At 42.1% G+C, this 70,283-nt stretch overlaps 1 protein-coding gene across 3 annotated transcripts; it reads right to left on the reverse strand.

Annotated features, from left to right (window-relative positions):
- Positions 1-26,458: 26,458 nt before the first annotated feature.
- On the reverse strand, positions 26,459-59,317 carry LOC139565921 (sodium-coupled neutral amino acid transporter 4-like). Of its 3 annotated transcripts, none has more exons than XM_071386614.1 (16): positions 59,193-59,317; positions 45,340-45,564; positions 44,822-44,918; positions 44,426-44,541; positions 42,952-43,025; positions 42,724-42,816; positions 42,541-42,622; positions 42,292-42,374; positions 42,056-42,114; positions 39,152-39,403; positions 38,802-38,881; positions 38,591-38,691; positions 38,234-38,358; positions 31,204-31,348; positions 30,990-31,087; positions 26,459-30,624 (listed from the first exon to the last, which is right to left on the reverse strand). In XM_071386614.1, the coding sequence occupies exons 2-16, from the start codon at positions 45,450-45,452 to the stop codon at positions 30,520-30,522; spliced, it is 1,623 nt and encodes a 540-aa protein (XP_071242715.1). In that variant the 5' UTR covers positions 45,453-45,564; positions 59,193-59,317; the 3' UTR covers positions 26,459-30,519. The 3 variants fall into 3 exon arrangements, with proteins under 3 accessions (XP_071242715.1, XP_071242716.1, XP_071242714.1); XM_071386615.1 differs by having other exon boundaries at positions 59,189-59,285; XM_071386613.1 differs by lacking the exon at positions 59,193-59,317 and adding an exon at positions 49,156-49,288.
- Between the last annotated feature and the right edge of the window lie 10,966 nt (positions 59,318-70,283).

Genomic DNA, 70,283 nt, shown 5'->3' on the forward strand with positions numbered 1-70,283 from the left:
ACCTGTACTGATCTCGCCTTCTGGATGATAACAGGGTGAACAAGCAGTGGCTCAGGTGGTTGTTGTCCATGATTAACTTTTTGGCCTTCCTGTGACATCGGGTGCTGTAGGTGTCTTGGAGGGCAGGTAGTTTGTCCCCTGTGATGCGTTGTGCAGAACTCAGACTTGCGGTTGTGGGCGGAGCAGTTGCCGTACCAGGCGGTGATACAGCCCGACAGGATGCTCTCGATTGTGCATCTGTAAAAGTTTGTGAGTGTTTTATGTGACAAGCCACATTTCTTCAGACTCCTGAGGTTGAAGAGGCGCTGTTGCGCCTTCTTCACCACGCTGTCTGTGTGGGTGGACCATTTCAGTTTGTCCGTGATGTGTACGCTGAGGAACTTCAAACTTTCCACCTTCTCCACTACTGTCTCGTCGATGTGGATAGGGGGGTGCTCCCTCTGCTGTTTCCTGAAGTCCACGATCATCTGTTCAAAGACAGTTTTTTTTATCTACTTAATGCTGCAATATGTAACTTTTAGGGCGACCTGACCAAATTCACATAGAAATGTGAATTATAAATTGGTCATTTTCATTGATAGCTGGTAAAATAATTGGTAGATCTGTTCTATCTGTTCTCATTTTTGCGTCTTTTACTTTTGGTTTTGTACACCAGCTTCAAACAGCTGAAAATGCAATATTTTTGGTCATGGAAAGTATATTTCACAGATGGTACAATGATTCTCTACACTATACTTGCTTGTTTTGTCACATAAACTGAAATTAGACGAACTATTTGAATTTTAGCAACCAGGAATGGCAGAGCAATTCCTGCATGGTGCACCTTTTAAATAAGCCGGCCAATGAGACTGCTATTGCCTTTGAGGACACTGGAATGTACCCTTCAGTGTGAGGTCACATGCTCTTGATTTTTCTATTGTCATGTTCTATCTAGTCCAGGGGTTCCTCTGGAAAAAAACACTGCCCTGGTCAGTCTTGGAGTCCATTTAAGGACAATGGCAACAATAGTCTCATGGTCTGGCCATTTAGACCACCCAACACACAGACACTTCTGCTCTTTAAAGGCCCACTGCAGTGGAAAGGAAACTTTCTATAAAAATATGTCTTGACCTTATCTATGATGTTGCACAATAGTTTGGAAATAATCATTTTAATTGACATGAGTTTTGTTTTGTTTTCAAGTTGCATTAAAAAGCAAAAGGTCATGTGTCATATCAAATGAAATGATATTGCTTTTCTAAAACTAAAGCTTACAACATGCAGTACATGCCAAGTAAGTGACTCATAAACATTTGCGATTTGAGTTTGATATATTCAAATGCATTCTCAGTGGTCCTAATGGTAGGAGACTGTTCCTTGGAAGGCAGTATGAACCATGACTCAAGGCTGCAACTGGACACAGCAGTGAAAGAATATAATTGTTGGTGGCACCATATTAGGGACAAATTCTGTGGAAACTGATGACGTCATCCCATGAGCTATCTCAAAAGTAATTAAATCCAGGGAAACAGATTGTAACAGATCTTTACTGAACAGTTAGTGCAAAACATCTGTAAAACATCCTAACTGAAAGATGAGACAAAATGACTTAAAAGTGAACGCTGAGTTCATATCTACTAATGAATCTATGTAACGTAACTTATCCATTCAAATCAAAATTGAAAATGTTCATATATAAAAAAATGTTTTTTATGGGATTGTATTCCTTTTCTACAACAGACATAGCATTGATTTAATTTGCGGGTGACCGAAGCATTGCTTTCCAAAACATGTCCATTTCAGGGATGAGGTGATGTTGGGCATTTAGGATGTACTACCTTGAACACAGTTTGTCAAGTTTGTCATGTTTAGAGGGGAGAAAATAGGTTAGTGAGTGCCATTCCACATTGGACACACAAAGGGCTAGTAGCCATCAGACTGAAAGGCAAACATGTCGCCAAAGAGGAAGTGAGTTTTGTTTTGGTAACACACACACACACACACACACACACACACACACACACACACACACACACACACACACACACACACACACACACACACACACACACACACACACACACACACACACACACACACACACACACACACACACACACACACACACACACACACACACACCAGTTGATCCTGATCGGACATGATGTCTGTGCCGGCCAGGAGACATTGCGTAAACATTGCCTACATCAACACCGTCACAAAGAGTGGAAAACCAAAGCATGAGGGGACCCACGACACCAACACTACTGTACTTTCTGTCATGTGGAATGACGGCTAAAATGAAGGCAGAATCATTTGACGCAGTGTAAAAGTTTTATTTTATAGAATGGACCATCAACTGGTTGTCGATACTTAACAGAAATACAGTAAAGAGTTTAAAAAAAATGTGTAGTATATTTATAATGTTATGGTCTGTACATTAGGTCATGGACATTATAGAACACATTTTGAATTTTTGACTATTGACTCCAGGGCTAGCATCCTATATTCAATATTCAATTCCATCCTGTCCAATTTCTATGCTAATAGCTGTCATTTGCTTCCACCCATCTTATCTCTCCCAGCATGTGACCTAAACTAGGGTGATTTGAAAAGGTATACTTATGCAAGTTAAAGTGCTTTTACAGTGGTTACTACAGTATCAGTTACGTTTGTGGACTGGCATGGTTTGCAACATGGTCTTGACCCTCACGTGGACATATATTAGGTTTTTGTCACAGTACAGGCCAGTCTGAAAAGTCTGACATCAATCTACTACATGAATAATTAAATTCAGCCTCCCAGCGGCTAGATCGGCCGTAGCATCTTTTTGATATGAAGCATTGCCTTGGTAATCCTCTTAGTGGTGGGAAAGTGGTTTAGAGGTGCATTCTTTATAACAGCAGCACAAATGGGGGGGATCACTGCCCCGAGGGGCCTGGGTTCAAGGTAGGCCACTCCCTCTAAGGCTCTTCAAAACTTTCCATGAAGATTTCCTGGGATGGGATCGCCCGCCTGCATCGCAGTGAACCCGCTGACATCTCTGCACAGTGTGTGATGTGATGGGATGGAGGGGTGGAGGGAGGGGGCGAGGGGAGGTGGGGGCCGGGGTGGTTTGGGCTCAATCTGGATGGGAAACTCATGGAAATGGTGTTGCCACGGGAATGCAGGGCTGTTTGAGCCATGCAGGCTGAGAGGATTAAGGGGATCAGGAGCGGGAAAGGTGGTCAGACACACACACATGCACATGCGTATACACACACACATGTACACACACACTAATCAGGGCACGTCAGTCACAACATTCTCTGCAACCCACTTGGACACAATGAAAGACAGAGAGACATAGAGACAGAGAGAGATTTACGATGAGCATTGGTGTAGTGGGGGCTATACGCCGTATACCCACTTTTTTCCAGTGGGAATTGCATATTACTTCTTAATCCCCACTGATGCGTATCAAAGTAGTATAGTGAAGGTATACGCCATTTCAATTATGTAGTACAATAGCGAAATCATGCACAAAGTAGCCAACACAATCGCAAAGTATGTGAATATAGGCTATTCACATTCACGCTGCACACTTTGCTAGTTTTAGCGGAATATCAGGCAGCAAGAGCACATAGCTCTCAACTGGTTGTTGACGCATGGAGCAGCTCACAGAATTGAAAGACATCAGTAGCCAGTTATGGACTTTAAACTTCACATTTTTGAAGTTTTTATATTAAAAAGTGTAATTTTGAGAGTGAAAACATGAAACAACTATAGGAAAATGTTTGGCAAAATTAGAGTATACTCACTTTTCCAAGCAACACTGACAATAACAGTCACCACACTCAATAACACCACACTCAATAACAGACAGACAGACAGACAGACAGACAGACAGACAGACAGACAGACAGACAGACAGACAGACAGACAGACAGACAGACAGACAGACAGACAGACAGACAGACAGACAGACAGACAGACAGACAGACAGAGGCATTCAATGAGAGACAGACAGACAGGCATACAAATGAGACTCAATGAGAGACAGGCAGACAGGCTTAAGATGACAGTAGAAAGACAGGCTTAAGATGACAGTAGAAAGACAGGCTTAAGATGACAGTATAAAGACAGGCTTAAGATGACACTAGAAAGACAGGCTTAAGATGACACTAGAAATACAAGTTTAAGATGACACTAGAAAGACAGGCTTAAGATGACACTAGAAAGACAGGCTTAAGATGACACTAGAAAGACAGGCTTAAGATAAGACTCAATTAGACCATTAATACATTGGCCTAACTCTTTGTAAGTGTTAGAGAAAGTACTCTGAAGAAGGTGTACATTTGACCTCCATCATCTAGGATGTGACAATGGTAAATAAATCTCTACATTTATGCTCATTTTTTGCGCGGTCTTGCAGGCCTTCTCATGCAGCTGCAACTGCAAGTACATTTGTAAATCATGACCCATCTTGAGTTGGGCTCTGGGATGGTGCAATTGTTGAGAGGGTGAGCTTATGGTTGTGTGGGGGTAAAGGCTGAATGTGTGTGGGTGTATGTGTGTATCCCACAACTGTTGCGAAGGAAGAAGTAAAAGATGTTAGGGACTATAGAGGATGATTCACAGCAATATGTAATAAAAATCGAGGTGAGGGCGATGGAAATGCATTTGGCAATGGATCTGCTTCGGTTCGGTGGATGGTGCTGTGTGCACTTTTCGAAGGATGGATCCCAGTCGGTCTGGGGCTGTGCGATGCGGGGGGTCGGGGGTGGTCTGCCGGGCATTGGGATGACAACCCAACTCGAGATGGGGGCTTTTGGTGGGTGGAATAGTGGGGACCAATTGGAGGTTTGCTTAGTGGAGATGCAAATGTCATGGTACAACTATATAGACACTCAATCATTATGTTACTTTTTAATAGGACGTTTACAAACATATATTTTGATAAAAATAATTGAAAGGTGTGTCTCATTATGGTAAGTGGTGAAATAAGTATAGCCAGTTACAATTGTAATGGCTTAGCAGATAATAAGAAAAGACGATCAGTATTTACCTGGCTAAAAGAGAAGGATTATAATATCTACTGTTTACAGGAAACCCATTCAACAGTTTTAGATGAAGTTTTGTGGAAAAAGAACTGGGGGGGCGAAATATATTTCTCCCATGGGCAAAGAAATTCAAAAGGGGTGATGGTTTTAATTAATAATAACTTTGATCCAAATATGCAACTTGTCCAAACAGATCCTCAAGGTAGATGGATTATTTTAAATATGTTATTGGACAATAAACATACAGTGGGGAGAACAAGTATTTGATACACTGCCGATTTTGCAAGTTTTCCTACTTACAAAGCATGTAGAGGTCTGTAATTGTTATCATAGGTACACTTCAACTGTGGGAGACGGAATCTAAAACAAAAATCCAGAAAATCACATTGTAGGATTTTTAAGTAATTCATTTGCATTTTATTGCATGACATAAGTATTTGATACATCAGAAAAGCAGAACTTAATATTTGGTACAGAAACCTTTGTTTGCAATTACAGAGATCATACGTTTCCTGTAGTTCTTGACCAGGTTTGCACACACTGCAGCAGGGATTTTGGCCCACTCCTCCATACAGACCTTCTCCAGATCCTTCAGGTTTCGGGGCTGTCGCTGGGCAATACGGACTTTCAGCTCCCTCCAAAGATTTTCTATTGGGTTCAGGTCTGGAGACTGGCTAGGCCACTCCAGGACCTTGAGATGCTTCTTACAGAGCCACTCCTTAGTTGCCCTGGCTGTGTGTTTTGGGTCGTTGTCATGCTGGAAGACCCAGCCACGACCCATCTTCAATGCTCTTACTGAGGGAAGGAGGTTGTTGGCCAAGATCTCGCGATACATGGCCCCATCCATCCTCCCCTCAATACGGTGCAGTCGTCCTGTCCCCTTTGCAGAAAAGCATCCCCAAAGAATGATGTTTCCACCTCCATGCATCACGGTTGGGATGGTGTTCTTGGGGTTGTACTCATCCTTCTTCTTCCTCCAAACACGGCGAGTGGAGTTTAGACCAAAAATCTCTATTTTTGTCTCATCAGACCACATGACCTTCTCCCCTTCCTCCTCTGGATCATCCAGATGGTCAATGGCAAACTTCAGACGGGCCTGGACATGCGCTGGCTTGAGCAGGGGGACCTTGCGTGCACTGCAGGATTTTAATCCATGACGGCGTAGTGTGTTACTAATGGTTTTCTTTGAGACTGTGGTCCCAGCTCTCTTCAGGTCATTGACCAGGTCCTGCCGTGTAGTTCTGGGCTGATCCTTCACCTTCCTCATGATCATTGATGCCCCACGAGGTGAGATCTTGCATGGAGCCCCAGACCGAGGGTGATTGACCGTCATCTTGAACTTCTTCCATTTTCTAATAATTGCGCCAACAGTTGTTGCCTTCTCACCAAGCTGCTTGCCTATTGTCATGTAGCCCATCCCAGCCTTGTGCAGGTCTACAATTTACCCCTGATGTCCTTACACATCTCTCTGGTCTTGGCCATTGTGGAGAGGTTGGAGTCTGTTTGATTGAGTGTGTGGACAGGTGTCTTTTATACAGGTAACGAGCTCAAACAGGTGCAGTTAATACAGGTAATGAGTGGAGAACAGGAGGGCTTCTTAAAGAAAAACTAACAGGTCTGTGAGAGCCGGAATTCTTACTGGTCGGTAGGTGATCAAATACTTATGTCATGCAATAAAATGCAAATTAATTACTTAAAAATCCTACAATGTGATTTTCTGGATTTTTGTTTTAGATTCCGTCTCTCACAGTTGAAGTGTACCTATGATAAAAATGACAGACCTCTACATGCTTTGTAAGTAGGAAAACCTGCAAAATCGGCAGTGTATCAAATACTTGTTCTCCCCACTGTATATGGCTTATTAACCTATACGGTCCGAATAATGATGATCCAAGCTTCTTTGACAATATATATAAGAATGTATCAACTCTACAAGCAACACTAGACTCTATTATTATAGTGGGAGATTTTAATACGGTCTTAAATACCTCTATGGACCGGAAAGGAAATCACACTACAAACTATCACCCTCAGGCACTTAAGGAAATCAGGAATGTCATGGATATATTGGAATTAGTGGATATATGGAGACTTAAATACCCTGACCTAGTGAGATATACATGGCGGAGGCTTAATCAAGCTAGTCGCCTTGACTACTTTCTTATATCATTCTCTCTGGCACCAAAAGTTAAAAAGTGTTTGATAGGGGACAGAATGCGGTCGGACCATCACATAATTGGCATATATATTACTCTTACAGAATTTCCACGTGGGCGAGGATATTGGAAATTTAATCAAAGCCTACTAGATGATAAATTGTTTAGAACTAGGACAGAAGAATTTATAACTGACTTTTTTAGACATAACATAGGTACAGCAGATCCCCATATTGTATGGGACACTTTTAAGTGTGCCTTTAGAGGCCATGCAATTCAGTACTCATCTATAAAAAAAAAAGCAATTTCGATCAAAAGAGTCCATATTAACAAAGGAAATTGAAGGACTAACAGTACAGTTAGATAACAATAAAAACGGTACCATAGAGGCACAGAATAAGTTAGAGGAAAAACAAAAAGAAATGGAGGAACTTATTCAAGAAAGATCCAGTGTAATATATTACAAAAATAAAGCTAACTGGATGGAATATGGGGAAAAATGCACCAAATTCTTTTTCAATCTTCAATATAGAAATGCTACCAAAAAAAACGTATTAAAACTTGTTACAAATGATGGAGTCACGCATGATTCACCAAATTATATTTTGAAAGAGGAAGTAAAGTACTTTAAGAATATATTTTCGTTTCAGGCTCCTCCATCTCCACTAACTGAAACTAATTGTATGGATTTTTTCCCTAATAATAATGTAAAATTAACATCTGTACAGAAAGACTCATGTGAAGGCCTAATTACAGAGGAGGAACTACTTGATGCAATTGGGGCCTTTAAGGATGGGAAAACTCCAGGACTGGATGGCATACCAGTGGAAGTATACAAACATTTTTTTTATATACTCAAAGGACCACTATTAGCTTGTTTTAACCACTCCTATATAAATGATAGATTATCAGACACGCAACAAGAAGGTGTGATATCATTATTACTGAAACAGGACCCAAGTGGTATATATAAAGATCCAGTCCATTTAAAAAATTGGAGACCTCTTACACTTCAGTGTTGTGATGCAAAAATCCTAGCAAAATGCTTGGCGCATAGAATAAAAAAAGTTTTGTCAGATAATATTCATCCTAATCAGACAGGTTTTTTACATGGACGATACATTGGAGATAATATAAGGCAAGTACTGGAAACAATAGAACACTATGAAATATCGGGGACACCAGGCCTGGTTTTCATAGCTGATTTTGAAAAGGCTTTTGATAAAGGACGACTGGAGTTTATATATAAATGCCTAGAATATTTCAATTTTGGGGAATCTCTTATAAAATGGGTAAAAATTATGTATAGTAACCCTAGGTGTAAAATAGTAAATAATGGCTACATCTCAGAAAGTTTTAAACTATCTAGAGGAGTAAAACAAGGTTGTCCACTATCGGCATATCTATTTATTATTGCCATCGAAATGTTAGCTGTTAAAATTAGATCAAACATTAATATTAAGGGATTAGAAATCCAGGGCCTAAAAACTAAGGTGTCATTGTACGCTGATGATTCATGTTTTCTTTTAAAACCACAACTAGAATCTCTCCACGGCCTCTTAGAGGATCTAGATACATTTGCTATCCTCTCTGGATTAAAACCAAATTATGATAAATGTACCATATTACATATTGGATCACTAAAAAATACACATTTTACATTGCCATGTAGTTTACCAATTAAATGGTCTGACGGTGATGTGGACATACTCGGTATACAAATCCCAAAAGAAAGAAATGATCTCACTCCAATAAATTTTTATAGAAAGTTAGCAAAAATAGATAAGATCTTGCTACCATGGAAAGGAAAATACCTGTCTATTTGTGGGAAAATCACCCTGATTAACTCTTTAATCATATCACAGTTTACCTATTTGCTTATGGTTTTGCCTACACCTAGTGACCTGCTTTTTAAATTATATGAACAAAAAATATTCAATTTTATTTGGAACGGCAAGCCAGATAAAATTAAAAGGGCCTATTTATATAACGAATATGAATTCGGAGGGCAGAAATTATTAAATATTAAAGCATTAGACCTCTCACTAAAGGCATCAGTCATACAAAAGTTATACTTAAATCCAAACTGGTTCTCTAGTAGATTGGTACGAATGTCTCATCCTATGTTCAAGAAGGGCCTTTTTCCCTTTATTCAGATTACACCTGCTCACTTTCGGTTGCTTGAAAAGGAAATAATCTCCAAAATATCTTTATTTTTTAAACAAGCCTTAGAAAGTTGGTTGCAATTTCAGTTTAATCCACCTGAAAGGACGGAACAAATAGTACAACAAATCTTGTGGTTAAATTCAAATATAGTAATTGATAAAAAAACTGTATTTATCGAAGAAATGTTTAAAAAAGGTATAATTTTTGTGAATGATATCATAAATAGGACTGGTGGAGTAATGTCACACATGCAGCTAACACAGACATATGGAAATGTCTGCTCTACCCAAAATTACAACCAATTAATTGCAGCATTACCACAAAAATGGAAGAGGCAGGTGGAAGGGGATAAAAGTAAGGAACTTGTATGTCGGCCTTATATTAAAGAACATAAATGGTTAAAGAAAAGTGTGATAAATAAAAACATATACCAATTTCATTTAAGGACCAAAAAACTTACAGCTGTGCCATATAAATTGCAAAATAGTTGGGAAGAGATTTTCGATGTACCCATTCCATGGCACATGGTTTATGAATTGATACGCAAAACAACGCCGGATTCAAAACTTCGAATTTTTCAATTTAAATTATTGTACAAAATTCTTGCAACTAATAGAATGTTATATATATGGGGGATACAATCTTCTCAGCTCTGTAGATTCTGCTGTGAGGAGGCAGAGTCATTAGACCATTTATTTTGGTATTGTCCGCATGTAGCTCGTTTTTGGTCACAGGTCCAGGAATGGTTGAAGAATTGCAACATTTGCGTAGAACTAACGCTACAGATAGCAATACTGGGGGATTTGAAAAGCCATAGTCAATCAATCAATAATATAATAATTATTTTAGCAAAAATGTTTATTTTTAATTTACAATCCGTGGAAGCTATGAGAATAGGAAGATTCAAATCTTTTGTGAAGCATCACAGCACAGCTGAAAAATATATGGCAAATAAAAATCCGAAATGGATGATGTTGGAAGATAGATGGGAAAGGTTGAGTGGAGCTGAAGGGTGGGACTAATAACAAGATAAACAATGTAGGGCATACGGGATCTGTGAAATGTGTATAGGTGCGGAGCTATTGTGAAATAGCACAGTTACAAGTGGAAATCAAACTGGATGGACAACAGAAATAGAGGAAGGACTAAGAACAAACAAGAGAGAACTATTATAAAGTAGACTGTGTCTGTAAATGTGTATAAGATGTATAAATTGAAGGTAAAACAGAAATGTTTATCAGTTTACTCCAATTGGGGGATCGGTGGTAGGGTTTGCAGGTAATAATAATAAAGGTATACTCTTTAAAAAAAGTATGTATGTCTATGTAGGTATGTGTATGTATATATGTGTATATGTATGCATACGTGAATGGATATATATATTTACCCAAAAAAATATGGGGGATTGGAAATGATGCAGACAATTACATTGGAAACAACATTCTTTCCGCAATATTAAGCTGATCCACCCCCCAAAGAAAAAAGAAGAAAAAAAAAAAGAAAAGGACTCTGAGACTTACAAAGATCCAACAGCATACGCTGAGGTAATTAGACACACAAGTGGTACACTCAACAAGTGGTAGACCATGAAAGAAACATCAACAGAGTCACTGAGACAAGGCTGTGAAGAAGACATACAGACTAGGCCTACTTACAAATGAGTGCACTGTTTTCCCTCTGCCACAGCAACGGCAGTCAAAGTTCCTGTCTTCCAGTTGTTGTTGAGTGATTTTGGTCGCTTTGCTCAACGGCATTGTCGCAGTGCACCGTGCCGGAAGTGCTGTGAAATACCATCTCCATGACTATTTCCTGTGGAGGACAGGAGGTTAAGGGGACAGACATAAGGCATTATGACACAGCTTCCTGTCTGACAGCTTCCTGTCTGACATAATGTCAGCATTGGAGAAGATAGGGAAATATGTTCTCAGGAAGAGCTGTAAGAGGTGTTTTCAAGTGTCTTCTGGGAAGGGGAAGGAAATGTGGTGTTGTGATGTTAATCAAGAACATTTTCCACTGTGGCTGAAATGGTGGCGTAAACATCAGACCGGACTACTACTATTTCTATAACTAGTACACCAACAGTTCCTCATTGCAAATGGTTACTGCTCTTTTCTTTATCAGAGTCAGGCAGTGCTTAACCACACCAGACAGAAAGAAAACAGCACCACATTGGTCTGGGGTTAGTTTCATATCACTTCTGAACACATTTCTATCCACAACACGTCCTGTTCTCTCATTGCTTACATGTCATGTTTTGATGAACAACTCTTTTCTTTTATTTGAGCAGTAAAATCCTTTCGTTTTTCTTGGAAAAGATGTGTTGACAAGATGTGTGAGTGTGTTACTAGAGCTGAACATTGGCATGTCGGATTCATTTAAGGGCTCACTTTGCTTCCAAAATATGAACAGAAAACATTTAAAATGTTGCTTTGTAGTTTGCACGACAGTTCTAATGATGATAAATGTTAAAGTAATTGTGTGACGTGGGTGAAGGATTGTGATAAAAAGACAATTTAATGTTTTATTGTTGAGAAACGTGAAGAAACGTATATGGCCAATAATAATCATAGTAATGAAAATTGCACACAAAAAATATGATCATCAACTTCCTACATAGAACATGGAAGCAGATTCATGACAGGATGCTGATAGTATATCCGTCGTAAATCCAAAATGACCTACTTACCAAGTGGTGTGAATGTATTGTAGGTTTGAACCGCCCAGTGTAGACTTTTGGAACCTCCCAGTGTAGACTGTTTGAACCTCCCAGTGTAGACTGTTTGAACCTCCCAGTGTAGACTGTTTGAATCTCCCAGTGTAGACTGTTTGAACCTCCCAGTGTAGACTGTTTGAACCTCCCAGTGTAGACTGTTTGAATCTCCCAGTGTAGACTGTTGGAATCTCCCAGTGTAGACTGTTTGAACCTCCCAGTGTAGACTGTTTGAACCTCCCAGTGTAGACTGTTTGAACCTCCCAGTGTAGACTGTTTGAACCTCCCAGTGTAGACTGTTTGAATCTCCCAGTGTAGACTGTTGGAATCTCCCAGTGTAGACTGTTTGAACCTCCCAGTGTAGACTGTTTGAACCTCCCAGTGTAGACTGTTTGAACCTCCCAGTGTAGACTGTTTGAATCTCCCAGTGTAGACTGTTGGAATCTCCCAGTGTAGACTGTTTGAACCTCCCAGTGTAGACTGTTGGAATCTCTCAGTGTAGACTGTTGGAACCTCCCAGTGTAGACTGTTTGAACCTCCCAGTGTAGACTGTTTGAACCTCCCAGTGTAGACTGTTTGAACCTCCCAGTGTAGACTGTTGGAACCTCCCAGTGTAGACTGTTGGAACCTCCCAGTGTAGACTGTTGGAACCTCCCAGTGTAGACTGTTTGAACCTCCCAGTGTAGACTGTTGGAACCTCCCAGTGTAGACTGTTTGAACCTCCCAGTGTAGACTGTTTGAACCTCCCAGTGTAGACTGTTGGAACCTCCCAGTGTAGACTGTTTGAACCTCCCAGTGTAGACTGTTGGAACCTCCCAGTGTAGACTGTTGAACCTCCTAGTGTAGACTGTTGAACCTCCTAGTGTCTTCAGGTTGACCCATATAAGACATGTTCCCATCTTTGTTGTTTCTTCTTCTCCTTGGTTTCTGACCATCATGGTTTTCAAGAGGAGATTCTGTGGACTTTACTCACAAGGCCATCACACTAGGAACTCCTGACACACACAGACACTCTACCCCGCCTCCTTTCCAGATGCCAGGTGGGACCTAAACCCACTTTCAGCCATATTTAAACTCTAGTAAACTCTAATACAAGCTACGTTATCCACTTATTTTTTCCATTTTATTGTAGAAAGACTGATAAGCACAATACAGTAAAATTCAATGCAGAAGGATTATGACTATGCACTTTCATGGCTTACCATAGCTAGCATCTTTGAACTTCTACAGTGGACCACACTTTGATAAGAGTTTTGTTTGGATTTTCATGATTGTTTCTTTACTTGGGGGTTCATTCTAAAACTGCACTTCTAATGCTGTTCAGTCATAAATTATTGTTGAGTCCTATTGATTCCAGCAGCATTTGCAGACTTGGTAGTGATACTGTAGCTATTAGTTCAAAATGGAGGATACCATATGTGACTCTTCATGTCCTGCCTTGAGGAAGACTATGAAAGTCAGAACATAGTCTGGAAGAACCAAAGAGTACCGATTGCAACGACCATCAAGTGCCTCAAAAACCAAGACGAGCCAAGAGAACTGGGTTGACTTGAGTTACGTGAACCTCTGGAGGGGTGAGAAAGAAGAGTTGGGTTACCAGGTGGCAAGGAGCCCGTTGGCACAATTATGGAAGGGTCAGGAGAGGCTGTGGAATCTGATAGGGGTCAGGGACCCATGAAAACCTGGAGCTTTCTCTCCTCTCAGTCACTTCTTCCTCAGACCCCACGGCCGCCTGGCTCTCTGACTGTCTGTTCCTTTGTCCACCATTGATTATATAAGTCTACGGTGTCCGTTCACCCACCCACTGAGATAGAGCATATGAGATACTGATACACACTGCCAGTGATCTCTACCGCTGTGCAGGGGGTAGAAACAGTTTATTTGTGCAGTGTCATTATTACATAGGCACGCACATTCACTCAAGTTCTTGGTATGTGCTGTAGGAAAATAGGAACTTGTTCACACGCAAACTTAGCTGTCATCATAAGTGATTGGATCGTTTTTCTCACAACAACATATTGATTGTCAGAATGTTGTCTCCAAAAATGTGTTCAGGCATGACCTAGCAAGTATAGGGACCTACTTGCTGTTTTTACTCCCCAAAAAGCTACAACTCTAGCTACTTTCAAAGATGGATTCAGTTACTTAAATTACAGTAGAGGGTAAAGATGAAAAGTCAAGTATGTCTTTAAATTTTTCCCTTTTGGTGCCATTCCTTAGAGGTTGGCACAGTGGACAGTAATCGGTAGCGTCTGGGAACACAACAAACAGGTTACCCTCATGTTATAACATCATGGTTCCGTCCACAGCATTATATAGAGATAGGCCTGGTTCCGCTGTCATTTAGTTGCTTTACTGTTACTTCCCTGGAAGATCCATGTGGCAGCACCAAGCATTGCATATCCCGTGAAAGAGCGTAATGCTATCAGTCCTCCCTATTAGCATTAACATTCCCCTTCAGCCTGTATAACCATAATGAACCTATCAGGCTAAACACACTAGCTATCAGCGTTATGTCAAGGAAAAACATGCAACAACCTAATCACTGGTCTAGGATCACCTATGATCGACATGTAATGGTTATAAAGAAGGAGAGAATGTGTGCCCAAAAATGTCAATTTATTTAGCGGTGTAGATGCCTCTCATTGTATGTCTCTAGTCTAATTTATTTCCTACACAGTCATTTCCCTCTGGTGCTCTCAGGTTTACACCTGGAGAGAACATCAATGGCCACTCTATCGCAACTCCGGATGACTCTGCGTTTTCTTTTTGAAAACATTGCTGTTGCATACCTCCCAAAAAACAAACAGTGCCACCAAATAACAAGTGAACAGCTTTTGAAGTTCACACATGAAAGATACGGGTAGCTAACGAGCACTTTTCAGGTAATGTTTGTCAACTCACGTCCGTCATCCTGATACCAATCAATTATTGATTTTTTACCTCAGATACTGTAGCTATTGATAAAGTAAGTCTTAAGAGTAGAGCGGTTGGCTTGAAAAGCTACGTGCTTGGTTCCGTTAGGAATGACCCATTGTGGTTCCGTGTGGCTCAGTTGGTAGATCATGGCACATTCAATGCCAGGACTGTGGGTTTGATTCTTATGGGGGACCAGTATAAAAATGTATGCACTGTAAAAAAAATAGTAAATTGTCTTCCGGTAGGTGGCATCACTTCTATCCAGCGCTGGTCTGTCAGACAGTGGGAATTACCTAAATAGATACTTCCTTTTGGGACAGTGCTCTTTCTCTCCTAAGAGCTGGCAGGATCATACAAATACAATCCATTTCTATGGTATGAGTTGGTCACAGGATATACTGTCAAAGACCATTGTCCTGCCACATCATAACAACAAAGTGTACTGTACATAGTGGTTTGAAAAGTGTCTCGAAGACCATTCTGTGGGCAAGGGTCTCTTTCAATCCTACAGCAGGACCTTTGGACTGAACCATCGATTTAGGCGGGAGAATTCTGTGGCACGAGATGGCTTATCACTGTGTTTGGAATGTCGTTGGGAAATGCTCACGTTCTTTCAGGGCTATAACACCAGCGACTCAGAAATGATCAAAGCTGTGTATCTTATCAACAGGAAGCAATAAACGAGCAATAAAACCCATGTTACATCATTTTCAGTGGCTTTCAAAGACTGAACGTGCCATGATGAATCTATTTCCTGTTTGTGACAAAAAGGGGCACATACAGGCACCACTTGAAGAATGCTCCTGTGATGGACCTTAGTGGAGATCAACTTCAGGATTTGAGGTCCTTTTAATACTTAGGACATCCAGTCCATCAGTATATATATTAAGGCCATCATCTGCACATTAAGACTTTCTGTCCTGGTGCTGTACATTCTGTCCTGGTACATTAGGATCATACTGTGACCATCAACCGGCATGCTAACATTTCAGACAGACGCTGCCTATGTACAATATGTGTCAAGACTGTGGCATTGAATTGGCCAACTAGCCTAGTTTCCAAGGTCATTGCCCAAACCTGCTTCATTCACGGTTCCATTTGAGTTGTATTTACATTTAGAAACATGGTAAGCAAGCTGGTTTGTTTGCCTTGACCTCCAGAGTCTGATGCATGTGAGACTCATTTAGCAACAGTCAAAAATGTAAACATTGAAGGCAATGTCATCACATTACATTTTCATACACAAATAATACTTTATTTCTACATATCTGTAGCCTATAGTCATGGAAGTGCTCTTAGGGTTGTTTAGCCCAGGGAAGGGAAAATGCCTATGGGCTCTCATGGCTTCAGAAAAGCCAATGGCTTCTCATTACGCCTTAGCCTGTGTCTCTGTGATTGGACCATTTGTCAATCACATGTTGACCAGGTAACAAGGGTTCCTGAGAGGTCAGAATCATGGTCATTCTGAGTGGAGGGTCTTTTTTGGGTGGTGGTCAAAGGTTGCTCTCTCACACCAAGCGGCTGCTTCTCTCACCGTGTCGCCATTTACAGGGTCTTGACCACCACTTGTGTGTGACACAGCAACTTCCAGTAAAGGACATAGGAGCAGTAAACCATTCAACTCCACCAAAACAGATAAAACGGGGTATACTGAAATAGCTTATCTGTGTATATGCTATAAGTAACTAAAATAGCTGATCATAACAACTGGTATCTCTAAAAGTTAATGATAACATTTCAACTTATATCTAAAATAGCTGATCATCACTGATATCTCTAAAATAACTGATCATCACTGATATCTCTAAAACAGCTGATCATCACCGATATCTCTAAAATAGCTGATCATCACTGATATCTCTAAAATAGCTGATCACAACAACTGATATCTCTAAAAGTTAATGATAACATTTCAACTGTTATATCTAAAATAGCTGATCATCACTGATATCTCTAAAATAGCTGATCATCACTGATATCTCTAAAATAGCTGATCATCACCGATATCTCTAAAATAGCTGATCATCACCGATATCTCTATAATAGCTGATCACAACAACTGATATCTCTAAAAGTTAATAATAACATTTCGTTATATCTAAAATAGCTGATCATCACTGATATCTCTAAAATAGCTGATCATCACTGATATCTCTAAAATAGCTGATCATCACTGATATCTCCAAAATAGCTGATCATCACCGATATCTTCAAAATAGCTGATGATCACTGATATCTTCAAAATAGCTGATCATCACTGATATCTCCAAAATAGCTGATGATCACTGATAACTTCAAAATAGCTGTAACGTCCTGACCAGAGTTATTATGTGTGTTTGCTTGTTTAGTGTTGGTCAGGACGTGAGCTGGGTGGGAATTCTATGTTGTGTGTCTAGTTTGTCTGTTTCTGTGTCCAGCCTAATATGGTTCTCAATCAGAGGCAGCTGGTAATCGTTGTCCCTGATTGAGAATCATATATAGGAGGCTTGTTTGGTGTTGGGATTTTGTGGGTGATTGTTTCCTGTCTCTGTGTTTGTGTTCTGCACCAGATAGGACTGTCTCGGCTTTCACGTTTGTTATTTTGTTATTTGTTAATGTTCACCGTTTACCTTCTTATTAAACATGTTGAAAAATAACCGCGCTGCATTTTGGTCCTCTCCTTCATCCCAGGAGGAAAGCCGTTACAATAGCTGATCAAACGTTATCTCTAACAGAACTAGAGAGGCGGGCCATCGTCACAACAGTTTTCCAAACTCAAACAAATAATCGTTGTCACACAACCCTACATCCGACTTTCAACCTTTGTGTAAACATTAACAGAGGTGGGAGAAACGGAACTACCCCAGTTAGTCTGTGATTGTGTCCATCAGGGTCATTAGTGCAAACCGTAGCAAAACTCATCGCAATGGAACACGTTTTGCAACGAAAACGAAAGTTTTTTATTGGACAAGTTTAGGTTAGTGCCTCCCTGTTTCAGTCTGTTTTCTTCCACTTGGTGCCTAGTGAATACGACCCAGACGTTTCTCTTACATACGGTATGTTCCTAATGCAGGCTACACGAGGGTGGCAGGACTATGCGATCTGACCGAGGTCATCTCAAACATGGACACTGGATTATTAAAGGTGACAGTTTTCCTGGAATTCTCCCCACCGTGCAGGACAGTTAATCCTCATAAAATAATGATCTGAGGGAGGGAGGGGAAGGAGGGAGAAGAAATGAAGGTAGAGAGAGGGAGAGAAACTTTAGGGGTAAAGAAAATAAATAGGCACATAGTGTAAGAATGTCTAAAGTTGAAGTGGAAGAGGAGGAAGAGAGGGATGGAGAGGGACATTGGGAAATAGGATAGACAAATTGGATGAGAGGAATATGGAGGGATGAGGTATAAGAAAAATAGCTGTGGTTAAATATATGGGCACCCTTGCACCCTTGCACAATTCACTATTTATTTTAAAACAAGTTGATTTGTATTTATTTCACATACTGTATGTATTTGTTTGATATACAACTGCACAGGGCCAAGAAAAAAAAAGAGTCATAAAATGACCTGGACTAAACTATTAAAAATTCAAATGAATTTGGATGATTCTCATCTATGTGTAACTTATCTCACCAGTGGTACATTTCAGATGCCTACAGGGTAAAAATAGCCATTCAACCACTTTCTAAAAGACAAAACGGAACATTCTACTCCATTGCACATCATTGTAAAGTGCAAGGGTGCCAATATATTTGACCGCAACTGTAACACATAAAGTGATTAATGAAGGGCGTGAGAGAGTAGTGCAGAGCAGAGTGGGTGAAAGTGGGAGTGGAAGAAAGAGAGAGAGGAGGGGAGGGGTTAAAGAGAGGAGGGGAGGGGTTACAGTGAGAAGGGAGGGGTTAAAGAGAGGAGGGAGGGGTTAAATAGAGGAAGGGAGGGGTTACAGTGAGGAATTGAGGCGTTAAATAGAGAAGGGGAGGGGTTAAAGAGAGGCGGGAAGATGTGGAGGATGTGAAGAGAAAAGGACAGGGTAGCCAAGCCTTTATTTACCTAGTCATGGCAGTCACACCACTGTGTAACATAAACTGCTCCAGGTTAAGTTATTAAGAGTGCGCACAAGGTATAGAGTTGCCTGTGAACGCAGTAGCTATTAAGTAAACACAGCCTTGGCAACAGCCAAAGATCTTCAACATTGCAGGGATAATGATATGGGGATGAGGACGACACCCAAAATCCAATGTCTAGAAAGAAGAAATCCCCCAAAATAGGCACAATTCAATCCAGCAGGGTTGAATGTCAAAATGTTTTATCCAACCAAGTCAGTGGAGTCTGTATGAAGTAATCCAAATAATTAGTCCACAAGAACTTTGATGAACAATAAACAAGACTACTATTTAAGTAAATATGGGTGTGGTCAGTGGCCGTGCGGGGCCCAGTTTAGCCTACATACACGCACGCTAAGTAATTATGGAACCTTGTGGTTACATGGATTGTATGGGACCATAACAGCCATGCAATATAACTACAGGGGAGACTGTCTAAATTGCCTGGTATATGAAGTAAAAGGCCAGTCCTGTAATGGGCACTGTACTGTTTGAGATGACTAGTTTTAATGTCATATTGTCTATGGTGAAAAGACAACGCAACTACACTGAGCTCCAAAGGTATTGAATGAATCGTGAGTAATGATGAATGAGAACGTTACAAATATCATACCCCCCCCAAAATGCTAACCTCCCCTGTTATTGTAATGTGGAAAGGTTAGCATGTCTTGGGGGTATGATATTTGTGCTTCTGTAACTTTCTCACTCATCATTATTCAGGATTAATTCAGGATTATCCATAATCATGGCAGCATCCACACTCATGTAGAAGTGTTTAGAAACATTCTATTCTTACTTATAATAAAAGTGACTCCAAAATGACACAATACATTACTTACCATTAATTTCTATTGGGCACAAAATAATCTGAAACACAACCAAAACAAACAGCAAATGCATCCAACAAGTTGGTAAAGTCAAAAGCGTGACTAGGAATATGGGACCAAATACGAAACTTTTGAATACTTTAATATAAATATAACTGCATTTATCCCAATACTTTTGGTCCCTTAAAATGGGGGGACTATGGTACAAAAAGTGCTGTAATTTCTAAACGGGTTCACCCGATATGAATGAAAATACCCTCAAATTGTATTTGTCACATGCGCCGAACAGATGTAGACCTTACAGTGAAATGCTTACTTACAAGCCCTTAACAAACAACGCCGTTTTAAGAAAAAATACCCCCAAAAAAGAAAGAGATAAATGTAACAAATAATTAAAGAGCAGCAGTAAAATAACAATAGCGAGGCTATATACAGGGGGTACCGGTACAGAGTCAATGTGCACCGGTTAGTCGAAGTAATTGAGGTAATATGTACATCAAATCAAGTTTATTTTATATAGCCCTTCGTACATCAGCTAATATCTCGAAGTGCTGTACAGAAACCCAGCCTAAAACCCCAAACAGCAAGCAATGCAGGTGTAGAAGCACGGTGGCTAGGAAAAACTCCCTAGAAAGGCCAAAACCTAGGAAGAAACCTAGAGAGGAACCAGGCTATGAGGGGTGGCCAGTCCTCTTCTGGCTGTGCCGGGTGGAGATTATAACAGAACATGGCCAAGATGTTAAAATGTTCATAAATGACCAGCATGGTCAAATAATAATCAGGAGTAAATGTCAGTTGGCTTTTCATAGCCGATCATTACGAGTATCTCTACCGCTCCTGCGGTCTCTAGAGAGTTGAAAACAGCAGGTCTGGGACAGGTAGCACGTCCGGTGGACAGGTCAGGGTTCCATAGCCGCAGGCAGAACAGTTGAAACTGGAACGGCAAGGCCAGGTGGACTGGGGACAGCAAGGAGTCATCATGCCCGGTAGTCCTGACGCATGGTCCTAGGGCTCAGGTCCTCCGAGAGAGAGAAAGAAAGAGAGAAGGAGAGAATTAGAGAGAGCATACTTAAATTCACACAGGACACCGGATAAGACAGGAGAAGTACTCCAGATATAACCAACTGACCCTAGCCCCCCGACACATAAACTACTGCAGCATAAATACTGGAGGCTGAGACAGGAGGGGTCAGGAGACACTGTGGCCCCATCCGATGATACCCCCGTACAGGGCCAAACAGGAAGGATATAACCCCACCCACTTTGCCAAAGCACAGCCCCCGCACCACTAGAGGGATATCTTCAACCACCAACTTACAATCCTGAGACAAGGCCGAGTATAGCCCACAAAGATCTCCACCACAGCACAAACCAAGGGGGGGCGCCAACCCAGACAGGAAGATCACGTCAGTAACTCAACCCACTCAAGTGACGCACCCCTCCTAGGGACGTAGGTAGAGTTCTTAAAGTGACTATGCATAGATAATAAACAGAGAGTACCAGCAGCGTAAAAGAGGGGGGCAATGCAAATAGTCTGGGTAGCCGTTTGATTAGATGTTCAGGAGTCTTATGGCTTGGGGGTAGAAGCTATTTAGAAGCCTCTTGGACCTAGACTTGGCGCTCTGCAGAGAGAACTGTCTATGACTAGGGTGGCTGGAGTCTTTGACAATTTTCAGGGCCTTCATCTGACATCGCCTGGTATAGAGGTCTTGGGTGGCAGGAACTTTGGCCCCAGTTATGTACTGGGTTGTACGCACTACCCTCTGTAGTGCCTTGCGGTCGGAGGCCGAGCAGTTGCCATACCAGGCAGTGATGCAACCAGTCAGGATGCTCTCGATGGTGCTGTTGTAGAACCTTTTGAGGATCTGAGGACTCATGCCAAATCTTTTCAGTCTCCTGGGGGGGAATAGGTTTTGTTGTGCCCTCTTCACGACTGTCTTGGTGTGCTTGGACCATGTTAGTTTGTTGGTGAAGTGGACACCAAGGAACTTCTAGCTCTCAACCTGCTCCACTACAGCCCCGTCGATGAGAATGGGGGCGTGCTCGGTCCTTCTTTTCCTGTAGTCCACAATCATCATTGTATAATTTCAAATCCAAAGTGCTGGAGTACAGAGCCATAACAACAAAAAATGTGTCACTGTCCAAAAATACTTTTGGAGCTCACTGTATGTGACTCACATGTACACAACGTCAAACAGCATCTGCATCAGCATGTGTCTTAGCTGTATACAGCATTTTAATTCCAACACACCATGGCTCAGTTTCCGGTGAATATGTCAGTTTGCCGGCTACAATCAATTCCTATTGATTCTTTGCCAGGAGATATTGATGTACAGTGGGGAGAACAAGTATTTGATACACTGCCGATTTTGCAGGTTTTCCTACTTACAAAGCATGTAGAGGTCTGTAATTTTTATCATAGGTACACTTCAACTGTGAGAGACGGAATCTAAAACAAAAATCCAGAAAATCACATTGTATGATTTTTAAGTAAATAATTTGCATTTTATTGCATGACATAAGTATTTGATACATCAGAAAAGCAGAACTTAATATTTGGTACAGAAACCTTTGTGTGCAATTACAGAGATCATACGTTTCCTGTAGTTCTTGACCAGGTTTGCACACACTGCAGCAGGGATTTTGGCCCACTCCTCCATACAGACCTTCTCCAGATCCTTCAGGTTTCGGGGCTGTCGCTGGGCAATACGGACTTTCAGCTCCCTCCAAAGATTTTCTATTGGGTTCAGGTCTGGAGACTGGCTAGGCCACTCCAGGACCTTGAGATGCTTCTTACGGAGCCACTCCTTAGTTGCCCTGGCTGTGTGTTTCGGGTCGTTGTCATGCTGGAAGAACCAGCCACGACCCATCTTCAATGCTCTTACTGAGGGAAGGAGGTTGTTGGCCAAGATCTCGCGATACATGGCCCCATCCATCCTCCCCTCAATACGGTGCAGTCGTCCTGTCCCCTTTGCAGAAAAGCATCCCCAAAGAATGATGTTTCCACCTCCATGCTTCACGGTTGGGATGGTGTTCTTGGGGTTGTACTCAAAGTTCTTCTTCCTCCAAACACGGCGAGTGGAGTTTAGACCAAAAAGCTCTATTTTTGTCTCATCAGACCACATGACCTTCTCCCATTCCTCCTCTGATCATCCAGATGGTCATTGGCAAACTTCAGACGGGCCTGGACATGCGCTGGCTTGAGCAGGGGGATCTTGCGTGCGCTGCAGGATTTTAATCCATGACGGCATGGTGTGTTACTAATGGTTTTCTTTGAGACTGTGGTCCCAGCTCTCTTCAGGTCATTGACCAGGTCCTGCCGTGTAGTTCTGGGCTGATCCCTCACCTTCCTCATGATCATTGATGCCCCACGAGGTGAGATCTTGCATGGAGCCCCAGACCGAGGGTGATTGACCGTCATCTTGAACTTCTTCCATTTTCTAATAATTGCGCCAACAGTTGTTGCCTTCTCACCAAGCTGCTTGCCTATTGTCCTGTAGCCCATCCCAGCCTTGTGCAGGTCTACAATTGTATCCCTGATGTCCTTACACAGCTCTCTGGTCTTGGCCATTGTGGAGAGGTTGGAGTCTGTTTGATTGAGTGTGTGGACAGGTGTCTTTTATACAGGTAACGAGTTCAAACAGGTGCAGTTAATACAGGTAATGAGTGAAGAACAGGAGGGCTTCTTAAAGAAAAACTAACAGGTCTGTGAGAGCCGGAATTCTTACTGGTTGGTAGGTGATCAAATACTTATGTCATGCAATAAAATGCAAATTAATTACTTAAAAATCATACAATGTGATTTTCTGGATTTTTGTTTTAGATTCCGTCTCTCACAGTTGAAGTGTACCTATGATAAAAAATTACAGACCTCTACATGCTTTGTAAGTAGGAAAACCTGCAAAATCGGCAGTGTATCAAATACTTGTTCTCCCCACTGTATGTGCTGTTGGTTAATGGGAAATGGAATCAGCAGGCATAGAGGCATTTATCCTCAACGGTAACACTTCACCTCATCACTTCTTGGTAAGGCCTGACATTGGTAGGCTGTCATTGTAAATAAGAATTTGTTCTTAACTGACTTGCCTAGTTAAATAAACTATGACATAACAGATGCCCTAAGCAGTCATGACAGCTGATGTCAGCTCATGGCAACTAACTTAACTCAGTTGTGACACAAACCGTTATTTTGCTAAGCTAGTTGGTTAAACTTACAGATAGTCAATTAGCTGACATCTGCCATAGTGTTAAAGATGCAGTCCGGCATCTTAAGCACAACAAATTCATAACATATTGTACGAATGTAACATATCATGTGAATTTGCAGGACGTAACATATCATACATAACTGGATGACGTAGTACACAAAAAACGGAGACCCGTTTTGTCTCGTGAGCACCCCTTTAAAAACTACTGTCTGAAATTATACAAAAGTTCTGGAGAATCACTTTAAGTCATCTGTCATAAGAGTTAATGACTGCATATAAGGCATATTATGTCACTGCTATGACAGTGCTACACAAGCCTTACTACAGAGGATTCTGTACTTACCTCTTCAACAAACACACTATTGTGGTACAGCATATTTACTGAATATAGAATTCTCTAGACCAGAGCCGTATATCAACAGAAATGGCATTGGCCTAGACCTTTTTGTTTTGAAATGAAATCTCTGAGACGTCTCATTGGATGAATTACTGTATCACAGTGTCATAGAAGGACACAGAGAAGGAAGGTCAGCGCATCACTGGAAATGAGGTGAGTATGTGTCCTTGGTGGGATAGGGTGAGGATAAAGAGATAGAGGGAGAAAGAGAGAGGGGGGTGGTAGAGGCAGGGGATGATCCAGAGGCAGAGGCGTTATGTAACCAGATCCACAGGGAACCATGCAGAGGAGTGTGACCTGCATCCTGAGTGAGGCTATGAGCTGGTGCTCACACTCAGACACACAGACACACACCCAACAAATGTAATAATACAAGAAAGTAGTATTCTATTTTTTACTGTTATATTTTACTACAAAATGTAGTGGTATGTCTTAATGGCCCAATTTCTTGGAATTTACTGATGGTATTTCCCCAAATTTCATAACATAAATCAAATAACATTTAAAGCATTCATAATTAACCATGAACTGATGGTGCAGCAGGTAGCCTAGTGGTTAGAGTGTTGGGCCAGTAACCAAAAGGTTGCTAGATAAAATCCCTGAGCTGACAAGGTCAAAATCTGTTGTTCTGCCCCTGAACAAGGCAGTTAACCCACTGTTCCAAGGCCATCATTGTAAATAAGAATTTGTTCTTAATTGACTTACCTAGTTAAATAAAAAACATGAACTGAATGCACTTGAGCTACTGTACAGCCAGTACAGTTGGAATAGTGTCTTAATTCAAATGAAACTCACAACTTGCTCCACAGAATTTGAAGGCTGATTCCTGATCTTAGATGTTTTTGGTAAGGTGGAGGGTAGAGAACAACACCTCCTAGCTCCCACCTGACCACCAGCGTGTGACCAGTCCTGGAACATGACAAGTGGGTGCTAGATGTCAGGGCTGGATGTTAAATAGACAGGACAAAGGTATATTTCTGGACAGGCCAGAGTGCACTGTGTCATTACACCAGTAAAATTGCTCCCAAATGAAGAGTTATTATGCCCTGTGAGTCGGTCACAGGCGTCGTAACACCAGCCGTGGGCAGGGAGAGCGAGGATTTGGTGAGTAGATACAACCCCAAGCAAGTGCATACACGTACATGCACATGTCCATTAGCCATACTGCATATTTGTTGCGGAGCTTGAAAGATAATGATGAATTAACATTAACACTATAGCTGTAGAAGAGAAGGAATGAAATTAAATTCAAATGTTATCATAAGTTGAGGTTCAATCAAATGTAATTTAATTAGACCTCGTTGTCAAATGTAAAAAAATAACAATAATATTTCACATATTTACAAAGAGTTATGGTATGATACTTAAATGATTATACTAAACTGGTCAAGGAATTTATAAGATGCATTACTGAAGAAATCAAGTCGTATTTTTCAGTAGCTAATAATCAGAGCAAAAAATAATTTAGCATTTTTAGTTTATTCTGGGTACTACTTAAGCAATAAGGCTCGGGGGGGTGTGGTATATGGCCAATATACCACGGCTAAGGGCTGTTCTTACACACGACGCAACATGGAGTGCCTGGATACAGCCCTTAGCAGTGGTATATTGGCCATATATCACAAACCCCCGAGGAGCCTTATTCAGTGGTATAAAGTACTTAAGTAAAAATACTTTAAAGTACTACTTAAGTAGTTTTTTGGGGTATCTGTACTTTACTATTTATATTTTTGACAACTTTTACTTCACTACATTCCTAAAGAAATGTATATACTTTTTACTCCCATACATTTTCCCTGAAATCCAAAAGTACTCGTTACATTTTGAATGCTTAGCAGGATGGAAAATGGTCCAATTTGCACACTTATCAAGAGAACATCCCTGGTCATCCCTACTGCCTCTGATCTGGTGGACTCTAGGCACAACTCCTTGTTTTTACCTCATTTCAACAGCAGAGAGATCCAGCCAAGTTTATTTCACATTTTTATTGTTCATGTTACATGACATTGAAACAGCTTCTCTGATACAAAAATCCCGTTTGTTCAGGCAAATATACAATTTGAATGTTAGTTGATCCACAGGAAGCAGACACTGAACGGCAGGACACTGGTGCTGACCCAGTGCTTCTTTCGGGCCAGGTTACAGATAAGGCAGATGGTTTTGGGGTAAAACATTACTTAAACCCTCTGGCATGAAGCCTACTTTACGTTGTCAAACGCATAACACGCAGTTTGCATGCCAGTGTTTGGTCATTTAACATATATTAAAGTCAGCTGTCGTGACTACAGCATGTCATGCTACGACAGTCTAAAGTATGCTTCATAACAGAGGGCGAGGACATTGTACCTGAGTGATATTGAGGGCATAGCGCTGAAAGATCCCCTCCCCAACCCCATTCTTGAGTGTCTGAGACCCCAACATCTGTGGTCTCCGCTCTGGTCCTTCATTGGGAGAGAAAAAAATGAGCCCCTTTTAAACATTAAAAAACGAATGAGAAAATCACTGTATGACGGTCTTACATCTGGTGCCGTGCCTGACCCTAAGGTTTGCTCCCTAGATGAACTGAAGTTTGCAATTATTAAGGCAAAGATTGGTTTCTGCATTCTCACACAATAGTAAGGTTTTTGTCAATCCACTTCATGAAATGTATCTTCACATACAGTAACTGAGGCTCAGGAGGAATTTCAGCAAAGACCCAGCAGCCCCTATCGATGCGGTCTGCATCTAAAATGTGACTGTTGGGTGGTTCTTACTAGAAGCATGTGATCTGAACGTCATTGATCTTTTGACAGCGCACCCACCTGCATGGCATGAATCAAATACTTCAACTCAACATAGGCAATATCTACCTAAGTCTCGCAAGACATCAACACTGAGATTCTACTTGGATCCTGCAGCCACTGTAGGACTGAGGCATCAGACAACATTACCGACAAACCATTCATTAATTCAAGGTCTAGGTACTCCAGATATGTAACTATAAAGAAATGAAAATGGATAGAGATTTTCTACAAATGTACAAGCTTCCATAAAAGAAAGAAATATCATCATAGCGCAAAATCAAAAACATTGAATACTAAAATAACAGTCAGATTGTAGAAGACTTCGGGTAAAATCCTTACAACCGCCCACACACATAATTCAGTGAGTGTACCATAAAATACGATTATTTACAAAGCATATACAAGTTGTCAGAAAAGACCATGTTTGTAATCCAAAACATACACATAACATACCATTTCATTTGAAATATCAATTTGTTTCATGCATATGTAGATCCACAAAGGATCTGTAAATGTTGTCCATTCTGGCTGGATCCATTCGGAACACGTATCTGCTTTAATACCTTAGAAAACAGGTATTCTATGCTTTGAATGCAAACTGCTAATGTAGCCACCTACTGACAAATGTTTTTTCAGCACAGCAATATTTTGAAATTCATTTAAAGTGGTGTTAATGAATTAATTAGGGCATTTAAAGAAATGATGGTCTGTTGAAATGATGTAAATTACAGTAACAATAGTCACAATTACAGTAATAAACACATACTGTTTATGTTAACTCTACTATCAGCAGCAATCTGCCTGTGTAGGGTGCCGTCTTTCGGATGGGACGTTAAACGGGTGTCCTGACTCTCTGAGGTCATTAAAGATCCCATGGCACTTATCGTAAGAGTAGGGGTGTTAACCCCGGTGTCCTGGCTAAATTCCCAATCTGACCCTCAAACTGTCATGGTCACCTAATAATCCCCAGTTTATAATTGGCTCATTCATCCCCCTCCTCTCCCCTGTAACTATTCCCCAGGTCGTTGCTGCAAATGAGAACGTGTTCTCAGTCAACTTACCTGGTAAAATAACGGTAAAATAAAAAAAATAAACAAATCGCTGGTAACAACGTCACCAAATGACAAGCCCGCTAAGTAACAGTGGATGCATTTCATTTCTCTAATCTTCTCCACCTTTGACATTATGACCCATATTGAACTTAAAGGGGCAATCAGCAGTTGAAGCAATAACAAAGTGTAGCCCCCGCTGTTCCAGAAAAATCTGAAGGATGAGATATACGGATGCAAGTACTGACCTTCCATATCAAAATTATGGCTTTAACCATGTTTTGAGGCTATATATTGTTTACATTTACGTTGTTTACAAACATTGGAGTAAACTAATCATATATTTTGGGATCTGAGGGGGTACGACGGTTAAACTAAGCTCTTGAGGCATTTATAAGTTACATTTTTCAAGAATCAATGGGTACAAATCATTAATTTATAAGTAAAAAAATGTAGCAACTGCAGATTTCCCCTTTAAGGTGTGAACTGCAAACACAGATAAAACAATGTATCTTGTGTCTCAGAAACAGCACAGTCTGGAGGTCCAATCCATTGCTTATTTTACCCAGAATATTTTTTCCCACAATTGAATTTTGTCACAAGATATCGTTTTACACACTGGGATAGAATAAAAACATTCTCATGGGTTATAGGATCGCTGTGCCAAGTCAAATAGATAAATAACCTGTATGGTATACTGCCAGTAGACCTTCTTTAACTCTCATAGAGTTCTATTGTTGTTCCTCTTCACTGAAACTAGCGTTCACTAGTTGTATTTCATAGCACAGTTTACTTCACATGAAGTCTAGGAAGAGATGGAGTTACAAGTTGAAAATGATCTCAAGCCAACAACGTGAGCTCATCTCCTGGTAATGTTCACTGCAATTGACCCAAGGGCTCTGTAGCGTGACATATTGGACAAGAGTGAACAAGAAGGCAAAAGAAAGAAACAAGTAAACTGTCATTCAGTAGATCAGTAGACCATTGGCCAAGTACCGGTACATTCAAAACTCGGCAACATTCAAATCTCTGCGACAATAACACTGAATGTAGTCTCTTGTTTGAAGCTCAGTCTACTGGGCGGTTTCAAAATGGCTGACAGTGTGTGTTGATCATCACGTTAAGTGTTGATTGGGAGAATGGACATGGCTGAAAATTTTAACTTGGTGTATGTGTCTGTCAATGTGTATGATTGCTAACGTCTGATCTCATGATTGCTGTCAAGGGATGTTTGAGAGCAACACACTGGCCACTGAGAAATATGTGTGTCCACATAAACTGTGGTGATTTGATTGATTGTAAAAGTATAAAATACAATATAAACTACTTTACCAAACCTAGTTTACAAATATCCCTCAGAACAACTTTTTCCAGGCTCTAGCTCGGAAAAAGATACTACACCTGTCATATGTACCGTTACATCGACTTTGCTTACTCCCCCTAGGTGTACAAAAATATATTTTGACAGTAAGCAAAATAGCTCCAATTAGTGTAGATGGCGTGCTGTATGTGTGTGTTTTTTTGTGTGTGTCTGGATGTGTTAAAAATACATAAAAACTTGAAACATGTGCTAAAAGTGCTCTTTGTTTTTGAACCCTTGTCCCACCTCTCTCTCTCTCTCTAATCTTCAAGTGTGCAGAGCCCATGGCCCTGAAGCCACGCCTGCAGTCACAACCAGCTCCAATAGTGGCAGCTCTCAGATCAGCTCTCGTTCTCTTTGGGTTCTCTTGACAGTTTAAAGGTTGAGGTCCCTGCTCGTATTTTTCCTTCGCTCAGGTAATATCACAGAGTAGGGATGATGGGCTATCTAGACAACTATGGCAGGGCGCGCAGCAACAGCCACAGCGTCTGCTGTCTTTTCTCCCGTTTCTGACCGTCCTTCTTGATTACTTTGTGTCCTTTCGGCAAGTCCCTGTTGTGGAGGATTCTATAGAACTAAACCATCCAACAACAACAAGAAAGAAAAAGAATAACGAACTTAAAAGAGTCTGTTTAAGTCGTAGAACGTAGTCCCCTCCAGTAATACTTTGTGGAAAGGGGTGGGGGTTGAGAAAAGCGAACCGCCCCTTTACAGTACGCTGATGTACTCAGTCTGTGGGTGATGTGTGGGGGCACCCCCGGGCCCGGTGACCTTACCCCCAAGGCACAGTCAGGGGAGGGGGTTTGAGGTGAGAGGGGGTGGAGGTAAGGGGGGTCCTCTTAGTGACCACCGCCGGAGCCGGGAGGGTTGTGGATCCAGTCCATCACGATGAGCGACAGGCTGCTGAACATGAAGATGATGCCCACCACCAGGAAAATGGCTGCCTAAAAGACATCAGGAAAAAGAATAACGACACTGTGAGAGGAGGTTGTGTGAAGTGTTCATATCTGTACATTCAGTGCAATAATGTTTTGGCAAGAATCTCAGTGGGCCTCTGGGAAACCCTGTTTTGGGGGACTGCTGTAAATTTGTAAATCAGGGTTGTTGTGGATGGGGGTCTGTTCTAATAACAGCTATGGTGTGTCTGTGTGGGCATGTTGATGGGTGCTAATTTCGACAGGCTGTATCATGTGTGTGTCATATGTTGCGTGTGTCAGAGTGGCTGTTCTGTGTGTGAGTCACCGTATGTGCTTTTGAGTTGAGTGTTTGTGTGCGTGTGTTCGTGCACCATCGTTTCCTGCACACTTACCGAGATCTTCTGCACGGAGCGCATCGGCACGGACTTGACCAGGCGTAGATAGAAGGCAGCAGGGAGGATGAAGATGAGCATGGTGGCTGCAGAGGAGCCTGTCAGAGGGGAAACAGTAAGAAGACCACCATCAGTCGTTTAGTCTTTTCTGTCTAAACAAATGTCCTCACTTAGACAGAACTAGCCTTAGGAGGTGCTGTGGTTGAGGACTCACCGATGAAGCCGAAGATGTCTCTGATGGTGGGGACGAAGATGACCAGCAGGTTGTTGAACAGGAGGATGAAGGCGGCGATGAGCATGTGACGCACCCAGCTGAACTCCCGTTGGCTGAACAGCATGGTATTGATGGAGGAACGGATCTGCAACACAAACCTCTTTATAACGTCTGATCAACCGCGACATACTGACGATCAGTTGACAATTAGGATACCACTTGTGAAGTGTTTTTTTATGTACTGATTAATACAGCACTTTTTTGTCCTTATTTCTCTTATACACACACACACATACACACAAACGCACACAGACACAAACAATTACACACACACACAGTCAAATTCAAGGGAGAGTAGGTAACAATATCGTCAGTCACGTCTGCAAACTAGTCTAAGCCCACAGGCCAATTCCCACAGTTGGCTGCTGATTGAAGTGTGTCAACTGCAGCAGGCGAGAGTCTAAGTAGGCAGCCAGGCAGAGAGGCAGGGAAGGAGGCCACCAGCTAAGAGGCTGAGAGCTGCACAGCTCAAGGCATTGAGTTAAAGACTTCACTGGGTGAGAGGTCACGGGTATCAGGTGAAAAGGAACTGCTATGGGCCAGCCGGCCACAGGGGGAAAGGTTGAGGAGGCGGGGCTTAACGTGCCATTCAAAAGGCAGAGGATTAACTCCGGAAGAGCCACCTGCAACGGCACCCTGGGATTGCATCAGCCGAGGGCCAGAGAAGGCGGGACTGAAGGCAGCAGGATAGGCGTGTTCTGCCCCCAGGCAACGCTTGTCACTTAAAAATGTCCCTTTTTTCCCTTTACTGAAATCCTCTCATTTGTTCTTTTCACTAATGATACCTTTCCTTTGTAAACATTTAGAGAGCAGAAAGACGAGACGCTTGGCTGGTTCATGTTTCAATCTAAATACTTGTTTGGTGAGGGTTGATGGCGCGCTGCTCTCTTGAGTTGTGGATATAAAGCCAAAATGGCCGACACTGACACCTTGCTGAAAGAATGAAGAAGTGGCAGAGATTTACACCCTTATTATTTTAAGGGAGTGGCAGTAACCCTGCAAGGCAAAATTACCCCCCCTATTGATAATAAACAATCCCCTCTCCCAGCAGTCATGGCATAATTGGGCCGGTGAAAACCTGGAGCCTGGGCGTGACATTCCTACCCACCTGGACGCCAAGGCTCTGAACTATTCAGCGCCCAACAGAGATCCTGCGCAGGGCCTTTGGAGTGCACCATGCAATATTTGCCTGCATCTCCCTCCCTCCACCTGCTATGACAGCTCCCACTGGGGTGAGATATGTGGCAAAGCGCCACCGCTGCTAAGGTACCTGGGTCTACCAGGCCAGCCAAAAGCTAGCAACATGGCCCAAAACCAGGGAGCCAACTGGGCTCCAACCAAGTGAAAGATGCTGCAACCTTTTCAGATACAGCTAGATATATGGCATAGTATTACTACGCCTTGGTTTGCCCCTGCTTTTTTCATAGGGGAGGAAGACATTAAAAAGGGAAGAGCAAAAAGGTAAATCCAAGATTAAGAGAAACAACACACCATAAAGTCAGGAATAAGATAGACAGGTTTTAACTTGAGATTTTTGAAATCCTCAATTGACTGACCATCAGAAATAAAACCCATTTTAATCCCTTTTCCACCACATTTAATAAGCCTATTCAACCACTGTCAAAGACAGGTGACAGGGTTCACTTTGTAAAGCCAGTCAAATGATCCTGAAAATATTTTATCACAGCAATAACAAGGGCAGATATATAATTAACTCACTAACTATAAGCTTATTTTCCATGAAGTCACTGTGAAAAGACAGCATGCATGGCAGGCTACTTTTGGTAACAGCCAACTGGGCATTGTGCTTGTGCACCACAGGATTTGCCTTCTCTGACCTGCCCTCTAGTGGAAAACTCAGCAGCAACCTAACAACCCCATCACAAGAGTACCATCACTACTAGGCCAATGTAACCATCATAACTGACTGCAACACAAACATAATCCCATCTTATTACAGAGCCATAAGCAGCAGAAAAGACCAAGGTTAATAGTTAGAAGGCCCTATTTCCTGCGTTTATATTTCTCAGACAAGTGGCCCCACTGCTTTATTTAGAAAGAAAGAAAAGGTCAACCGCCTTGAGATGAGGCCATAGAATATCACAATATAACAGATCATCACACACCAACATTCAAAAACAATGTTGTAGGTCAATTAAATGACTCATGAAAACAGGAATCATTACACTTAAGAACACTTTAAGTGACTTTTTAAACATCAAAATGAACAGTTGACTTGAGGTAATTTAATTATTTGTGTTCCTGTTATTGAGGAGCCATGAAACAAAGAGAGCATGGGAACTAGACAAGACTGCCTACCACATCTAAACACTGTTTCATTAAAACCTGCTGGATCGTGACCAAGTATCTTTACTGTTGCCTTTAAGTTCTTTACTGTTTGAGCCCACTCTTTCACCTCGCCTCCCCTCTCCCCTCCTACACAAGCCCAGCCCTCCTGCTTGTAATAAAGGACATAGTGCTTGAGAGACAAAGCAAACGTTAATCTGAGTGCTGAAGGCCTCTCTGCCAAATGAAGGGCAAAGGACTCTCAAGGGAAGATCTCAAATGTCACGTCTCGTGATTCAGAGGGCTGGACACCTGGCAACGTGATGCCAGCATGACTGGTTACTTTCATCTCACCTCTCCTATGTCTCCACAACTATATCCTCAAGCTTGTGCGGTGAACTGAACTCACTGCGCTGTAAATGCTGAGGTGCACGTGATGCTTTGTTGAAGCCTGAGCAGCAGTCAAGGGGGGGAAATCAATGGTTTGATTCTGGGTTATCTAGGCCATGACTAACGTGTTTGGAAAAGATGCCATGCATATGCCCCACAGTTTTTCAGGTGTAACAGACCAGTAGCTAATGGCTACAGAGAACACGGCAGCACATCAACATGATTGTGTCCAAACATGTATTCGACATGCTGTACTTGCTTTATGTTCACATCGCCTCCCTTCATTTCTGTGCTTGACTACGGCCTGCTCAAGGAGCCTTTCGGCTATGGGAGAGGCTGTACAGACACACCTGGTGCCCTCTGATTCAGAATAGTTGGGTTAAATGCGTTAGACACATTTCAGTTGAATGCATTCAGTTGTACAACTGACTAGGTATCCCCCTTTCCCTTATGGATGATGTACACTACATGGTCAAAAGTATGTGGACACCCCTTCAAATGAGTAGATTCAGGTAATTCAGCCACATCCATTGCTGATGGGTGTATAAAATCGAGCACACAGCCATGCAATCTCCATAGACAAACATTGGCAGTAGAAGGGCCCGTACTGAAGAGCTCAGTGACTTTCAACGTGGCACCTTCAAAGGATGCCACCTTTCCAATAAGTCAGTTCGTCAAATTTCTGCCCTGCTAGAGCTGCCCCGGTCAATTGTAAGGGCTGTTATTGTAAAGTGGAAACGTCTAGGAGCAACAACAGCTCAGCCGAGAAGTGGTAGGCCACACAAACTCACAAAATGTGACCACCGAATGCTGAAGCGCGTAGCGCGTAAAAATCGTCTGTCCTCGGTTGCAACACTCAATACCGAGTTCCAAACTGCCTCTGGAAGCAACTTCAGCACAAGAACTGTACGTTGGGAGCTTCATGAAATGGGTTTCCATGGCCGAGCAGCTGCACACAAGCCTAAGACCACCATGCGCAATGCCAAGCGTTAACTGGAGTGGTGTAAAGCTCGCCGCCATTGGACTCTGGAGCAGTGGAAATGCATTCTCTAGAGTGATGAATCAGGCTTCACCATCTGGCAGTCCGATGGACGAATCTGGGAAATCTTAACGCTACAGCATACAATGACATTCTAGACGATTCTGTGCTTCCAACTTTGTTGCAACAGTTTGGGGAAGGCCCTTTCCTGTTTCAGCATGACAATGGCCCCATGCACAAAGCGAGGTCCATACAGAAATGGTTTGTTGAGATTGGTGTGGAAGAACTTGACTGGCCTGCAGACAGCCCTGACCTCAACCCCATCAAACACCTTTGGGATGAATTGGAACGCAGACTGCAAGTCAGGCCTAATCGCCCAACATCAGTGCCCAACATCCCTAATGCTCTCGTGGCTGAATTGAAGCAAGTCCCCGCAGCAATGTTCCAACATCTAGTGGAAAGCCTTCCCAGCAGAGCAGAGGCTGTTACAGCAGCAAAGGGGGGACGAACACATTATTAATGCCCATGATTTTGGAATGAGATGTTCGACGAGAAGGTGTCCACATACTTTTGGTCATGAAGTGTATGTGACGCAGCTGAGAGTCATGTCGAGACAAAGGGGTTTGGTTCAGTTAGTCGTCCTGATAAGCTTCTCCCAGATAGGTAATGCTGGCTACCTGGCAACACCAGCAGCATGGCACTAGTTAAAACCTGTTAAAGAACGTGATGATTATGTCGATGGGTGAGGGAGAAATAACTTGTCTTATTGTTCACCATCTCCAATTTGTTCCATCCAACTTCATTTTATTCCGAGTAGGATAGAAGCCTAGACAAGAAATAACTTGTAATGTTTGTAGTAACCATCTGGATACAATCTACTGCTCAATGGGGAGAGGTTGCGCTGCAAGCAGGCAACACAACAACACAGGGAACAGTGTCCTTCGCTCCCACTTGCCACAGTAAGGAAAGGGTAGCTAGATAGCGTAGCCAATAACAGACCATGGTGACAGCTGAAGCACATTTATTGTAGTTTTCACCAAAAATGTACAACTCCTGCATTAACGTCTAACGTTACATTAAAAAACATATATATACTCAGATAAAAACAAAATGATTTCAACTTCGGCAGGCAAGTTTCAAATTCTCGCTGAAGTTTCTAGCCATAAGAATAAACTAGGTAGCTGGGAAGGGCTCATCGGGACTGACTGAACCCAGTACGTTCGTCTCTACTCGACTCTCAGTGCGCAAGAAACGTAATTAATTTGGGCACTAGGCGTGTCCGTATAGCCTCCCTTCTGACACTGCATTTTGGTGTCAGCTGCAGTAGTCAGTGAGTGCATTGTCTCTCCCTTCCTCCCTCTGTCTTTCTCTCTCCCTCCCTCTCTCTAAGGGGGAGGTCACAGTGGGGGTTTTTCCACTGTCTGCTCAGGGCTTATCTCCTGTAAACTTCCACTGGGACTGTGAGATTCACTTGCACATTCCCATGACCAAAGAAGCATTCACTCCCACAGTGAGAGAGCTGGTGAGTGTGTGAGTTTCTGTGTGTGTGTGTGTGTGTGTGTGTGTGTGTGTGTGTGTGTGAGAGATAGTGTGTCTGTGTGCGTGTAAGAGTGTGGGAGTATCAGTATAGCCCACAGACAAGGGGTGTGTGTGTGTACCACTGCAGCCCACAGACAAAACGGATACTCCCCCCACCTCTCTTTCTCTCTCCAAGCAGGGATTGACTAGAGCCATGGGGCTGACAGTTCTCCCCTACCCTCTGCTGGTGGCTCAGTGTAACAACACCACCAACACATACTCCATTTACCCTTCCACCCTAAAACTGTCTCTCCCATCACAAGAACCCATCTCCCAACTCCTGCAAGCTACAATGACTGAAGGTAAACAGTGGAATTGTGGTGCCGTTCCCTTGTATAGCACTTTAATTGCTTGGAGAAAAAAACATTCCATAAATCTAATCTATTATTACCATCTTAATGTTCCTTGGGTCAACTAAGTCCTTTGAGAGGATCCATTCTAATGGGCACTGCTAAGTGCGAATGCATGGTTCATTGTAGGCTACAAAAGAGGTTCATGACACTTCTGAGACCCTCAGCCCTTTATGGGCTCCTGTGCCAGGCTAGGGCCAAGACAAATATAGCCCACAGCCATATAGGGGGGGTCAGGTACGGCCATGCAAGGCCAACGCTCTCATTCAGTGACTCACACACCACACAGGCAGACAGGCAGGCAGGCAGGCCGCATGAACAGGATATTACATAATAACCAGTGGAACAGAAACACAGTATCAGACCTGAACTGATGCTACAAACCAAGGCTAAACTGTACAAACCAAGGCTAAACTGTACAAACCAAGGCTAAACTGTACAAACCAAGGCTAAACTGTACAAACCAAGGCTAAACTGCAGCTTACACTTTAACAAAATAAGGACGGTAGCAAGTGACTTTACGGTATTTATTTGCTAGGACAGCATGTGGTGACAATGTGCAACTTAGAGCAGAGTGGGAAATGAGAGACAGGGGAGTTGTGAACATTACACTGTGTTCCTTGGCAGCCAGGCTAAAGAGCTTGTGACGAACAAGACGTCTATTGTACCACTGCTTTTCACATTGACATTTAGTCATTTATCAGACGCTGTTATACAGAGAAACTTACAGTAGTGAGTGAATACATTTCCGTGCTTTCACATGCTGTGTCTATTGATGTGTGTCCATCTATGTGTCTCCCAGAAGGAAGAGACTGAATATGTCTGGCATCATGTGGGGAGCAGTGTAGGGGTGTAATTGTTTCAAAGCTGTGTATGCGTGTGCGTGTTAATTTGTGTTTATGCTTGTATTTGTGTGTCTAAAGTATGATTGGAGGAGGGACAGAGTGCTCTTGTAAGGAAGCTTACGACAGACAAACAGAGCTTGGAAAACATGGGCTGGTTCTCATTTGGGACCTGGGGAGTTGGATTGACAGGATAGCTGAAAGTCTAATAATGAGTCAGCTAACATCACATCAGAACAGTATGTGCTTTACCAAGTTCAGCAAGAAAACCAGCCGTGTCAACACATCCACTCACTCACTCAGCCAATACAGAAAGAGACCCTCATGTTGGTATTAAAATAAATTAAAATAAAATGACCTGGGTGTTGAGCAGCGTGTGAATGTGTCTGCATAAATTGTAGGTGTGAGAATGTGTGCATATGTTTTGTGTATGTGGGTGTGTGTGTGTCTGTGTGCATGCATGCGTGTGCGAGTCTCTGCTTGTGTGTGTGGATGTGCGTGTGTGTGTGTGTCTGCGTGCGTTTGAGCAGATGCCTCGTACTTACAGGGAACAGGACAATGGGGACAGTCAGGGTGACAGCGGTCAGGACAGCCAGACGGACCAGCAGGAGCATGGTGTCAAACTTATACACCTTGGTGAAGGTGTGGAGCAACTCTGCCTCCACGTTTTCTGTGTTCAGGAGAAAGAAGGAATACAAGATGTCAGAGACATACCAATACAAAAGCCTGAACTGGGTGTGAGAGAGAGATATGGTAAACAAACACACAATGGTTATAGTAGCTTACTAGTGTATTTTAATACATACTACTGTCTCTTTTTCAAACATTTCACTTATAAAATGAACATATAACGCCAATAAAAGCAGAAACAAAGTAATACAATTGCTGTAAATGTATCTTACCGTAGAAAGTGAGGTAGCCGAACAGCGCTGAGAACATGTACATGACCAGCATGGCCAGAATGGACAGGTTGGACACGTTCTGCATCTTTCTCCGGGAGCGACTGGGGAAAACGCAAGTTGAGATGTGAGATGTATGGAGAAAATGTACCGCAGCAATTTATATGAGCGTCTATGCAAACGTGTCTTTTGTAATTCACTTGGATGCACTTACTCTTTGAGTTCACTGTAGATGGGTAGAATTTCAGGGTGGCACACAAAGGAGAAGGCCAGGATGGGAACAGTGTAAGCAGTCTGAAATGACAGGAGAAGAGATTGTGGATGAAACACAGGCCCAGATACACACTCACAGCAGCTAACTATGTTTGGTTTGATTTCATGTACGTTAAGAATTGCGTTCTTCTAAACGTTGATTAATCCCGTTTTTGGGAATGTTTTTCAGAGGATATTGTTTCCAAAACACAGAATTATACACATGAAGCATCCCGACTCACCACATATACACACACACACGTATGCACACACCCCACCCACATACAGTAGCTCCACACCTCACTTACTCACCTGAGAGTTGAACACAAAGTACTTGGGCGTGCACATCTCCTCCACGTCGTCGGGGTGTGGTTCGAAGCGGACCCCTGAGGTGTGGTGGCCGTCCAGGTAGGAGGCGGGGGACATGTCAGCTCTGGAGAACTCCATGAGGACGGTGCCGTTGTGCAGGGCGTGGGGCCCCAGGGCTGTTCCATTCATACTGTGGTTGGCATGATGGTACATGAAGGGCATCGGGCAGGGGAGGTTGTACTTCTTATAGATCAGCTGAGGGGTAAAGAGGGAACAGAGGGGTGAGATGGGGACAGAGTGATGAGGACAGAGGGGTGAGATGGGGACAGAGGGGTAAAGAGGGGACAGAGGGGTGAGATGGGGACAGATAGGGTAAAGAGGGGACAGAGGGGTGCGATGGGGACAGAGTGGTGAGATGGGGACAGATAGGGTAAAGAGGGGACAGAGGGGTGAGATGGGGACAGAGGGGGGAGAGGAGTGAGATGGGGACAAAGGGGTGAGATGGGGACGATTAGCAAACTTAGAAATGCATTATATTACATTGGCAGCATTCCATTATATTGCAGAGCAATGAGTTCCTTCCATCCTGTAATCTTTCATTCTGTCTTCAAAGAAACAGACGCTGAACGCTAAACTATGTACTTTCAGGGTTACTAACTACATAGGATGCCTCTCTGATAGCTACTATAGTATAAACCCTGTGTAAAGCTGAGTGTGGCCGCAAGCACAGATCTATTTCATTAATGATGATACAGACTGTATCAGGGTTTAATATGATACAGCACTAGAGAGCAAGTGGGCCAAAGTGGAGTTTAAGATATCAAAAGAAGGCTATTGATAAACTCATCTCTAATCTCATGTACGGTAACTAACCAGCTGAACTCCACACCAGGCATATTCTAAATGTTACCAGGAACTACCATGGCATGCAAATCACCCACATTGCCTGTGAGAGCAAAGCCAGCATTGGCATAATACCCTACAAACTGTCAGGATGACATTTAAGGAGGATAAAGTAGGTACGATCAAGACGCCGTGTGCCAAGAATACAAAAGCAATGTAGGCGAAATGTACTATTTTGGCAACAAGTACAGTGGGGCAAAAAAGTATTTAGTCAGCCACCAATTGTGCAAGTTCTCCCACTTAAAAAGATGAGAGAGGCCTGTAATTTTCATCATAGGTACACTTCAACTATGACAGACAAAATGAGAGAAAATAATCCAGAAAATCACATTGTAGGATTTTTTATTAATTTATTTGCAAATTATGGTGGAAAATAAGTATTTGGTCACCTACAAACAAGCAAGATTTCTGGCTCTCACAGACCTGTAACTTCTTCTTTAAGAGGCTCCTCTGTCCTCCACCCGTTACCTGTATTAATGGCACCTGTTTGAACTTGTTATCAGTATAAAAGACACCTGTCCACAACCTCAAACAGCCACACTCCAAACTCCACTATGGCCAAGACCAAAGAGCTGTCAAAGGACACCAGAAACAAAATTGTAGACCTGCACCAGGCTGGGAAGACTGAATCTGCAATAGGTAAGCAGCTTGGTTTGAAGAAATCAACTGTGGGAGCAATTATTAGGAAATGGAAGACATACAAGACCACTGATAATCTCCCTCGATCTGGGGCTCCACGCAAGATCTCACCCCGTGGGGTCAAAATGATCACAAGAACGGTGAGCAAAAATCCCAGAACCACACAGGGGGACCTAGTGAATGACCTGCAGACAGCTGGGACCAAAGTAACAAAGCCTACCATCAGTAACACACTACGCCGCCAGGGACTCAAATCCTGCAGTGCCAGACGTGTCCCCCTGCTTAAGCCAGTACATGTCCAGGCCCGTCTGAAGTTTGCTAGAGAGCATTTGGATGATCCAGAAGAAGATTGGGAGAATGTTATATGGTCAGATGAAACCAAAATAGAACTTTTTGGTAAAAACTCAACTTGTCGTGTTTGGAGGACAAAGAATGCTGAGTTGCATCCAAAGAACACCATACCTACTGTGAAGCATGGGGGTGGAAACATCATGCTTTGGGGCTGTTTTTCTGCAAAGGGACCAGGACGACTGATCCGTGTAAAGGAAAGAATGAATGGGGCCATGTATCGTGAGATTTAGAGTGAAAACCTCCTTCCATCAGCAAGGGCATTGAAGATGAAACGTGGCTGGGTCTTTCAGCATGACAATGATCCCAAACACACCGCCCGGGCAACGAAGGAGTGGCTTCGTAAGAAGCATTTCAAGGTCCTGGAGTGGCCTAGCCAGTCTCCAGATCTCAACCCCATAGAAAATCTTTGGAGGGAGTTGAAAGTCCGTGTTGCCCAGCAACAGCCCCAAAACATCACTGCTCTACAGGAGATCTAATGGAGGAATGGGCCAAAATACCAGCAACAGTGTGTGAAAACCTTGTGAAGACTTACAGAAAACGTTTGACCTCTGTCATTGCCAACAAAGGGTATATAACAAAGTATTGAGATACACTTTTGTTATTGACCAAATACTTATTTTCCACCATAATTTGCAAATAAATTCATTAAAAATCCTACAATGTGATTTCTGGATTTTTTTTTCTCATTTTGTCTGTCATAGTTGAAGTGTACCTATGATGAAAATTACAGGCCTCTCTCATCTTTTTAAGTGGGAGAACTTGCACAATTGGTGGCTGACTAAATACTTTTTTGCCCCACTGTATGTTCTGTCTGCATTGAAACATGACTGGACAGAAAAAGAATGTCAGAGTTGATAAAAAGCTGTAGTTGTTGGCATATTGACAGAAGGTGAAATATAGCCGTCTTATCTCACATCTGATGGTACTTTATATAATATCAACACCATCATCCGTCATTGTTCAGTCATTGAGAGGGCTAAAAATGCTAAACTAGCGGAGGCAGGTTAAACTTACCACTCCCAGGAAAAACACCATGCAGGATAGAGAGAATCCACTGGTGTAGCCAAGGTAGCCTAGAGACAAGAGAGAGAATTAGAGAGAAACTCTATGTACTAATGTACTATCAAGCAAACACTCACACACATTATGTAAACAAAGCATACAAAGACTAACTCTGAAACACACTCGCAACCGCACACCCACACACACCCTCACGCACTCACGCATACACCCATACACACACAACTTACCCAGGTTTTTGAGTATGCAGAGAGGCAGGATGATACCGATGGACACAAACACAACCAGGTAGTTTCCATTCATGTACCATTCACTGTAAACAACGCAGAGAGAACAGGTCTCACACACAGAGCATCAATCCATCCATCTATCTATCAATACACCAACCAAACTGTGTAGTGTGTTGTGCCACCTGTGCCAAATGAACTACAAATAATGGATTTTATGAAATAGTTAACCAATGACAGACAGACACTTACCCAGAGTTCTGCTCCAGTCTCATGAAGGCACGGATCACTTCTGGCAGTTCATACTTTACAATAAAGAGGTAGCTGGACATGGCTGGGTGCAAACAAACACAGATATTCCCACACTGAAACACATGTACATTTCAAAATAGAATCATAACACTACGATGAATGCAACATTAGCTGTTCACTTACCACCAATATTTTGAAGGGTTATCGATCCAAAAGCAGCCATTTTCCCTGGCCAGCCAAAAGCTCGCTCTCCCAACTTTTCATAGATGAGAGAGCCTGTTAGAACAACGACAATGTGCTGATGAGTGATATTCAAAGATACAGAGGAAAAAAAGCAGAAAGGTGAGGACAGATAGACAGACAGAGGCTGACGAAAGACAGACATGCCCATGAGTTAAAACATACACCTACCTCCTTCTTTTGCAGTCATTAGCAGCAAGTGAACGGAGTACAACGACAAGATGGCCACACCCAAGAGAAGGACTCTACGTTGGGATAGAAACCAGTCAGACATTAGCATTGGGCTATACCATACGGAAATCTTACACAAATCACAAAGAACAACACTTGGAGGGGAATCAACTGGGTTACAAAACACCCTACATAATAACTTTCACTAGTTTCCCCCCCTAGTCACTCTCACTCTGTTTCCCCCATTACCTATTTAGGGAGGTAAACTTAGCTTTAGAACTGCAGTCGTATTTAACTTGAGGGGGGGGGGACCTGATGCTTTCTCTGGCATGCATTTATTGCCTATTTGAGAAGACCATGTTCCAATGCCTAAAGCACATGTCAAAGACACTATCATGCCATGTCGATATATGTGCCAGCTCAGACAAAATAGTGGCAGACCAATGCGTGTCAGTGCTTAGAGACCAGACTAAACGCTGAGCTATTATATAAGTCAATAAAGTAACTTGTGAGGTATTCCGGGAGGGGATGTATGGGTTTCCCGCATCGGCTGAACATGATCAGCCTTAAATCCTTACACTTAAAGAGGTCACAAGGGGCCTTGGTCACCAAGGAGCCTCTAACCCAATCATCCAGCCTCCAATGGGCTCCAACGTATTCAACTAACTGAATTAAACATGTTGTTTTTGAATTGAGAGTTGCCCCTCTACCCCTCACTGTACTATTGTTGGCCAGACAGGCAAGCAGGTGAATGACTGTATCAAATGGGTGTTATGTGATACCACCTTACAGAATGTCAGGGAAGCCCAGAATAGATGGTGCGGAAGTAAGATGTCGCAACTGATGAGGGGGACTGACGTTAAAGGACTCCCTGTAAACTCCTTAGGACCGGAACAAACCGGCTGCACCAATATAATCATCAAGTGGGTTTCTAATCTACTTCCTTGTCTCCTGTCCTTCAATCACTTTCAGGGATATGTTTTTGCTTAGTGAAAGTACTGTCACCAAATTCTTTCTTGGTAAAGCCCAGCCATATACAATGGAAACAGGACTGAAGTAAAGCATCATCATCCTGTTTTGGACATTTGAGAAACCTGGTTATAGGGATTGTTTGAACAGACTCTTACGGACCTTAAACACAATCCGGGGAAGCTGGGAATGGATTGGGTGACATGGTTGTTCACGCCACCTTTGCATGCATGCTGGGGATGGCATGTCACAAAAAGGTCCTGACTTCGAACCAGAGTTAGTGTCTGCCTATTCTCGAATACATACCCCACCACTCACTCTGTTGTCAAACCCCACTTGCTATACCAAGGACTCTGAAGTTATTTCAGTCCTATCAGTAATACTATACGATGCAGACAGAATACTTTACTTTATTAGCTGGTGCTTTAATCACTTGACTGTTGCAGAAACCAAACACTGACCCCGTTCCACATTGTCTCTATGGCAGAAGTTGACACACACTTACACAAAAAGCACAATGCCAGTGTTGGCCATGGCGTAGGAGAGACCCAGGATGCCGCTGCCCATGATCGCATTACTCAGGTTGAAGACCGACATACCAAAGGAGGTATGTCCTGGGTGCTGAGAGAGAAAACGTTAGAGAGAGAGGGTAAGAGAGAGATTACTATGAGTTCAACTGATCGTAAACAAGAACATTTCACACACACACACGTGCATGCACCACCCGTCACACACATGTAAACTATCAGTTCCTACGAAAGGGTTCCTTGGAATGAAAGTTTGAATAAAAGCAGACAGCTTTTGAGGAAATGGCCAAGGTTGTTGCTAAGAGATACAGTGTCCATAAGCAAGAGCAAACATGCATGTGTTGTCATCGATAGTTCATCGTCAGTCTTCTTACGTATTCTTCTTGATACTCCTCGTACTTCTTCTTCTTCATAATCCCATTAGTGAGAAATTTGTGGCTCTCTGCGTCTCCATCCTCATCCAGGAAGTGACTGCAGATGTACAATCATTGAATCAATCTCTAGTTTAAAATACTTCTTTATGACTAGTTTATGACAGCTATGTTTGGACTTTTTGAGTGGTTACAGGGTCAGTTAGCCTAGTTCCAGCTTCTATATGTTTATTTAATTTTTTGGGGTGTTTGAAGAAATGAGATTACAGTGTAGCTAATCTGTTGGTGCTTTACAGTGAAGCTATGAGCTGAGAGATTCTCCTAACCAGTGTATTGAAAAGCATTGTGTACATTAGACAATGATAGGTAGGAGACAATAAATGTATGATAAAGAACATAATTTCTATACAGTTTGACAAAGAACACATTCTTGTTGCAACAACTAAGGAAATGCGCTTTCTTTCCTGTTGTTTTCTGTAGAAAGTCTCAGATAAAATAATTGATACAGTATTGAACCACACCTGTTGATGGTGGCCTTCTCTGAGTCGATGGGCTCTGTGAAGCGGTCGTCCAAACTGGCTGTGCTGTCATCGTCTGCCTCCATGCAGACTTTCTTCAGCTCCATGCGGTCCATGGTTACGGCTATAGTGGTACGGGGCTGGGGAAGGGGTCACGGTCCAAAGCAGAGCAGTTGTACTCGGTAGGTTGGCTTGCTTTATCTCAGCCTTACACTATAGGGCAAATACCTGCAGAAAACAGCAGAGGGAGAGATAGTAAATATTCAGAGAGCTGCTGATGTGGCGGGAAGCCCTTATAACCAGCAAACATACAACCAATCATTCAATGTTGTCTAAACGTTGACTAAAAGTTGTGGGCCTCAACTAGCCATCATTTCTTTGTAATTACACTTTGACTAGCCCTCTATAAAGTGACAATATCCCTAATAAGATACAAAGTAGTACATGTCCAGTCAAAAAGGCCATGGCCACAAGTTTTCTCTGATTTGACTGTGTAATCTGTCAACAATGAGCTAGTTACTGTTAATGTTATGAAGATACATTCAATGAGTCTTATCTGACTGGCCAGAACTCTAGGGCCTTGACAAAGGACACTTCAAGGGGAAGAAAAGGTGTCATTCTACACACACCCTTCTGTGTCACATTCCCCTGAACCCGCAGCACCATTTTATCTCTCCATTCGATACATGTTGGTAGCTCACGCACTTCAGTGTGCTGTAACCATGGCGTCTTTCATAAACAATATCACTGTTCCTGTCACGCATTGGAATCTTGACATTCCGTGCAGACTGGTTTTGGATACTTTTTGTACTCTGCTATACACTGAGAGTTAACAAAATGGCCTCTAACTGTATCAAGTTCAAAAATATTTTGTAGTCGATGTAGATAAGTAATTGTAGTTTTTTATTGCTTAACAGACCGTAAAATCCCATATTAATTGTGATCTCAATTTTACATATCATCTATTTTAATAGAATAGCACAGATTATTTTCCCTAAAAGAACCACTAAGTAACCCTTTCAGACACACGTCCATGTTCTATTGCTGCGGTGCAGTTTCCTTTATGATGCTATAACCACATTCATTTCAGGTGGGTGAAAGCAAGTCTCAACATTATGTCAAAAACACGCCTGAATCCTAAATTCGGGTCAAAGAGGTCGGCTTATGAGGCCATGAGGCAGGCAAGTTTCCAACCAAATGTTCCTAACCTCTGGGAAAGCACGCTACAAAGGCCTGTCTGTATTGCTGTCCACGGTAAACCCAATTCAATTGAACGCACCGAGTGCACTGAAGTAGTGGGCCAGCAGGAGGCATGTGTTCATATTTCCATTCTATTGAACATTTGATTGCTGCTATTACGTAACAACAAGATGAGGCACTGGGCAGCGCACACAGAGCTCTGCTAAATTATTTTAACAGCCAATTACCCACAGTGCTGTTCTTCCCATACAAAGGCTTCTTTGACATGAATGGGTAAAAACAGCTGAGCAGCCAGGGCCCTTGTCCATCCAGGTTCCCAAAAGTCGCACCCTGCTCCCTCCCCTGTCCTACCGACCAACACCCCAGGAAAAAAACAACGGTGAAACACATCTAAACCTTAGTAACAAACATGGATGGCCAACGTTGTGACAAAGCCATAAACAAACAGCTATGGAATATAACCTCATCCACCAATCCAAGTCCATGAATTAACATTTCAGTGCTGCCCATCAAAAAACAAGCATTGTAAAAACTCTTTGAAATGAAGTTTTAGTGCTAGAAAATACATTTCAGTCACATGCTATTTCAACTCTTGCTATTTCAACTCTTGCTATTTCAACTCTTGCTATTTACACTCTGGCTATTTACACTCTTGCCCCAGGCATTAATGAAACTGGGCCAAGTATAAAATCCATCATCCTCACATGATCGTCAAAGCACGCCACGTTAACAGTCAATAAAACATTACGTAAGTGAGTCTATGCACAGTAGGTCCTCCATGTTGTACCCAGTCAGGACAGAGATCCATGGCCTTCAGGACTGAAACAGGTCATGTAAGAGAGAAGTCATAGACAGACTGAACCTGTATCTTACCACACACCTCTTTTGTTGTGACTGCTGTCACCTCCCCTGTATGGAAATGTATAGCCAAGCCAATCGTTAGCTGTTTGTGAAGCATTTTTCTACATACTTAGTTTTGCCTAGCTTGTCTACTCTACATAGTTCTGGTTTGATCGCATTCTAGTTCCTGCTGTGCCTATACCAGCTGCGTTCCTGGAACTGCTGTGTGTCCTAGTACATTCCTCTGTTACGTCTCCTCTAGATAGACAGATTGACTGGTAGGCCTATATCTTCGTATTGGTAGATATTTGTATCTTTGTGATCGAAAGTGTGCATTGCATACAAATACAATCAATCATGGTCCCAACTGTACACCTCCCCAGTGTGCTACCCTCGAGCAAATAAGAAAGAACCTGCTCAACCAAACTTCACCCCTCCACCCAGGCAGCTAAGCACTCCACTGCTCCCCGTGCATATACCTTGTGTTATGCTATGACTAAGCTACCTATAGCCATAGACCCAGCCCCAGCAAAATCTTTGAACCTTTGCCTTTCATGCACATCTGAAATGTATGCTTTACCCACTGTAGTTAAAACCACTGCTACTTTTGCATATGATTGTTTGAATAACAACAACTGAGTGAATGTGATTTAAAGTTGTCACAGTGTGTTAGTCAATGTGTCTGTGTATGCATTTGCTGTTTGATAAAGCCAATGTGATAAATGCACGCAAGTACAGACTTTAAGATTTAGATTTTAATTTGAGACAGTTTTTGTTACAGCAGGAAAAGAATCCTGCAGCAACAGGAAATGTAAATTATGACGTGGATTATAATTAATGGACATTTTGTGTAGGGGGTGATACATTTTTCGTTAGGGCAAGTCAAGTCTGACATTTTAAAGTGAAAATCACAAACTTTAGAAGCTTTTTTAAACCTCAAATACACTACAAGTTTCCATGTCCTGCTGTTAAGGAAAACTCCTGCAACAACAGGATGATCAAATTAAGATACGGCATCTGTATGCCAAATCGTTTATTGTATTATCAAACACAATATTTGATACCAAGCCTTGTATATTGTGCAAATAAAGAACCTTCTTGAAAATGCCTAACGCCTAAATCTAATATAGTGTGCTTGCATACAACAAGGCTACAACACTTTTAATAGACAAGTCAGTTCTGTGACACAACAAACACTGATCAAAACTTGAGATTCTTCTAATCCAATTTGCCAACAGCGTGACATCAATCATCTGAATGGGAAAAACATGAACTTCATTCGTTGTATCTGTCCAGAAGTAGCAGAAAAGGAGTCTGTGCAATTTACATAACACTCAACTCCAAGTTTAAGGACACAACAAAAGTACAGTACCAGAGGATCCCATTCTTACTGGAGGTACACAACACATCATTAGCTCAAAGATTAGCTCTGTCTAACTCAAACTACCACTCAAGTCCCACTTCAGCAGTGGCTTGGTTTTCTACCCAACAAAACATCTAATAAACCCACAAACAAATGCTCAAAGGAAACCAACTGAATACTTCAACCAATGAAATACCTCCCACATTCTCAAAAGCACAAAACAAACTAATTCAGCTAGGTGCATCTACAGTTTCTCAAGAAAACTGTAGAAAATTCTCCACTTTCCTCTACAAGATTTTTTATTTTCTCAGCAGTTACAACTTAGTGCCTATTTGAATAACAAACTTAGATCAAGGTAACTAAAGTTCCCCGACACGAGAAGCAGATAAATCATGTGGAAAAGGAGACATACTCACTCATTCAGAGATGACAGAGAGGGGGTCCGAAGTGTTTTTTTTGGCTTGTTTGGGGGGGAGAATGAGGACAGTGCTAGTGAGCAGCCGGGAGAGGCAAGAGCTGCTGCTTTTTTGTAACCCAGGTGAGAGGAAGGCTTTTAAAGAGCAGGGGAAGGACCCACCCTGGCCAATCACGTCAGGAGCCTGAAGCCAACAACGCCTCCCCCCCTTTCCCCTACGTCAATGAAAAAGGAGCAAGAGAGAGAAAGGCAGAGAGAGGAGTTAATCAGTAGAAGAGAGGGAGGGGTTAGAGAGAGAGAGAGAGAGGGACAGCACACAGACATCCTGAAAGCTCGGCCAAGATTGCACAGTGAGCGTTGTTGCATCAACTGATGTTTGTTCTGTGATGGCCTGCCGAGCACACACGCCGGGTGGTCATCCCTGGGTGCAAATGGTACCGTCCTCATGCTGCGGTCACTGTCCTACCCTGTCCTGCCCTCAACCACACACCCCTCCCTTCCCACTAACCCTACCCCCTACTACCATGGGTTGACTCAGCGTACCGTTAAGCATTCAGAGCCTGCCAGAGACAACTGGCATCCACTGGGGAGGTTGTGACACTGCCCGCCAATCAGGGGCCACAGCTGAGTGTGCCGCTGAGCGCAAGGTCACACTCCGCTGAAGGATGGGGTCTTAACAGTCCAATTTTGTAATCCCCCTCATACACACGTACACACACACACACACACACATTATACACAGAGAAACTTCAAATCAGACACATGAAATGCTTCTTTTGAGTCCACAACCCACCACATTTTCTGAAATAAAATAAATATTACTGAAAGTGTTGTCTAGTCCACACCTGTTACAGCAGAGAGTATTGTCTAGTCCACACCTGTTACAGCAGAGAGTATTGTCTAGTCCACACCTGTTACAGCAGAGAGTATTGTCTAGTCCACACCTGTTACAGCAGAGAGTAGTGTCTGGTCCACACAAGACATCTGCAGAAGCAGAGCAGTACAGTCACATAACATCACTCACACATACAGATATAAACTCTCCACAGAGTAACCTAAATAGCATGTCGTATATTCACATGTAGTATTTGTAATTAGTTACAAGTTAAGACACAAAACAAACCACTTTTGCAAGTAAGTTATCTCAACAATTCAAAGACTAAGTCAGTCAGGACGATCCAAAGCTGGAAGACATGTCAACTCCATTTATACCTCAACCCTCATTCATGGAAAATGATCTGCTACTAAGCACCAATAGCCCGAAAACACAAACAAAAATACTCTTCTATGCTACCATGGGCAATGCATCACCACTGTGGCAAATTACATGGAAAATATCCAGCCTATTCAGAGTTGAGTGCAATGTATAAAAAGAAGCTCAGAAATTCAATCAGAGTGAAATTTTAACGAGAAGGTAAGAGAAATGAATACAGGGAGAATTAAATGAAAAGGTTAATTCTAGTGACAGTCCTACTGACCATGCCTGAAATCTTCACAGATCTTCACAGACTTCCTTCTGGCTATGGGAGCATTCCTTAAAAGGTGTCACACTTCTGAAGTGCGAGGGTTTCACACACCAAACAGTCTAATGTCTCTGAGCCAATCATTAACGGTTCTAGACCAGCCCAGGTCACACAGGAGAAGCGACTGACTGGAACAAGCCTGCTCCAGCCACTACTCAAACGAACAGAGACGTACTTAGTCATTACAACACAAATTCTAAACTACAACACAAAAAGCCTTGACATCAACGTTATTAAGACAATAACTACTACATTGGCTGAAGCAAAGCTGAACATTATAGAAGCCAGTGAAACATTCTAACCAAACATTGTTTTATCACGGCATTTGTCATGTCATATTACATCACTCACACACAAGAAGATGCATATTTACTCGACATCACATGGATTGACCACGGAAATAACAACAGCTTAGCCCTCTGACCAGTTGCGCTCCTTACCCCAGCTATTTCCCCATGTCAAGACATTCCCATCTTCAAACACTCCTTTCAAATGTGGATATAAATTAAACCTTCCTGTAATTATTGTTCCAGTAAACATTTCTTATTGACATTGAGGAACTTACGGAACACTTTGCATTGGGCTCTTCTGTATATAAGAGGCCATCTTCAATCAAATCAATATTCATTCAGTAACAGATGTCCTATTCTGAAAATCTCAAGCATCTACCTGGAGGATTATACAGTACCTAGCATTGTGGATAACGGGCTATAAATAACAGCCAATGTTTTCCTGCTGTATATCAGAAGCTTCAGCTACATGGGCTGAACTTTATATGGTATTTTTTTTACAGTAATTTGAACTCTCTCTCCCTCTGTGTCTCTGTGAAGAACAAGAGCCAGATCCTTGCATCAACTGCATTACTGGAAGTACTTCAACTGTGGTCCCCCAAAAACCCACTGGACTGGAGGCAAATACTCCCCCTCCAACTTATTCACTTTTTACGAGGGGTCTCTGACGTCGACAGAGTAGGATCTGGCCTGTAGATGCCTATTAGTTGGGTTATTTCTGCAGCAGGAGACCCACATGTTGGGTGAACAGCAGCTGGTTAACAGCGGTTGTCAATTACAGGTCAAGAGGCCTCCTGACCTCTCTTATCTTCCAAAACAAAAACACCAAACCAGTCCACTGGCACCAGCAGGTAACTGGAACAGCTGAAACACCATGTCACAGCAATACTACAGGCATTTCTAATAGGGTGAATACAGGGTCCTATCCCAAGAAAGGCGCATGCACACCCACAAACTGTACACAGCACTCCAGTCACCAGACTCTTGCCAGCGCAGTCGTCCAACTAGCCTCATTCCAGCAGCCTCCACAGCTCTCTAACCAATTATAGAAAGCAGGAATTTTAAGGCAACCAAAATAAGTCGGTACCCCAGACACCATGTGACATGCTGCAAATAGCTCCGGTAGGTGGTGAATGATTGGCCAGATGACATATCACCAGGACGGTAATGGAAAGTGCCGCTTTTGTTGCATCAAACAAACCAACATCTCTTTCCGTCCAACATCAACATTGCTGGAAGAATGTCTGGGCCCTTACATCATAACAGTTTAGAATGTGTTGAGAGACACATTTTGATCTTTGCTATGTAACTCTATGCTTACGTCTGGTGAACCATTAGAAGCCATTAGCCTGTGTACTATCAGGTGTGTAACACTGGCATTCAAAAGCAAAGAGGATATAACACAATGCTCCTTCTGATAATCCCTCAAATGCTGAAAGGTCAATAAGGAATCAATACAGTGCAAGAGATACACCAGCCCTTCCACACACTTGTTACAAATACAACAAGTGTAGACCTACCATGAAATGCTTACTTATAAGCCCTTAGCCAACAATGTAGTTTTAAGAAAAACAGGAGTTATTTAAAACAAATAGGTTAAATAACAATAACGAGGCTACATACAGGTGGTACCGGTACAGAGTCAATGTGCGGCGGAACAGGTTAGTCAAGGTAATTGAGGTAATATACACATGTAGGTAGGGGTAAAGTGACTATGCACAGATAATAAACAGTGAGTAGCAGCAGCGTAAAAAAAAGGGGGGTCAATACCAATAGTCCGGGTACAACATGATGTCAAAAAAGACTCAGGTTACAGTGATCAGCTGACACCTCAGGGTAGTTTAGGAGAAAGTCAAGGGTGTCCTGCATGTGGGACTACTCTGAAATTCACAGAGTGGAGTTACATCCGTGAAAAGTCTTTAATGGCATTGTCGAAGGGGTTACAACCAGTCAAAGCACATTTTGATGTACAAGTACACCTCCTGGACAGGACGCTAGTCTATCGCATGGCCAATCTAGCAAGCAGCACCAAGCAGAGACGCATCAGTTCCCTTTTTTACAGTATGACTCGGCCGGGGATTACATTAATATCCCCACAAGGTTGGTGGTATTAATGTGTCCTAACCACCCTGTCAGTCAAGTTGATACCCACAAATCAACTATTTAGATGTTGTCTGCACATGCAAGTTAATTATGAGTGGCATGTGCCTCTCTTTCTCTGTCACAGATGTGACACATTCTACATGTCCACTCTCCGAGGCTCCCTGCCACAATTTCAGCTCCACCATAAATGCCTTGGGTGTTATGGGAGCCCAGTTCAAGATGGGGTTGACTCGTGTAGCCTACATGGAGATGCATCCGATCCACTGCTTATCTACACTAGCTCGTTACTATTGTTGGCTGTGTGAGTCCTTTTATCCATCTGTACAACTAGAAAAGCTTTGAATGTCGGCCACTGATCAGTTTTAAACCCAATGTTGAATTTAGGTGTCCCTTCTCTCCATTCAACTCGCGAGAATGGTTTCTGAATGTCGGGAACTCAAATGTGAAAATCCAGCATTTAGCTATTGACATAGAAAAGGTTGCTTCATAACACTGCTGCTATTCACCTGTCTGGTATCAGTAAATACCCAAAGGTATCCATCCCAAAACTTGCAAGGTGTTTGGTTAGGCCTTTGCCAATATCATCTAACAAGTAGGTGTGTTCTCTAGCATTCCCACAGGTCAGAGCATGTGAGCTGGCGTCTATGGAGCTGAACATGTGGGTTGAGGGTAAGCTCCAAAACATGCAAATATTTCCACGAGGATCTCCATACATATTGACTACAGCCAAATAGTGCATTTGTTAAGAACCAAGTTAGCATTGAGAGCACAAGCTATCTTAAAGAACCCATGTTAGCATTAAGCACAAGTTAGCCCAAAGAACACAAGTTAGCATTGAGAGAGCAAGATTGCCTCAAGAACAAAAGTTAGCATTGAGAACACAGGTTAGCATTGAGAACACGGTTTAGCACTGAGAACACAGGTTAGCATTGAGAACACGGTTTAGCACTGAGAACACAGGTTATCCTTAAGAACACAGGGTTGGATTCATCTATGGGATTTGATTTAGAGCATAACTGGGCTGGAGAAATTATCTGATAGAGGCTGAGAGACTCCCATCAGGCCAAAGTCCACATAGCAACAGAGCTAAATATAAGCCATTCCTCAGAACCTCACATCTCTACACTAGCTGTGACATGACTGCCATGCTTTTACCACTTCATGCAACACTTACTCCTGAATCTATCAAACCAATACAGTGCTGTAGAAGTGCACAAGGCAAACTGTTCACGAGAACATCTGGTTTAGTCTAAAAGATCTTGGCAACCCATGTGAAAGTATCAATACTGTTCAAGTTCAATCTCTCAGTGAAATCTGCTAAGCATGAAACACACGAGAATCTGACTGCCGATGGGTACTTATCAAAGTAGGAGGCCAATCCTTCTCTTGCTAGAACAAAAGGCGTACCTTCTGTGTACTTGTAGAATCGCAATGGTCGGCAGTGGCCAACAACTTGACTTTGAGCCAATCAGAGAGCACAAACCTCCACGTGGTGAAGCCGACAGGAGTGACAATAAGGGAAAAAAGGAGAGCTAATCCACCCTTTTTTTAAATCAGAATTGTTCTACCTAAAACAATAAAGCTACATAAAAATGGAAAATCTATAGCAAGTGTTTACATCTTTTACGTCTAGGTAAGGAGTTTTGTGCTTTTTTGGTAGGTTTGATAATGTGTACTATCTTATTAGTTAGCTAGCTAGCTGGCTAACGTTAGCTTGCTAAGTGAACAAGGCCATCACACACACACTATGAAACAAATGGGGTGGTAAGTGCAGCACAATACACACAACACTAACCAAGCATGCTACCTAGCAACTGTAGCTAGTAACATTATAAATAAATCACAAGGGATTTGTTTCCATGTAGCAGGTGCCTGTAGCTGTTGAGAGTCAATGCAGTATCTTTACTTTACCTAGCTAGCGAATCATGCTAACCATTTAGCTAACGTTAGCCAGCTAGCTAAAACTGTATATATGGGCTGTATGCGATTATGGAGAGTACATAAAAAAAAAAGTAATCTTGCTAGCTAGCTGTGGCCATCTGGCTAGTATCAACAAGGGCTTTTCACAACCATAGCAACATTAGCGCATCTAGCTCGCTAACATTGACTAGACAAAGCAACACACACAGACATGCATTGCCAAACAACTCTACTGCCACCTTCTGGTATGGTGTATTTTAACAAGGCTGAGTGGCTGACGACTTCAAGGTCTTTGCTGTCTGAACACAGAAGAAATTGGCAGCCAACACTGTTGAGAGGTGCTAAGTACTGTCGGCAGGCAAACGTTTGACAATCCTATCGGTGTGTCTGAGCCATTGTACTTCAGAATTGGAGTTGGGCTTCGTCAAAGAAAATAGAGGCCATCAATGTACAAAGGTACGGTATGAGTTACAGTCACAAGCATGTACTGTACTAATCATAGGAGGTAGGTTGCACCTTAATTGGGGAGGACGGGCTCATGTTAATGGCTGGAGCAGAATAAGTGGAATGGTATCAAATACACATGGTCTCCATGCGACTATGTACATACGTACGACTCAGTGATCTTGTTGTACATACTTCTTTGCTCAAGCCTTAGCATCAATACAGGCATTTCTCATGCTGTACATACTTTTGTAAAAAGATTATGACTGTACATACTCATGACGATCTTGTGAAGAGTGCGGTGATATGTATTGGTGTGGTCAGCACAAGAGCCTGATGTATGAGGCCCTGCTATTACTAAGGTATAATCAAATACAACAATGTGTGACCAGGTTTGTGGTGAAGGGGACCACCCAAAGCATGGTCCATGCGTGTTTGAGCTGGACCTCCGCAGTAAGATCTATTTTGTTGGCCTGATGGGCTTCAGGCTGTAGTCGTTGTTGCTTCCTGGTACTGTACATGGGCCGTCCTAACTTTGTTTGTGAACACTCTCCCCAGGTCCCCCATGTTCCGATGGTCTTATCAGTCCCTATTGATCTGTCCATGACTTTTGTTGGCTGATGACGAAGTTGCACTGCTTGACGTAGGACCACATCTGAGTGGCCTTGAATTTGCTAGGGGAGGAGGGTGCTCCCGGGGCCAGGTAAGGCCCTGCATGTCATTAGCCGCTTGCTCATAATTGCGCAATTTCCGAGCCAGTATGTGCTGGCACCTGAGACATTTGAAACCGAGACTCACTTAAAAAAATAATTGATTTAACCTTTATTTAATTTCTTAGGGATAGCCCCCTTTTTTCAATTTTCGCCTAAATGACATACCCAAATCTAACTGCCTGTAGCTCAGGCCCTGAAGCAAGGATATTCATATTCTTGGTACCAAGAAAGGAAACACTTTGAAGTTTGTGGAAATGTGAATTGAATGTAGGAGAATACAACACAATAGATCTGGTAGAAGAAAATACAAAGAAAAAAACAACCAGTCTTTTTCTACCACCATCTTTGAAATGCAAGAGAAAGATCATAGTTAGAGCCATAACTCTGGTTGTAATTATGCAGTAGGATGTGGTATTACATGAATCAATGCAGGTTAGTCTCATAGAGATAAGATCAATTATTAAGAGACCTGGTTCAAAGCCATTTCACAAAAATGAAAGCTAGTCTAAGAAATATTTCTTACCATCGCTAGTGCAGGGCATATTTAAGTTCCGTATTCTTATTGTTCAAACTATTTAGTCATTGCATTATGCAATAGTAGTGGTAAGAATAGCCAGCCCACATATTGTATGCCCTTCTCAGATTTCAAAAGGACATAGTGACAGTGTTTTGGAAAATCACCCCGAAATCCTTTGATTCCTTTGCGGAATAATAGTGGATTAGTGTTAATAGTAACTGCCATGCACCACGCACCTCAAACACGACTTTGCGACTGGCTTACGGGTAAGTTTGCTCTGTTCCACACAGTCCCAATTGCATCAGCCGTCACTGCTCGAACATGAACAGCTCTGGGCTTTTTGACCTACATCTGTTCGGTCACTCAAGACCCTACATCACACACCTCATACTGACCAATGAAAAGAGCATGCCCATTTCTCTATCCCCACTGACAGGTGTGTGCAGAGAAAAAGTGCCAGGGCCTGCCCCTGCATTTGAAGACACCTGCACACTGCTGACATGAAAGTCTTTGACATAGAATGAACCCATTTTCTATTAGACCGTAAACAATCAACGGTGTACAGTGTTCTCTGTAATAGCCTAGGCTTCTGTCTGTCACCGAATGGTTACATCAGTAGATTAGCTGTGAAATCAAGATATTATCAAATGTGAAAACAATTTCTCACATTTGCAAGTAATTTCCAATCTTTGTCTCTATGATTTGTGTTACCATTTGTGAGAATAAATAAAAATAAAAAACAAATTTCTACACTTTATTAATAATAGTCCTTTTGACAGGTGTCAAAAGAGGCTTCACAGAGATAGAGATAGTTTACCCATATTACAAATTGACCTTATTTTATGGATACCTAGAAAATAGTCTGTGGACACAGTCAGCAACCCAAGATGTGGGTTGGATTTTACCAATTTACAATTTAGTAATTGCATTGTAAAGTTCAAAACAATGGGAACTGTATGATCCCTTTTGGCATGCTCTATATAACAGACCTGTAGACCTGTATTTTCACCGTGATACATTCGGAAGTTAGACATTTTGTTTTAACTTCATGTATAACTTCCTGAACCTTCATGCCATAAAAACATTTCACTAAACTGTGAAATTTTGCTCAAATACTAACCTATACGTGTGCTGCACTTGTAAACATCAGCACTTGTCTACATATGTGCGAAGCATTACCATTTAGGGACACACTTGAGGTCAGGTCATCTGAATTTGGTTGCCCAACTCAAAACCAATATTACTTAAAATAATCCCATCTCACAGTACTCTAAAAAGTATGTTATTGGTGGCAAATGTAACCTAATAATGCATGCAGTGTCAGTGGGAGTGGGAGTTCACCAGACAATATATATAAATCTTTCCCTGAATCACTTACTTTATTTTTATTTATGATATATGTCTGAGCTTCTGTTATGGTAGGCTCACTGGGCTAATAATGTATGCTACAACCTTAACTCGATGCTGGTACAGGGAGGAGTGTTTTTGAACAACATGGATTTGAGAACCTTATGTACTTTTACAATATATGTAGGTTTACATCTTCAATTAATAAAGTAGCAAATAGAGAAGTGAAATTAAATCTTAATATTCTCTGAGCCTATCCCTATCAACGACATAAAGATAAAGAAAAAGTCTAAGGGTTAAAATGACTTAACCCTTTAGGAATCTTCCAGATATACGCTCCTCCCCAATCAACGAAAGAAAGCGGAATCAGTCTGTAGGCTAAACCATACACTCCAAAATACCTTTCTCGTTTATTTCTACATGTCCAGATATTTCCACTATATTTATAATTGTAAAACTATTAAAACACACACATACAGAAATTGTATTCAAAAATAACTATTAAACCTATGTAAACTTTATAACTCCGACAGTGTCGTTATGAAGGTTATTGAATGGTAAAAATAATAATTTCCACGTTCCTTTGTAGTATGCGAAATGCACACGCGGGGCAGTTCCAAACAGTGGAAGAAACTGCATTGTTTCTTATCCAAAACACATCAAAATATTTAATGCATTTGGCTAGTAAGTGGATTACACATGTAATATCACTTACTGGCGTTATAATAATAATTAACGGTCTACAATAGAAGATTGGCCCTTCATGTAGGCTACACGACACATTCGACACGTGTTATTTTCGCTAAAAACATTATTATTTAACATTCAGGCTACACCAAACACAGCAAATATACTACAGGGATGATGACATTTGATCAAATATCATGGCTAATACCTAAGAACGTGTTTTAAATATCCCATAGTTCCTTTAAACGACACATTTATTGGCTAAACAGATTACCTGAGAGATTAAACCGCAATTTTCAGCCTTGGATAATTACTCTTGTAGATGTTTTGTCAATAATGTCAACATTAACCATTAGCTTTCCGGTGCGAATTGAAATGGGATACAGTGTTTCAAAATGCCGACGTTGACAAACAAGTATGCAATACCTACACAACTATGGGAGAACATATACAGGCTAAACATAGGAAAAAAGCTTAAATGGGGACCTACCTACCTAAATTGTAATTGTTCGGGGCTTCAGAGGTGGAGGACAAGTAAGCGTAGTGAACACCAGTAAGGGAGACCCTTCCCATTTAACAACCGAGGGACACAGTGGAAATTTCCACCATGTGATGGCAACTCTTCAAGCATCATGTTTCACTACCAAGACACCCTCGGACTGAAAGCAACCAATTGCCTTTTGTATCTCGCAGTCGTCGATAGGCAATGGCAGAACATGAAAGTTGTATGTTGTATGATGGACAGTGACAGTGGTCGACTGAAATATGTAAAACGTAGGCAATATGAAGAGCACAATTGATTTTGGAGCTCCTTCACGTTGGTGTGATTCATTTGTTGACATTACACATTCTGTTCGTTGAGTAGACGCACTCAAGGAGTGGGCACGGTTATCGTTGTTTGCGCGCGCTGCATAAAGTTTCCAAAAACCTTCAATTGTGGATGCATTTTCATTCAACACGTTCACTTTCAAATTCATTTCAGTTAGATAACTGATTTTAAGAAAGTAATTACTTATATGAAATAATTGAACATTGCAACAACCAACAGTGTTTTTCTAAAGATGTCTTGTCTTCGTAATCCTCTCAGAGCATGAGGGAAAGTGTTTTGCAGTTTATCACTGTAGGGCAGGCTATCCTAAAAATGAAGACGATGAGTTTATTACAGATTACATTTTCCTAACCCAGGTATCATAATAATGCATTAAAATTATGTTGGCCTTTTGCATTTTGTTAGGCCGTAATTGTAAATAAGAATTTGTTGTTAACTGACTTGCCTAGTTAAAATAAAGGTTCAATTAAAAAAAAGATTAAATAAATATGCTCGCTCCACTTTACAACAATTTATGAATGGTTTAATATATGTGTAATATATACAGCCACAAAGATCTCATAAAGAAATGGTAATAACTTTTTATATTTTTTAGCTACATAAATTGCCTAACAACCTACTACAGATGTAGGGTCATAATTTGACCACCCTGTTGCGGGATAACTTTTCTTGTAGTGTATTTGAGGTTTAAAAATGCTTCTGAAGTTTGCAATTTCCACTTTGAAATTTCAGATTGGATTTTCCCTTACAAAAAAACGTATCAACCTCTACAAAGATTTATATTAATTATAATCCACATAATTCTAATTTCCTGTTGCTGCAGGATTATGTTCCTGCTGTAGCAAACTGGCTCAAATTAAGATCCTACATCTGTATGCAATTGTCTGTATTTTTTTTCTTATTGTTACAAGGTAATAACACCCCATATAGTGACCTCATAGTTGGTGAGTTGAACAGAAAATGTTCTATACAGTAGCAAGTCAGATGCGAGGACGTCAATGGAGCCAATGTAATCAAAGAACTGAGTGAGCTGTATAAATTGGATACATAAAATAACTAGCTCAACTGGCTATACTTTGCTTGTCTCAGCAGCTCATAAAATCAGCTTTAACATTCTCAAAGCTATGAGTCAGCAACCAACCGATAGAGCAAGCCTGCTAAGCATACTAAAAACTATATAATACATTAACAAAAAAAGAGAAAATCACCATTCATGCACTGAAGGTGATATTGACCCACATTATTTTCCTGCAATTAACAACAGATTTAAAACTTTGGCATGACAAGGTTTCATCAATAACTCCACAAACCAATCAAAAGGGACATATTCAACCCCACTTGGTTTCCTGATAAGTTAAAAACAACTTCCTGTTCAGTGAGAAAGCAGTCTAGAATTATTTTAGTTTTGCACTATATATATTGTTTTCAAGTGCAAAATAGTCCTCTTCTGGACTTTCCCTGAATAATGGCTGATTAAACAAGGCCTAGCTATTGACATGGTCAATATGACTTTTTATTTTTTTTATTTCACCTTTATTTAGCCAGGTAGGCTAGTTGAGAACAAGTTCTCATTTGCAACTGCGACCTGGCCAAGATAAAGCAAAGCAGTTCGACACATACAACAACACAGAGTTACACATGGAATAAACAAACATACAGTCAATAATACAGTAGAAAAAGTCTATATACAGTATGTGCAAATGAGGTAGGATAAGGGAGGTGAGGCAATAAATAGGCCATGGTGGCGAAGTAATTACAATATAGCAATTAAACACTGGAATGGTAGATGTGCAGAATATATATATATATATATATATGAATGTGCAAGTAGAGATACTGGGGTGCAAAGGAGCAAGATAAATACATAAATACAGTATGGGGATGAGGTAGTTGGATGGGCTAATTACAGATGGGCTATGTACAGGTGCAGTGATTTGTGAGCTGCTCTGACAACTGGTGCTTAAAGCTACGTAGTGAGGGAGATATGAGTCTCCAGCTTCAGTGATTTTTGCAGTTTGTTCCAGTCATTGGCAGCAGAGAACTGTAAGGAAAGGCGGCCAAAGGAAGAATTGGCTTTGGGTGTGACCAGTGAGATATACCTGCTGGAGCGTGTGCTACAGGTGGGTGCTGCTATGGTGACTAGTGAGCTGAGATAAGGTGGGGCTTTACCTAGCAGAGACTTTTAGATGACCTGGAGCCAGTGGGTTTGACGACGAGTATGAAGCGAGGACCAGCCAACGAGAGCATACAGGTCGCAGTGGTGGGTAGTATATGGGGCTTTGGTGATAAAACGGATGGCACTGTAATAGACTGCATCCAATTTGTTGACTAGAGTGTTGGAGGCTATTTTGTAAATGACATCGCCGAAGTCGAGGATCGGTAGGATGGTCAGTTTTACGAGGGCATGTTTGGCAGCATGAGTGAAGGATGCTCTGTTGCGAAATAGGAAGCTGATTCTAGATTTAATTTTAGATTGGAGATGTTTAATGTGAGTCTGGAAGGAGAGTTTACATTCTAACCAGACACTTAGGTATTTGTAGTTGTCCACATATTCTAAGTCAGAACCGTCCAGAGTAGTGATGCTGGATGGGCGGGCAGGTGCGGAGAGCATGCATTTAATTTTACTTGCATTTAAGAGCAGTTGGAGACCACGGAAGGAGAGTTGTATGGCATTGAAGCTCGTCTGGAGGTTAGTTAACACAGTGTCCAAAGAAGGGCCAGAGGTATACAGAATGGTGTTGTCTGCGTAGAGGTGGATCAGAGAATCACCAGCAGCAAGAGCGACATCATTGATGTATACAGAGAAGAGAGTCGGCACGAAAATTGAACCCTGTGGCACCTCCATAGAGACTGCAGAGGTCCGGACAACAGGCCCTCGGATTTGACACACTGAACTCTATCAGAGAAGTAGTTGGTGAACCAGGCGAGGCAATCATTTGAGAAACCAAGGCTGTTGAGTCTGCAGATAAGAATGTGGTGATTGACAGAGTCGAAAGCCTTGGCCAGGTTGATGAATACGGCTGCACAGTAATGTCTCTTATCGATGGCGGTTATGATATCGTTTAGGACCTTAAGCGTGGCTGAGGTGCACCCATGACCAGCTCTGAAACCAGATTGCATAGCGGAGAAGGTACAGTGTGATTCGAAATGGTCAGTAATCTGTTTGTTAACTTGGCTTTCGAAGACCTTAGAAAGACAGGGTAGGATAGATATAGGTCTGTAGCAGTTTGGGTCTAGAGTGTCTCCCCCTTTGAAGAGGGGGATGACCGCGGCAGCTTTTCAGTATTTGGGAATCTCAGATGATACGAAAGAGAGGTTGACCAGGATAGTGATAGGGGTTGCAACAACTTCGGCAGATCATTTTAGAAAGAGAGGGTCCAGATTGTCTAGCCCGGCTGATTTGTAGTGGTCCAGATTTTGCAGCTCTTTCAGAACATCAGCTATCTGGATTTGGGTGAAGGAGAAATGGGGAGGCTTGGGCGAGTTGCTGTGGGGAGTGGAGGGCTGTTAACCGGGTTAGGGGTAGCCAGGTGGAAAGCATGGCCAGCCGTAGAAAAATGCTTATTGAAATTCTCAATTATAGTGGATTTATCGGTGGTGACAGTGTTTCCTAGCCTCAGTGCAGTGGGCAGCTGGGAGGAGGTGCTCTTATTCTCCATGGACTTTACAGTGTCCCAGAACTTTTTTGAGTTTGTGCTACAGGATGCAAATTTCTGCTTGAAAAAGCTAGCCTTAGCTTTCCTAACTGCCTGTGTATATTGGTTCTTAACTTCCCTGAAAAGTTGCATATCACAGGGGCTTATTCGATGCTAATGCAGAACGCCACAGGATGTTTTTGTGCTGGTCAAGGGCAGTCAGGTCTGGAGAGAACCAAGGGCTATATCTGTTCTGGTTCTACATTTTTTGAATGGGGCATGCTTATTTAAGATGGTGAGGAAGGCACTTTTAAAGAATACCCAGGCATCCTTCCAGGATACATGGGCCAGGTCGATTAGAAAGGCCTGCTCACTGAAGTGTTTTAGGGAGCGTTTGACAGTGATGAGGGGTGGTCGTTTGACCGCAAACCCATTACGGATGCAGGCAATGAGGCAGTGATCGTTGAAATCTTGGTTGAAAACAGCAGAGGTGTATTTGGAGGTCAAGTTGGTTAAGATTATATCTATGAGGGTGCCCGTGTTTACAGATTTGGGGTTGTACCTGGTGGGTTCATTGATAATTTGTGTGAGATTGAGGGCATCAAGCTTAGATTGTAGGATGTCCGGGGTGTTAAGCATGTTCCAGTTTAGGTCACCTAGCAGCACGAGCTCTGAAGATAGATGGGGGCAATCAATTCAAATATGGTGTCCAGGGCACAGCTGGGGCAGAGGGTGGTCTAGAGCAAGCGGCAACGGTGAAAGACTTGTTTGAGGAAAGGTGGATTTTTAAAAGTAGAAGCTGGAATTGTTTGGGTACAGACCTGGATAGTAAGACAGAACTCTGCATGCTATCTCTGCAGTAGATTGCAACACCGCCCCCTTTGGCAGTTCTATCTTGTCGGAAAATGTTATAGTTAGGGATGGAAATTTCAGGGTTTTTGGTGGTCTTCCTAAGCCAGGATTTAGACACGGCTAGGACATCCGGATTGGCAGAGTGTGCTAAAGCAATGAATAAAACAAACTTAAGGAGGAGGCTTCTAATGTTAACATGCATGAAACCAAGGCTTTTGCGGTTACAGAAGTCAACAAATGAGAGCACCTGGGGAGTAGGAGTGGAGCTAGGCACTGCAGGGCCTAGATAAACCTCTACATCACCAGAGGAACAGAGGAGGAGTAGGATAAGGGTACTGCTAAAGGCTATCAGAACTGGTCGTCTATTACGTTCAGAACAAAGAGTAAAAGGAGCAGGTTTTTAGGCGCGATAGAATAGATTCAAGGCATAATGTACAGACAAAGGTATGGTAGGATGTGAGTACATTGGAGGTAAACCTAGGCATTGAGTAATGATGAGAGAGATATTGTCTCTAGAGACGTTTAAACCAGGTGATGTCATCGCATATGTGGGAGGTGGAACTAAATGGTTGGTTAAGGCATATTGAGCAGGGCTAGAGGCTCTACAGTGAAATAAGACAATAATCACTAACCAGGAAAGTAATGGACAAGGCATATTGATATTAGGGAGAGGCATGCGTAGCCGGGTGATCACAGGGATCCAGTGAGTGGTTGGGCTGGCTGGAGACACAGCGATTCAGACAGCTAGCAGGCTGGGGCTAGCAAGCTAGCAGAAGGATCTTAGAGAGACGTCTCGACGGAAGAAAGTCTGTTTTAGCCTCCGCGTGCAGTGACGTTGATAGACCAGTCGTGATGGATTAGTAGGGTTCCGAGTAGCAGAGGGGTCCAAGTCCAATTGGCAAAATAGGTATAGTGGCCCAAGATTTTGGCAGATGGATCTATTCAGCTAACAGTCCAATATGCTCTAGACAGCTAGCGGGCCGCTGCGAGCAGCTAGCGGGCCGCGGCTAGCAGGCTAGCAGATGGGCATTCAGGGGACGTCGCGATGTAGGGGCCAGTTGAGTACCCCCTCGAGCAGATTACGTCGTAATCCAGTCATGAAGGATCGGCGGGGTTCCGTGCCCCGTACCGGCAGTAAAAGGGGTCCGGGTATTGTAGCCCAGGAGTGGCTGATGGGCCTCTTCAGCTAGCCGGGAGAATGGGCCTAGCATGGGCTAGCTCCAGGCTAATTGGTGCTTGCTTCGGGACAGACGTTAGCCAGGAGTAATCACTCGGGTAGCAGCAACATTATTACCTTGCACACCATTTTTTGAGGTTCAGGGTTCAAGGTTTAGTCTACTATGTGCACTATTTCGACTATGCGTTTACTGTGACGGCCATACATTATAAAGTGGTTCATGAGGGGCATGTCATCTTGATCAAAGGCAGGACTTTGACAAGTACTCACGTTTATGTGATTACTGGCAAAAACATTTTCCCCATGATTTGGGAGCAACGTCTCATGATTACTCTGTCTGACCCTACAGTTTCTCTAAAAACAACAAATGCTGCTCAGATTAAAAACATACTTGAATGTCACTAGTCAGGTCAGTGAAGTCAGTCAGTTTCTGCTTTTTACTTGTGAGGATGAGATGCTATTCTGGCATTATCCTTTGTGTTCTGGGTTGAAAAGCATGGCTTCTAGAGACCTTGTTTTATATGACATTCAATTACATATTTTATCCATTCTGTCTGTATGACTTTTATTTAATTTAACCTTTATTTTAGCTATAGATATAGTTGTAATTTTTTTGTCACTCAAACATCACACGAATACACATTAGACATGGCAAAATGTATAGAATTGCAAGAAAACTAGCTTTAAAACAGCAACATTTTCTTTTTACCCCATGACAAAACGTGTAGAATTGCAGAAAATAAGCTTTAAACCTGCAAAATTCAGTGCTTATTCCCATAGAAATAGACCGGGGGGGGATATATCACATAGACATCAATTGTCAACATACAGTACAGATGTAGGGGGGGACGCGGAATGTTCCCCAATGCTGGAAGGGGGCCCCGAATGAAAAAGTTTGGGAACACCTGATCTAAGTGACAACTACATAACCCATATGTACTGTATGATGTTTTGGTCGCAAACTTCATGTTGATATATCACATAGACATCAATTGTCAACATACGGTACAGATGTAGGATCTTAATTTGAGCCATGTGCTACAGCAGGAAAATAATCCTGCAGCAACAGGAAATGTTGATTATTATGCGGATTATAATTAATGGACATTTATGTATGGGTTGATACATTTTTCTTGCTCAGGGGCAGAACAACAGACATTTATCTTGTCAGCTCTGGGATTCGATCCAGCAACCTTTCAGACACTGGCCCAACACTCTAACCACTAGGCTACCTCTAGGCTACCTGCCACCCTACAGTACATCAGCAGATGGTGAGTATGTTACTCTAATGTTTCCCTATCAGGACTCTGATTCTGGATCTGCTATGATTAATGGATAAATTATTTCTAAACAATTTCACTGAAGTCCATGGAGAGGCTGGCTTCTGTTGTGATTATCTGAGATCAGCTGTCTCACGCTCTGGTTTAGAGAGTGATACCTACTAAAGCACTCACAGGAGGAGGACCGGTGCCTACCAGCTGGCTAGCGGAACGTCTGTCCTAGACAGGTTAAAGACTCCTACACTGTAGTGAAGTTTGCAATTAAGACATGTAGGTTTGATCTAGGGAACCATTTGAGGATATTTATTTCCCTTTGAAATAAGTATTTTCCCTTTTGTATATTTAACCATGATACCAAGCATTTCTGATAACATACTAGTTAAATATGTATTGCCAGTAACAGTGTGCTACATCAATAATTCACCATGTTTTTACAAGTTCTGCTTTATGATAAAGGAGGTATAAACAGTATTTGGGGTGGGTATGATATTACAAGAAACAGCCTGTTTAAAAGGGGAGGATGATATAGCAGAATGATGACTTCTGTGTGGGATTGAGTAAAGGTACGTGATGGTAAAATCATGGGCACACATTGTGCACACACTCCTCAGGTTTCTGTGTCAGAGTGGCTGAGGCAGTGGGTATTTCACAGAGGTGGGAACCTTGGCTTGCAGAGGTGGCTGACCCAGTTAGCTGAAATAGACTTGCTTCAGATTTGGGGAGGGGGCACAGATAGGGGTTTGGGTGGGTGTGGGGGTACAGCCAGGAGTGACAGGTGTGACTGGGGTCACAGTCCCCAGAGTAACCTCATACATGGCATTGCATGGTATAATGCTCACGCCAGCTTCCCATACTCAATTCTCCTACTCAAAACAAAGCTTTCAAAACGAGACCCTCCCCACTCCCTATGCCACCCCCCAAAAACCTCTTAATAATTGTTTCTCATGATGTATCAGAAATTGCCATTGAATTTCCCTTGTAGTAATAATGGTGAATTGGATTTAAATACTATTTTAGCAGGTGTTCAAAAACCTTTATGGGGGGACCTAGTAAAGACTTGGAAAAAAAACTGGTATGGTCTATAAAGGTACAACGATCTGTGCAGTGTGACCATTTTTTACATTTTAGTCATTTAGCAGACGCTCTTATTCAGAGAGACTTACAGGAGCAATTAGGGTTAAGTGCCTTGCTCAAGGGCACATTGACAGATTTCACCTTGTCAGCTCGGGGATTCGAAACCAGCAACATTTTGGTTACTGGCCCAACTTCTTAACCACTAGGCTACCACCCAGCCCAGAATTAGTGCAACCTGTAATAGTAGAATGGTAATTTGGACCATTATAAGATGTCTGATTTAGTGAGTTCTAACAACACCTAAAGTGATAGTTCTCTCTTTTTACGTTTTAGCTTCTTTTTGACTTCCCTGGGACGTTATCATTTCCTCCAACATGTTTTTAAATTCGTTAGCTTGTTATTTAGCAACGTACAAAATCTCCTGGCTAGCATTTTTGGAGAATGCCATTTTTGGAGAATGCAATTTAGTTGCTACATTGTTTAATCTACTTATAGCCAGACATTTTGCCAGATAAACAATAGGAAAGTATTATGGAAAGATTATATCACCTTTTTATACCAACAAATCCCTAATTTGCTCTTGGGGATAAAGCAACCAATTTATAGTAAAATAAAATAAAAGCTTATCCTGGTCTTTCTCTGTGAAAGCTGAATGGTTTTCAACATAGCATGTATTGATCAGATATGGGTGCGTCTTTAGCTTGCAGGTATAGATCTATAAATACCAAGAGAGTTTATGCAACAAATACTGTATGTTTTGATCTGTTAGCCAAATGGGAGTCACTCCATTGAAACAGGTCTAGTGTTTATACAAGTTCTGATGTTATTTTAGCCATGACTGTGCCCATCTGTCTTTAAAATAAATCAAATGTTATTAGTCACATACACATATTTAGCAGGTGTTATTGTGGGTGTTGCGAAATGCTTGTGTCCCTAGCTCCAACAGTGCAGTAGTATCTAACAATTCAAAACAATACACAAATCTAAAAGTAAAATAATTGAATTAAGAAATGTATAAATATTAGGACGAGCAATGTCAGAGTGGCATTGACTAAATACAGTAGAATAGAATTAAGCAATAAGGCCCAAGGGGGTGTGGTATATGGCCAATATATCACGGCTAAGGGCTGTTCTTAGGCACGGCGCATTGCGGAGTGCCTGGACACCGCCCTTAGCCGTGGTATATTGGCCATATACCACAAACCCCCAAGATGCCTTATTGCTATTATAAACTGGTTACCAACGTAATTAGAGCAGGAAAAATGAATGTTTTGTCATACCTGTGGTATACGGTCTGATATACCACTGCTGTCAGACAATCAGCATTCAGGGTTCAAACCACCCAGTTTATAATACAGTATATACATATGACATGATTAAAGCAGTATGTAAACATTATTAAAATGACTAGTGTTCCATTATTTAAGTGGCCAGGGATTCCAAGTCTATGTATATAGGTCAGCAGCCTCTAAGGTGATAGCCGGCTAGTGATGGCTATTTAACAGTCTGATGGCCTTGAGATAGAAGCTGTTTTACAGTCTCTCTGTCCCAGCTTTGATGCACATGTACTGACCTCGCCTTCTGGTTGATAGTGAGGTGAACATGCCATGGCTCAGGTGGTTGATGTCCTTGATGATGTTTAGGGCCTTCCTGTGACATCGGATGCTGTAGGTGTCCTCGAGGGCAGGCAGTGTGCCCCCGGTGATGCGTTGGGCAGACCGTACCACCCTCTAGAGAGCCCTGCGGTTGCGGGCGGTACAGTTGCCGTACCAAGCGGTGATACATCCCGACAGGATGCTCTCAATTGTGCATCTGTAAAAGTTTCTTAGGGTCTTAGGGGCCAAGCCAAATTTATTCAGCCTCCTGAGGTTTAAAGGTGCAATATGCAGAAATGTCTTTGCCATTTCCCAGTTGATAAAATTCTAATAAGTTCGCCTAATTTCAGTTTATGTGACAATTAAACAAGAAAGTATAGAGCCTTCAAACTCAACTCTGGACCTCAAAGCCAGTTCCACTTCATTTTTGAATTGTTCCCCTCTAATAAGGGACTGATTTAGACCTGGGACACCAGGTGGGTGCAATTCATGATCAAGTAGAACAGAAAACCAGCAGGCTCCGGACCTCGTAGGGTAAGAGTTGAATACCCCTGGTGTAGAGAATCGTTGTACCATCTAAACCGCTGTGAAATATATTTTCAATAACCAAAAATATTGTATTTTCAGCTGTTTTAGCTGGTGTACAAAACCAAAAGTAAAAGACACAAAAACTAAACTAAAGAATGAGAAGCATAGAAATACTGCACACAGAACAGATCTACCACTTGCTAACAATGAGAATGACAGATCTATAACTTTCTATGTGAATTTGTTTGGGTCGCCCAAAAAGTTGCATATTGCAGCTTTAAATAGTGGGTAGGTATGGTGTCCATTTCAGTAGAGTGATTTTTGCTCAACCCCAATACCTGTCAGTCAAATAGAAACCAGACGGGAAATGGGGTCACTGAGCCAAATAGGGTTTAGCCAGTAGCAACTGACAAAAAGTCAAAGCATATATCCAGATTTTCAATGTATTTTCATGATCTGACATGGTCAACTTACAGTAGACATGGGACCAAGTCCCAATTATTTCAAGTTCGGAGTAACATCAAATCAGCCATGTTTTTTGGAGGGCTGTGAGATGCAACTGGTACAACTCCACAGATGTCAATGTTGCCTGCTGCATCAGTTCTGTAAGCTGCA

The sequence above is a fragment of the Salvelinus alpinus genome, chromosome 37 (genome assembly GCF_045679555.1).
Source record: "Salvelinus alpinus chromosome 37, SLU_Salpinus.1, whole genome shotgun sequence".
In the NCBI taxonomy this organism is placed as follows: domain Eukaryota; kingdom Metazoa; phylum Chordata; class Actinopteri; order Salmoniformes; family Salmonidae; genus Salvelinus; species Salvelinus alpinus.

Coding starts and splice junctions, on each gene's coding strand:
- LOC139565921 (XM_071386614.1), bottom strand. CDS start 45,452: ATGGACCGCATGGAGCTGAAGAAAGTCTGCATGGAGGCAGACGATGAC. Junction 39,404..42,055: donor TGGTGTTTTTCCTGGGAGTG/GTAAGTTTAACC, acceptor TTTACCCCTCAG/CTGATCTATAAGAAGTACAA. Junction 31,349..38,233: donor TCCCCATTGTCCTGTTCCCT/GTAAGTACGAGG, acceptor TTTGTGTTGCAG/ATCCGTTCCTCCATCAATAC.